The 55,667-nt window shown below is 39.2% G+C and overlaps 1 protein-coding gene across 5 annotated transcripts; it reads right to left on the minus strand.

Annotated features, from left to right (window-relative positions):
• Positions 1-1,369: 1,369 nt before the first annotated feature.
• Positions 1,370-30,548, minus strand: SUMO2 (small ubiquitin like modifier 2). 5 transcript variants are annotated; one of them, XM_072645646.1, is made up of 5 exons: positions 30,231-30,521; positions 11,183-11,314; positions 5,188-5,259; positions 4,647-4,738; positions 1,370-2,043 (listed from the first exon to the last, which is right to left on the minus strand). In XM_072645646.1, exons 1-5 carry the CDS (start codon positions 30,318-30,320, stop codon positions 1,917-1,919), a joined length of 513 nt encoding a protein of 170 aa, XP_072501747.1. In that variant the 5' UTR covers positions 30,321-30,521; the 3' UTR covers positions 1,370-1,916. The 5 variants fall into 5 exon arrangements, with proteins under 5 accessions (XP_072501747.1, XP_072501749.1, XP_072501748.1 ...); XM_072645648.1 differs by lacking the exon at positions 30,231-30,521 and adding an exon at positions 13,112-13,444; XM_072645647.1 differs by lacking the exon at positions 30,231-30,521 and adding an exon at positions 12,561-12,658.
• Positions 30,549-55,667: the final 25,119 nt, after the last annotated feature.

Below are 55,667 nucleotides of genomic sequence, written 5' to 3' on the forward strand. Positions count from 1 at the left end.
CATTGTGGAATAAATTAACTCAGCTGTAGACATAACATATATAACCTATAAGAGGGGGAAGGAGAAAGTGACAGCCTCAGAACTAAAACTGTACTCTCTTAGAAATCATTAATTTCTCACCAGTAATAATCATCACAATGATTTAACATTTTTCCAACTATTATTTTCAACAATCCCATTTGAAAGAAGCTCTTCTACCAAAACCCTCCTATGATCATGACATAAGGTGACAATGGGGTTCTCAAAGGTCATTCCAGAAGAACACAACATCTGGCAAATCCTACAAAATTGGAAAGGTTTTAAGTTCAGACCTAGTGATGGACTGTATATTTGCACACCCAAGGACCAGCTTAGCTAAATTCAGAGAGACTCAAAACCAGATTGGCCAAAGAACTCTCCAAGACCACTCACTAGGTCAGAGATGGGAACACTGCACCGTGGGGAGAGCAGACCTATAAACAGTCACAGATCCTATAAGTATTAGTATATTAGCAGTTCTTTTCTTACCCTTTTAGAAATGAAAATTTCAACTATCCTTTCCTTATTCATATTCATTCTTAAGGAAATTAGCTTTCAGGATGATGTCACTCAAATAAAACCTATCTAACAATGAAAATCAACTAGGATTTTCCAAGTGACTGATAGAATATCTCTTAAATCCCATTTAAGATTCTCATATAAATAAGGTTAAAAAAAGGAAAAAAACAAAACCAAGAGTGAACCTGAACCAATGGATAGTGTAGAAGACTCTTGACTTCTTTCCTCCTGCCAATACTGTAAGCAGGAAAATGCCACCTCCTCCGTTCCCCTGCCTCAGTTCATTTTAGGTCAAGTATCTCTAGACAAAGAATGACTTTCAGAGACAGAAAACCCCAAATTAAGAAGTTTATTGCCACCTTCATAATTTTTAAAAACAAATGAAATTTAAACTTACGATTCCTGACTAGAATTATATACTTACAAGTTCCCAAATCTTGTTTCGTTGTGGGCCAACTTCTTATGGGACTGGTGCCACTTTCTTCCCTCCTCAGTTCTTCTGAAGCTAAACCTTCCTTCCATAGAATAATGAGCACAAGAGAGCCATACATTGCATATCATATTTCCTTTTCTTCCTTTAATCTTCACATAATTCTTTGAATTTCTGAAATCAATGCAAAACTGAGCATACAAGAAAATATATTTATAAAGACTATTTACTAAATCTTAATCATTAATGCCAACAGAAATGTCCTATCACTCTAATGACTGCTAATTTTTTAAGTAAATAAGCTTTAATCATTTAATCTTTCTCCCTTATCATGTTAATTAAACTATGTTTCTCTACATCACCATTTCTTAACAGTTTCTTGAGAATAATTAAAGAAAACAGTTTATTTTAAACAAGAAGTTTATTTAAACAACAAGATGTTTGACTTAAAGGGAAAACTATCTAGGATCAATTTCTTTATAGTAATTTATCCCTACTGAGAGACAGAGATTGCCCTACATGTAACAGCTACGTACAAAAAAGTTATAAAATCGTCCTTGGTTTTACAATGATAAAAGAAAAACATTGAAATTATCCAATCAAACAAGGTATGCAAGGATTTTTTTTGTAGGTTTTTTTTTTTTGTTGTTAAACAGTGAGAGCAAAATAACTTACTGGAATATAAAGATAAAAGTTGAATGAGCATGCCACTAATGGAGAAAAGGGATATTTTCACAGAACCAGTTTGTTTTTTCCCTTCCCCATCTCCATTTGATGTTGATCAAAACATACCATCGGCCATTTAGTTAAAAAAAAAAAAAATACGCATTATGCCTGTGCACATACACCAGTTACTTTATGTACAATAAAGGAATGGGGGAAGGGAATCAAAGAAGAGAGAAAACTATACTGCAGTAGTCAGGATGTGGATGAACCAAATCTTGGTTTTCTAATTGTGAATGTATTGTCTTCCTTGGGAGCACAGTTCTGGAGTACAGTTGTAGATTTTCTTTTTAGTAAGCGCCTCCTGTCTGCTGTTGGAATACATCAATTGTATCTTCATCCTCCATTTCCAACTATATAGCACAAAAGAAAAAGAAAACTTTTTAGCTCTGCTTAGTATCCTTCATTTCAAATTTATAATATTGTGACCTGCTTGGTTGTTTTGAGAGGAGTTATAGGCTCCCATTTAACCTAGGTTTGCAAAATTATTCATCTTGGGAATCTTATAACCACTTAACACTTATTGGCAATTCATTGCAAATCTTAAGCTTTTTCTTCTCCCTGTAGTAGATATCTTTTAAAAATCCTATAGCTAAACTGACCATGATATTTGAGAAAAGGATTGCTAAAAAAGTGTACTATGTTATAAACACCTCTTCCAAATATGTGGTCCTTAGGCAAAATTCAAAGCCAAAGATCTTTCTCAAAACCTTGGGAAATATACACATTTTCTTCACTAAAAACACTACTTTGGTTGAACTTCTAAAAAAGCAACATTTTTCCATCATTTAAAAATATAATTACAACTTCTATTTATTGCAGGGATCATATATGGAGAAAAGTAGTCATTTTTTACCCTAAGTGTACAAACCAGTTACTACACATATTTAACCAAATACTGTTCTACCAACAAAAGTACTATATTATGTGATGTTATGATAATCATACTTGCAAAGCCTGTAAGAACTCAAGTTCACCAAACTTAAGGCTGAGGGCTAAACAACTAATGACTATAATGAACAACAACTACTGGTGATAGGGTTGGAGGCAGGGAGGGATCTCAAATACTTGGGGCAAAGTCATACCAATGACTAAATGAGTCATCCTGCCCTTTCTGGGTTTATCTTACCTCTAAATACTATTTAGATATGCATGAGAATTTGCTACTACGTATGTACAAAGGCTTATTAACATGCTTTAGAAATATATTTAGTCTCCAACATGCAATTACAAATCACAAAAATAGGAGGCAAAGTAAAAAAGTGACATGAATATAATTTGACTCATACTGTTCACCATCTGACAGCATTTAAAACTACTTACAGATAGTTATTCATTGCACTGCAAAAAACACTGCAAAAATTTGACAGTATACCTGAGATCCCATGTAGCATTCTCATACCTCTTTCAAGGTTAGAGTATATTACTAATGACTGCGATGTTACTATTAAAGTGGAAGAATAAATTATATATGTTTTTCTGCTATCAGAAGGATTTTGAGCAATTTCAAAAAACACTACTATTCTTGGAGGCATAAGATAACAAAACCCTAATTAGTTGGAATGCATTTTAGTTTTGATAAATGAATAGGTTTTATAGTAATCACAGGATTAAATATTCAGATTCCCAAGACATAATATAGCAGAAAGTTTAGGAAATCAAATATGGATAGACTTTCCACCATGCCAACACTAATAAAGCTGTCACAGGTTATCAAATTTTAGAACTGAAATATTTCTATACCTTTAAGTGTGTTTCCTGGTATAAGTAACCCAATTTTCATTATTCTTCCAGAGGAGAATTCAGCTTCTCATGGCTAACAAGATTTTCTTTTAAAACAAAATGTTTAGCAAAAACTAAAGATTCTAAAATATTCTTCCTTTAAACATCACTCAAAGGCATTCCAAAGTCTTTAAGTTTAATCAACTATACTGTTATTACTTTAGTTTTACTCAGGTAAAAAAATAGACATTTATAATAAGAGATTCCAACCCAACCTTTTGCTATTAAACATACTGTACACATTGACAGAGCTCTCAAAAACAGGTAATTTAGAGAGCAGGGAGAGGTACTAAAACAAGTAGTTTCCATAGGAAAATGTTAACATGACTCCATAAAAGGACAAACAGCAAACATTTTAAGTGCTTATGTGAAGAACACTGCCAATATAAGCTGGAGAAGATTTCTACAGGAAGTCGACACTGATACTTCCAACAGTGTCTTCACTCTCAAACCATCTCATATTTTCACTCCTTTCTATTTATTCTCCTTAGGTTTATTCTGTATATACTTGTATTATTTCCCCTACAAGAATACATACACCCTTTGCATTCTCTTTGTATCTTCAGTGTGGGGGACACAGAAGGCAGTTAATAAATACGTACTGATGGATTCCAAGGGGCTTATGGGCTAGTAAACTCTTACTTCAAAGATTTATGAATTAATTAGGATGGAAACTCCTTTCACCAATGAAACTCACAACCTCAAAATAGACTGTCTTCAAGAGTTTTTTGTGGCCAAAACACTCTTTGCACATGTAACGTCAGCAGTCAACCAGTTGGGGAACAAGATTCATCTGGCCTCAGATGGGAGCATTTAAACTTGGCCTTGAAGAAAATACCCATGTATTTTGATTAATGGATATGGGGGAAGAAAGTGAGATGACAGATATAGGTACAATCATGAAAAAAGGAGGCAGAGACGGTCAAGTATAAGGACAGTGAGTATATATGTCAGTCATCAGGCATCAGCCTAAGGATAAAAATGCAGGTAGGAAATCAGATTGTGAAAGTACCTGGATGTTAAGGAAGCTCGAACTTTATCTAGCAGACACTGGGAAGTGGCTCAAGGTTTTTCAGCAGTGGCCAGGCCCCACAAAGAGAAACAATATTATATACAAAGGAGAGAACATTAGACTTAGTAATTAAGAAATCTGGGTTCAAGTTCAGATACTCACTACTTGTGTGAAGTAAGGAAAATCTGAACTTCTGCAGCTGGAGCTTTTTCACCTATAAAATGTTGATACTTACAGAATTGGCCTTCACAAGACTGTTGAGAGGAAAGCATTTTGTAAATCTTAAAATGCTATATAATACAAGCTATTATTAACATAGTTAGAGGTGTGCATTAGGAAGATTACTCTGGCAGTGATGTGTAGGATGAATTGATACAATGGTAAACATGGGTACCTAGTTAGATAACTTACAATAAGCCTAATGTTAAGTAACTGCAGGCCTGAAATATAGCGGTGGCAGCAGAAATGGAGAGAAGACAAATGAGAGTTATTACAGAGATTTTGATAAAAACTTTGTGATCGACCAGATACAAGGAACAGGAAGCAGAAATGAATAAGATGACTCTACAATAAGAATATGGGTGACTGAGATTAAGTCAAAAAGAGAAGCTATTATAAACCAGCCATTGTTATAATTACTTCACTTTAATTCTTAAAAAACTATGAAATACAAATCCTAGAAATCATAATGGAAAAAACTTACCTGTGCAGGTGTGTCTGTTTCATTGATTGGTTGCCCATCAAATCGGAATCTGATCTGCCTCATTGACAAACCCTGAACAAAAGACAAAAAGTTACAATACAACTACTATTGTATGGCTATATGGAGGCCTGATCCTAAATTTAGATATATACAATATGATTCAATTTATAGACTTGGGCCTCTAGATTCAACAACATCTAAGTATTTTGAGAATCAGTGTACAATAGCAGGCAAAAAGCTGGACCAGGTTTAAGTTCCCCTGGTCACACTGGTTATGTGACCATGGGCAAGCTTCTCCTAGCCAAAAGCAACTGGCTCTAAGTTCCAGGGCCAGTGCTTGAATATACATCAACCCTTCATCTCAAATTGAGAATATACACTGCTAGGGTTCTAGATTCATCTGTGCCACTGGTGACCTTTGATAAGGCACTTAACCAATCTTGCTGTTCCGTCATCTGTAAAATGAAAGGGTCAATGTAGCTGACTTCTTAAAGCATTTTCTAGTATTATTCAAAATCTTTGAAGTTATCTAATGCTGATAATTTGCCTTTTAAATAAAGGTTATATGCCAAGGTAACTTACATAGGAACCAATATTAATGATTTGTTTAATCATTGTATAAAATAATTCTTTGCTGGCTTTTAATTGATGGGGAATTTAAAACGTATGACAATTTTCCATCTAAAAACTAGTAGCAATCAAAGAAAAGGAAATCAAGACAAGAATTTTAATTCAGTATATTCTATCATCCAGTAATGAAAGATGGCTATGAATCATATTAGACCTCAGAAGAATCAAAATTGAAAGTGACCCAAATAGAAAGATATATGATAGAGCCATATAGACTAAAGCATGCAGCTAATGCTGATTTGTGTATGAGAAGCAGGGTAGACATCACCCAGAACACATAATCAGAAAGTGAGGCCTTCTGTTCATATGCCAAGAATGAGGGATAATAGATGGACAGAATAAGAGCTACATTTATTCTATCCAAATTGAAGGTGGGTTGGGAATAAATCCTTACAGATTATATTCATCTCCCTCCACTGATACAAAAAAACTTCTCAGTAATATGTAGTCAAAAATTTTCTGGGGTACCAACACTTGCCATGATCACAGAACTAGCAATGTCTGATGTAATACTTGACTCCAGGTCTTCATGACTTGGGGGCCTGTATTCTATCCAATATATTGGACTCCTCTCTACAATGCAGGGGAATTTTCTAAATATAAAGACAGAAACAGACCTATGGAATATAAGGTAAATTGATCCTTTATGGAAGAGCTACATCAGCCAATCAAGAAGTATTTATTAAACACCCATGTACCAGACAATGGGGATAAAAAGAAAAAAATGAAAAGTTTAGGATATAATCCCTCAAATTTACTCTCTACACAGGGGAGAAAACACATGCATATATTAAAAATATATACAAAATTAACTTTTGAGGGGAGGAGAGCAACGAGGACAGGTCTCAGGTGGATGGAATTAGGGTTTAGCTTTGAAGGAAATAAGGGATTCTAGAAGGTGAGGAGGAATTGCATTTTCCAGGCACAGGGAAAACCTGTGCAAATAAGATAGATGGGAGATAGAAATCATGTAGAAAGAAACAGTTTGGTTAGACCAAGGAGTGTGTCAATTGGAGTAACACATAATATGGCTAGAAAGGTAGTAAAGTGTAGTCATGTTACTAAGTGCTTTAAATGTCATACAGAGGAGTCTGATATTTGACCATCATGGTAATAAAGAGCCATTAGAGTTTACTGAGCAAAGGAGTCACATGGTCGGACTTTTGTTTTAGGTGTATCACTACAACAGATGTGTGGAAACGTCTAGATGGGAGAGAATAGAGTGCTGGGAGGTAATTACAATAGTCCAAGTGAGAGGTAACAAAGGCTTGAAGTAGGATGGTAGCTGTGTAAGTATGAGAAAAGGGAAGTGATGTGAAAAATGTTTCAGAAACATACAGCTTAAGGATCAAAAATTACAAAAACTGTGACTCTGAGGGATGGAAAGTTTGGGAAGGGAAATGAGTTTTGGAAGAAAGGTGAATTTCTTTGGAGATGTTCAATTTGAGACCTGAATGAGGTAAATGTCCAATAGTCAACTGGTGATATAAGCCCAGAGCTAGGCAAAATCTAGGTGACAATCACACAAAAGAAAGGATGGAGGTTTTATCATCTTCAACAGTAGGATAATTCACTTTAGAAACTCCTATTTAGTTACTCAAGTCCTTCATGACTTGGCCCTAAACTAATCTTTCTAACACGACAGATCATTCTTTTCCCCATTCGCTATGGTCCAGCCATAATGACCTTCTCTGTGCCTTGAAACTTAGCTCTCTCCCATGCTGGTAATACACTCTCTCCTCACCTCCATTTCATAGAGTGCTCTTCCTTCAAGATGCAGCTCAAGCAGTACTTTTTATAGGAAATCTCCCTATGTGTTAGTGGCTCTCCTACTACGCATTTATTCTCTATACCTTCTGTCTACTTATATACACATACATCCCCCTTGATAGAATGAGCTCTTGGAGAACACTAACTCAAGCCTCTCCTGACTATGAAAGGTTCAACTACAACACTTAACCCACAAAGTAAAATGAGTGTCTACTAAGTGAACATCTTTGTTGTATCTGTCCCCTTCTCTTGAATCCCTTTTGATATTGTCAATTACACTCTGCTAAGCCTCAGCCTTGCATCACTCCCACCATTTGCTGTCTTTGCTCCTATATAAACACTGTTAAAAAGAAAGTCGAAAAAATGTAACTTCTGACTGGATCTACTACAAATTTATGTTACACAACATCAACTGGGTCCTTGATGTTGCTAAGCAATCCTACAGCTCCCTTATTAACTAACCATCCCACTTTGCACAGTGGCTCTTCCAAATTTTCTCATCTCTCCTCAAACTTCCCAAAGCTCCCTACCTCTCCCAGCTGAGATTCTTCTTATATTTTTCAGAAAAAACTGAAGCCCTTTGTTTTATTCTTTTTTCTCATCACTCACCTGCCATCTGCCATTTTCTCCTTCATCCCTGTCCCATATGTAAGTGGCCTTACTCCTTACCAAGGGCCAGCTAGGTGTCCCAGTGGACAGAATACTATGCTTGGAGTCAGGAAGACTCATTGTCCTGAGTTTAAACCTCACTTCAGACACTTACTGTGTGACTCTGTGCAAGTCACTTAACTGTTTGTCTTAGGTTCCTTATCTGTAAAATGAGCTGGAGAAGGAAATGGCAAACCACTCCAGTATATCTGTCAAGAAAACTCCAAATGGGGTCACAATTGAAACAACTAAACAACAAAAACTCTTTACCAAGGTTAAGACCTCCACTTGTTCAATTGATCTTTTTGTCCTCCATCAGCCTGCCCCCTGTATCATCCCCATTCTATCACTTTTCATCAATCTCTCCCTCTACTGACTCATTCCCTACTGCCTACAAACATGTCCATGTCTTCATCCTGGAAAAAAAAAACACCAAACTCTCACTTGATCCTCCCATCCCTGCTGACTATGGTCCTGTATCTCTTCCAGCCTAGAAAAGGCCAGCTACAACAGGTAGCTCCACTTATTGCTAAAGCCTGCCCTCCCCCCCCCCCCCCTTCCTTATTACTGTGGAAGGCAACACCATTCTTTCAGTCTTTTGGGCTCAAAACCTAGGAGCTGTCCTTGACCCCTCTATCACTTACCTCCCACATGCAATCTGTTGTCAAGGCTTGTCAATTTCATCTCTTCCACATAGCCTGATCAGCTACCAAGTATTTAAATTACCACAATGATTCTCAAATCTACCTATCCTACCCCAGCCTCTCTTCTGACTTTCAATCTCTCATCTCCAACTGCCTTTTAGACATGTTGAACTAAATGTCCAGTAGACACCATAAACTCAACATGTCCAAAACCAAAAACTAGCATTCCCCTTAAACCCTCTCTCCTTCCTACCTACCCTATTACTGTAGAGGAGTAACACTATCCTCCTAGTTTCTCAGGTCTACAACCTAGTCATCCCCAACTCCTCACAATCTCCCCCCCACCCCCTACCAATATTCAATCCTTTGCAAAGGCCCATTGATTTCAGCTCTGCACCATCTCTTGTAGATATCCTTCTCTTCCGACACTGCCACCACTTTAATACACCTCATACTTTAACTATTTTAATGGCCTGCTGGTGGGTATGCCTGCCCCAAATCTCTCCCCACTCCAATCCATCCTCTATTCAGCCACTAAAGTGATTCTTCTAGAATGAAGGTCTGACCATGTCACACTATTCCATAAACTCCAGGGGCTATTACCTCCAGGATCAAATCAAAATGCTATTTGACATTCATAACCTAGTCCCTTTTCATTTTTTTTTTTAACCTATTACTATTTGTTATGTTTGATTCAGTGATAGTGGAGTCTTGGCTTGTTCCATGAACATCTCTCAATATTTTCTCTGGCTGCCTCCTATGCCTGGAATGCTCTCCTTCCTCAAGACTACCTGATGCTTTCTCTAGCTTAAATCCCAACAGTCAATTTTTTGCAGAAAGCCTGTTACAATGCCTCAATTCTAGTGTCTTTTCTTTGTTAATTATTTATCCTGCGTATAGCCTGCTTTGTATTTTGCATGCTGTCTGTTAGATTTTTCAGCTTCCTAAGGGAAGGAACTGTCTTTTGCCTCTTTTTGCCTTGTACAGTAGCCTTTTTAATAAACGTTTATTGACTTCAGAGATCAGTTCTGAGAATTATATTCATACCAATGAAACAAATCAGAAATTGGGGCTCTAGGTTAATCCAACCTTTCAAGACAGAAGTTTCTAAAAATTCATTACAAGTGAATCCATTGTATTTGAAATAGCCAATAAATTTATACAAATTCTCAAAATATAACCTTTCACTAAAATTTCTTCAATTATGGATTATTTAAGTTTTTATCACTTTGAACAAATTCTATTCCTAACCAAACCATCACACTAGAGGGGGAAAACACCCTTTTAAAACAGCTTCTACTTCTTCATTCTTTTATTCAAATACCCTTATGTCATATGGAGGATTTTTAAGTTTAACTCTGACTCCACTCCTCAACTTGTCTAGGATTAAGCCAAACCTTTATACTTTAAGCCTCCTTTTGAGATATATTCATGAGTCCCTCTATTCCTTCAAAATGATTTTCTCAATTTTTGTTCTTACTTATGGTAGACATGGTAGAAATATTTACTTTTTAAAAATTTATTTTCAGCAGAAAGATCTACTTACCTGATTATCAACAATTTCTTCCAAAAGGAACCCTGCACATATTATTTTTGAGTTGTTGATGGACTCATTACATAAACGGGGCTCCTTGTTTTTGTCAACAGAAATCACTAATATGCTTCCAAATACTGTGCTCAAATAATTTCATTTATTACTCTTTGTATTTCCTCTTGTCTATAGTCTTTTGGGTAAAACATATCTTTAAATTATCAGAAGTTCATATTTGGCTTTGCAAAGTTAAGTTGTTTTGATGCCTCCAATGGGTGAAAAAAAATGAAATAGATCACACAATTTGCATGCTTTTAATGCCAAATGCAAATATGTCCTAAAGTTCACTTCTAAAACTTGTTTAAAAGAAAGGTAAATTTAAGAAAAGCTTCTTCAAAAAATAAAGACAAGTATAAAATGGGTAGGATGCCTGAAAATATTTAAAGGTTATCTTCCCTTTCACTAATACAAAAAAGTAATTTAAGTGTTAGTAAGTTATTTAATTTACTCCTTACTTACTATCATTAAGAATCTGAATAAAAGATAAAAGGGATTTAACATATAGGGTTGCTAAAAAGGAATGCATTTGAAATCTTATGAAACAGTAAGTTTGTGGTACAAATGAATATTCATCCTTCCAAACCTACTAAATATTAAATACTACAGAACAACGTAGGATGATGCTAGTATAATTCTAAGGATGTCATCTTAGTCTCCATTCTCAAGTTTGTTATTTTTGCCAGATTTACTGTGAAAGCCAGCATATTCTCACCTGTCGTTCACAATAGGCTTTCATTAGTTTACTAAGTGGTGTGTGCCTCTTAATCTTAAATTGCACCACCGAACCATCTTGCCCTGCCACCTTCAAATTAATGTGGTCGTTGTTTTCAGTCTTGACTCCTTCCTGTTGAGAGAGAAAAATAAGGTGGTATAACTTAAGGATGTTAAAAAAAAACAACTCCTTTAGCAGCATCACCCAACAATCTAAAGTTGTTTCAAAAAGCAACAAGTTTCACATTTTGATTTCTAAAACAGTAGAGTTATATGTGATACTGAGTTTGAACTAACAGGGGAGATGAGAAACTTGGTATCAATTAAATGTCAGTAACAAAAAATGAACCTATATGCAATAGATTTTAGAAAGGAAGTCACACCCACTTCTGAAACATTTTATGTTTAAAAAACACAATTAGCAGTATGATCATAAGCTCTATTCAGAAAAATTACACTGAAAACTATAAAACTTCCTTTTAATTATCTACATTCAGTTCTACACCTAAATTTTTGCTGTGGAATTTTCATATAGTTACGTCTATTTGGCCCTCATTTTTTCAATCTAGACAAAAAAGTTACCAGATTCGGTTGAACAATTCATTCAACATAAATATAAATTTAAGACATTTCTCCCTGGATTCAAAGGAAAAACTTAGTACTTGACAATATCTTAAAGGGCCAAAAGACTTTTTTTTTTTTTTGGCGGGGAGTAAAGGTGGGGGATTGTGAAGATTTTTAATAGGTAGTTCATAAAAGTTCTACTCTAAGCTCCCCTGTATCTTTGTGACCCACCTAGGATCAATAAAAAAAAAAGGCTACTGGATCTGGTGGTGGAAAGAGAAAAGGAAACTGAGGTGCAGGAAGTTCATTGACTTACTCGCCCAAGGTCCCTGAGGTATCCGAATCAAAGTTGGGATTTGAACCCGGGTCAAGGCTTTATTGAGTGCTTACTACATGCCAGAGACTAAGTGCAGGAGATACAAAGAAAGGCCAAAAAGAAAAATCTATACATACATATGCATGGTCCCTGCACTAGAATGGCTCCCATTCTACCCCGGGAAGGACACCACGCCAAGCACCGAGCCCATACAAGACAGATACAATGTAAATGAAAGGCGGTCTCACTTTCCCCCGTACCCTGCGGACCCGACTCCAGCCGCATCCATGTGAGCATTATTGTACTTAAATGAGTCCAGGAAGGTTATGGGGATAGAGATCGAAGCTGTAGGAGGAAAACCCCCATCTTGAGGATGCGCTCTTGTTTTCGGGATATGGGGGGCGGGAGGGAGAAACCTCTTGGCGCCTTAAAAGCGGCTTTTGAAAAGTTTACATTAAAAACACAGCCGCGCCACCCATCGAGCCTGCCAGCCTCCCACCTCCTTCCCTGCGGGAGGCTCCGGCATCATCCACATGGTCGCCGAGGGCTACGGGTTCCTCGGCCGAGCAAGAGGAGGAGGGAGGGAGAGCGGGAGGCAGGAAGCCGCGATCCCCCGGCCCTCCTCACCCAGGGGAATCCAGCTCCGGCTCGCAGGCCCGGCCCGCGCCCCCCCGGGCCGGGAGGGAGGAGCGCGGGGACCCCGAGAGAGGAGGAGACGCTCCGAAACTCCCGGCCCGGAAAAGACCCGCCTCCAACCCGCGCCCGGGGAGGGCACAACTGCCCCCGGGGCCAGGAGGGAAAGCCCCGAGCTCCGCGGCTGCGGCGGCGAGGCCAGGCCGCGCGTTCCGCTCTCCCTCCGCAGCTCCGGCCCCGGGGGCGGCGGGGCCTCGTCCGGCGCGGGCCGAGAGAGGGAGGGAGGAGGGAAAATGGCGCGGAAAGCCCGGGCCGAGCCGGGGCCGCCGCAGCGCCGGGACCCCCGCCCGGCCCGCCTCCCTCCCCTCGCGCGCCGCCGGCCTCCTCCCCCTCCCCCGCCGCCGCGGGCTCCCTCACCTTCGGCTTCTCGTCGGCCATGGCGAGTCCGGGGGTCTCCTCAGCCGCCGCTTCACAAAAGAGGCACCAGGACGGTCCGCTCCAAGGGAACGGGGGGAGAAGCAGCAGCGGCAGGAGCAGGAGCAGGAGGAGGAGGAGGAGGAAGAGGATGGTGGTGATGGTGAGGAAGAGGAGGAGGAGAAGGAGGAGGAGGAGGTGGAAGAGGAGGAGAAGGAGGAGGAGGAGGACGAGGAGGAGGAGGAGGAGGAAGAGGAGGAGGAAGAAGAGGAGGAGGAGGCAGCGGCGGAGGTACTGAGGGCGCGCGCACGTCCTGCGCTCCCTCTCCCCCTTGCGTGCGCGGGCACGAGCCGCCCGAGGCTCCCATTGGCTTTCGGTTCACGGGAGCGCGCAGCGCTTACATAACCAGCCCCCTCCCCCCACTCTCAGCTCCCCAGGAAAGGCCTCTGCGCAGGGCTCGGAGCCGGGGAGGCGGGAAGAGAAGCGGGCACGCGCACAGGGCCCGTAGCGGGGGCGCGCCTGGCTCTGGGCGGGGTTGTATTGTCCTAGTGATGGTGGTGGAGGAGAATCAAAATGGACTCCAGCTGTCTGGGTCCCTAGGAGCGGGCCGCCTGGCCCACAAGCGCTAGGTGGAGAGCGGAGGGCGAAAGGAGCAGGCTGGGAGATGGGAGGCACCGAGCTCGATCCCCCCTGTGCCCGGGTCGGAAGCCACATGGCTCCATGCTCACAATGCAGGCTGCTGCCCCAGCTTGGTGCCAGCGAAGCAGGCACTCCTGGAGCAGGCACTCCTGGAGCGCACAGCTGTGCCTGCCCCAGGCTGCATCCTGGGAGGCATCATCTGTCAAACCACAGTATCCCTGAGGTCCCTCCAATCTCCTGCAACAACCCTGGCTCTTTTTCTTTTTAATGTAGGCTAATCTGTGTTGATTTCTTAGGCCCTGGGATTTTTCTTCACTTTTCCCCCCCACTTATATATTTCTCAAGTTCTTATAAAATGAAAAGGCCACCGGGTAGGGAAGGAAGAGTGTGAGGGCAGGAGTCCTAAGAAATGACATTTGTTAGATGGGTGATGCTGAGCTAGCCATGGCACAGGCATGGGATCAGGATACGTTGAGCTACCTACCTCATCGGTAGGATCAGAGACTTAGGAGTGAAAAGGAACATGGAAGGCTACTTCCTCCAGTCATGAGATAGTCCAAGGGATAGAGCACAAGGCCCAGGAGCAGGAAGACCTGAGTTCAAATGTGACCTCAGACACTTAGTAGGTGTATGACCTCGGGCAAGGTGCTTAATCTGTTAGCCTTGGTTTCCTGTCAGTAAAATGGAAATGATAATAGCAATAACAGTTGTGAGGATTGAATGAGAATATTTGTAAAGCATTTAGCACAGGGTCTGATAAATAGCTTGTGTTACATTAATGCTAGCTATTATAATCTAACTCCCTTTTACAGATGAGGGAACAGATGAGAGACCCAGGGAAGCTAAGTCACACAGCTAATAAGCAACAGAGGTGGGATCTGAACCCAGGTCTTCATGATCTTGTGTTTTTCAGTTTTTTTGTTTTCCATTTGCCAGTTTGCCTCCCCTCAGAAGCTTGTTGTGTGGGGGTAATTTGTAAAGTGCTGTAGAAATATGATTTATCATAATTTCCATATTCAGATTTGAGTCAGCCAGTAGCACCTCTGTGATGTGGCTCAAGGCAGTGGGACTACTTCAGACAAGTACAGGGGGGAAAACACAGCCATCCCTGGGGATACAGAACTCAGGCTGTATACAGACACCAAAAAAAGTCTCTATGGCCCCCAACATCCTTACCTGTGGTCCTAGCCGGGTAAGTTATAGGCATTTTGATTTATAAAGGGCTAACAGCTTCCCAAGCACAAGTTAACCTGAGGTTTGGGCTTAGTTGAGGTGATTTACAATTCAAACACATCTTAAAAAGCAGTTTACCGTCTGAGCCAGCAGTGACCCTGTGGGCATAAACTCAGTCCCTTGAAGATCTACCTCCTGTTTCATTCAGGGAGAGCTGTTCTCTGTTGGGAGCAAGAGGTAAAGGAAGGGTAAAGAGAGCCACATACCTCTTGGAGAAAGAAAGGCACAAGCCACTGGACCAGCTTCACCTCCCTTTTTATGACCCTCTTTCTCTGAGCAGAACTGATTTGTCCTCCTTTAGAAAGACTAGCAGAGCCTAAATTCCTTCATTTCTCCCTAAGCCTCCACTACTGACTCTCTGCAGAATCTGAAATCCATATCCAGTCCAATCCAACAAGCACTCAGTATGTGCAAGGTTCTCATCACCCAAGTTTAAGTCTTCATCACCTCTCACCAGGACTGTTTGCAACAGACTCCTCCCAACTGATCTTTCTGCCTCCTAGCCCTCTCCAATCCAATACTGCTGCCAAACTGATATTCCAAAGCACAGGCTTGACTCTGTCAACCACATTGGCACCCTCTTCCCTCTAGAATAACACGTTTGTCTGTTTGGCATTTAAAGCCCTTCACAGTTTGGCTCCAAACTACCATTCCAGGTTTATTACACATTACTCACCTTCACACACTCTACATTCCAGCCAAACTAAGTTTGCTGTTTCCTGTCTTCTGCCTTAGTGACTACACAAAGGTATTCTCCATACCTGGAAAACACCCCCTCCTTACCTCTACCTCTTAGAATCCTTAGGATATTTCAAAGCTCAGCTCAAGCAAGGCTTTTCTTGATCACCCTAAAATTACTTCCTATTTGTTATTTACTGATGGTGGAGCGGGTCAGGGAAATTCTTGATCAATTTGATGATTTCCCCCAGTCAAGCCAGTGAAATTTGGGGACATCTGAGGGACAGCACTCCGTAACAGTATGGACATGCTGACTGGCAACTTTATGAGAGGACCAAGAGAATGCAAGATTTTTGTTTGACGAGACTCAGGTGAACAGAGCCTTGCTAGAGGAGCCGTCAAGAGGAGCTCATAAACCAATTTTCTTGCTTTCTCATGTGAACTTTCCCTCTTGAGAACAGATCTCTGTTGGGAGTGGGGCAAAACTGGATAGGTTGTGACTCTTTCCCTCATCCCCCTAGCAGTTATGGACACTTGTAGCAAAAGATGTGGCAGAAGCATGTGCTTCCATAAAGCCAGAGAAAAAATATTCTGAAAATAGACTTTCTTAGCTCAGTAGATAGTAGCAACTAGGGCACTGACAGATTTCCTTCAAGGGGAAGGTGGTAGAAGCAGATACATACATGCTCGCTCAGCCTGAAAGAGTAGCTCATGGAATATCTTTATGAACTCCAACGCCTATGTACAAGAGAAGGGGTTTTAATTCCCTGTGCAGCATAATCCTAGAATCCAGGATTCTAGCCACCGAAAAGAAATTTACAGGGCATTACTAGCTGTGGGAGTTGTTTTGTGGGTAAAACCAAACTTGAGGATTGCTCAGTTTGAGACTTCAAGGATTGGAACTTCTAGAAGAGGGGTTGATAAACTATGGCACAAATGTCAAATCTAACCTGGCCATTACAGGGCCTACAAGCTTTAAAAATATTTTATGTTTATCTCAATTACATGTAAAAACAATTTTTAACATTCTTTTTTAAAATTCTGAGTTCCAAATTCTCTCCCTCCCCTTTATTGAGAAAGCAAGCAATTTGATACAGGCTATACACGTGCAGTCATGCAAAACACATTTGTATATTAGTCCTGTTGTGAAATAAACACAGACCACCCACCAAAAAAAAACAACAGAAAAATAAAGTAGAGAAACGATGCTTTGCTCTGCAAAGACAGAGTTTTTCAATAGAACATAAGCTTTTTGGGACAGGTGCTATTTTAATTTTGTCTCTGTGTTGTTAATGCAAGCCATATATTGGACATTTAGTAAATGCTTGTTAACTGAATGAATAAATGATTGTAAGGTGTTGGAGATATGAAGACTAAATAATAATACCAATAGCTAGCATTTATACAGCCTTTTTAAAGTTGACAAAGCACTTTATATAAGTTAAAAAAAGGTGCCTAATAATTGCTAGTTGACTGACAGGCTCAAGAAGGTTACATTCTATTTTCACAATCTTTCTTCAGTTTTCAGACTTATTATCTCTGACTTTCTATAAGAAGTTCCCATAGTAATATCTTACCTCAAGCTCAACATATATGAAACAACTTAACATTTTTCCCTCTAAAACCTACTTTTTTTCTAACTTCATTATTTCTCTCACCAGCATATTAACATCTAGTCTCCCATGTTGGAAAGTTTGATGTTACCTTTGGGATTTTCTTCCTTCTTCCTTACATCACCTATAATCAGTTAACCAAGTATATTTTCACAGTATCTCATATCCATCCTCTCTTTTTTGTTTCTACTACTGCCATAGTATAGGCCTTTATTATCTACCACCAGACTATAGCAATAGATTTATTAGAATGTGAATTTCTTGAGAGCAGGGATGATTTTTTACTTTTATATACTCAGTGTTTAACATAATGCCTGGCACATAGTATGTGTTTAATAAAGGCTTATTGATTGATCGATTCATAATAGGTCATCAGGCCCTTATGATTGAGTCACAGCAGGTCACTAGGCCTTTATTTTCCCTCCCACTACTCTTCCTACAGCTGCCAGACAAATTTTTTTTATGCACAGATCTGGTCATGTATCAATCATCTGTTTAATAATCTATGATAGCATCCCATAACCCACTAAATAAATTCAAATCCCCATCCCTGGCTTTCTATAAGACCTTCTATAAGCTGGTGCCACCAAACTAGGCTTGTTCGTCATTACCAGGGCACTGACAGATTTCCTTCAGGAGGAAGATGGTAGAGGCAGATATGTACATGCCCACTCAGCCTGAAAGAGTAACTTTCTAGTCATTACCCTTAACACAAGCTAAACTCTAGCTAAACTACTATCTATCCCCTAAACATGCCGTTTACTTTGCTACCCAGTTTTTGTATGTCCAGAATGTCCCCCTCTTTATCCATTAAATTCCAACCCATTCTTTAAAGTCTAACTTAAATACAGATTCCTCTGTGAAGCCTTCCCTCACTTCCTACCACTACTCCCATAACAACTTTCTTCATGGGACTTTATTTTACACTACTTCAATATACTTATTATTATTAGATGATCTTAACTTGTATAGAAAGATAGCTAACTCTCCTTTGATGCTCTCAGGGTTTAACTATCATCTCTATGCATATGAGCTATCTAGCTAGACAGCTGAGTAGTGCAGTGGACAGAGTGCTGCACCTGGGGTCAGGAAGATGAGTTTTCCTGAGTTCAAGTCTGGCCTCCAACACTTCCTAGCTATGTGACCCTGAGCAAGTCACTTAACACTGTTCGCTTCAGTTTCCTCATCTGTAAAATGAGCTGGAGAAGGAAATGGCAAACCATTTTGCCAAGAAAACCTAAATGGGGTCATAAAGAGTAGGGCATGACTGGAAAACGATTCAACAACAACGATGCACATGACTCTCAAATCTATATATCCATTCCTCATCTTTCTCCTGAGCTCCAGTGTGGCATCCCCAACTCCCTGCTGAACATTTCAACATAGTGTCCCATCAATATCTCAAAACTCAGTGTATCCAACTTTGAACTTCACATCTTTCCCTCTAAACCCACCCTTCCTCCTAACTTCTCTTTATTTGTCTAGGGTGCACCATGCTTCTGATCATGCAGGTTTGTAACCTGAGTGACACTCTCTCTTTACCCATCTCCCCCATTCCCATATGCCAATCAGTTGAGTAGTCTTCCATTGAATTATACCACAAGCTCTGTAGCATAAGATTTTATCACCTCTAACTTTAACTACCTATTGCAATAGTCTCCCAACTGGTTTCCCTGTACTTTCTCTCTCCTCTCTCTAATCCATCTTCCACACAATTGCAAAATTGATATTACTAAAGCACAGGTCTGACTATATCATTCTCAAAAAATTCCAGTACCTCCCCATTGCCTTTAGGATAATGTATAAATTCCTGTTTGGCATATAAAACCCTTCACACTATGGTTCCATTATACCTTTCTGGGTTGATTATACATTATAACCTCTCACATACTCCAGTTAAACTGGCCTATTTGCTGTTCCATTTACACAATATTCTAACTCCTACCACTTGTTGTTTGTCTTTCTTTTTTGGAGAAGACCAATGACATCACGGGGCGATGTCTTGACTCATGTGTGAACTGTATTTAAGTGAGGCAGAGTTGCACAAAATCTTCTACCTCCACCCCTTTGCACATCAGTCCTTTATATCTGTTACAGACTTTTTATTCATTCATTTTGTGTGTGGGGTATGTGTGAATGTTTTGTACCAATTGTTCTTACTACTCATTTTAGGAAAATACTTAAAAGTTAATTAAGGCAGTTGGCTAGTGATGTGGAGAGAGAGAGTACCTGGACTTCCTGTAATTGAGAACACTCATTTTCCTGAATTTAAATCTAACCTCAAACACTTGCTATCTGTGCAACCCTGAACAAGTCATCTAACCCTATTTGCCTCAGTTTTCTCATCTGTAAAATGAGCCAGCAAAGACATGGCAAATTACTTCTATATCTTTGCTAAGAAAACCCCAGAAGGGGTCACTAAAAGTAGGACACTATTGAAAACAAAATAAAAAGCTAATTAAATCTGACTGGCTGATTGGGGGAGGCTTATGAGCAATAGCATTAGAAAGACGTTCTTCATCTCCTCAAGGTCCTCTAGAATCCAGAAGGAGAAGCTGAAGCTGAGCTTTGAGGTTTAGTTGGCCAGTGTGAATAGGCATTTGGGAGAGCTGCTTATGCTTCATATGGGACACTCATCTGGGTTAAATTTCTGGCCCTTGGCATCTGTGGGGATGCACTGGAGAAATTCTTCACCCAGGACTCTTTATTGGATGCCCTAGTTTCCAGGATCCAGTAGAGAAAAAATTAATACTTTTTCCTCTCTCTTTTTTTAATTTTAGATATTATGGATCAATGTTTTTTTATAAGTCAGACCAAAAAAACTTTTTTTTAATAGCTTTTGCTTGTTTGAATGCTAATTTACTCATGCCCATTGCATTATTCCATCAATATGAATATTGCAGTTAATATGAGAAGTATGGGTTTTACATCTCTAAAATGCTAGTGCCTAGAAGTTCTCCTAGAGCCAGTGCTGGTAAATGTGTAACAATTGGTTGGTTGGTAGGAAGCGGCATGGAATAATGGCCTGACACATTTTTTAAGTTAAATCTGCAACATTAACAATTTCTCCATCACCTTCTTGAATATAGACAATCAACAACAATGACGATGAAGCCCTGGTTTGTAGCATCTGCATCAGGATGACTGATTTTGGGTTTTTTTTTTTCCTTTCAAAAAAAAAAAAGACTGCCTGACTGGTGGGACAGGGGTCCAGATAGCTTGTCTGAGATGTGTGTGGACTACAGCCCAAAGGATATGGTTTGCATGTGGCCAGTTTAATCCTATTTTGAGAGCAATGCTCTTTTCTGAAGGTTTTTCTTCATGTTTTCTTTAAATTAATATGCTTGTCTTAGTAAGGGTGAATTAAAACTCCATGTGAATTGCTTTTGCTGTGGTAGGGATCTATTAGGGGAAATTTCAGGGTTCCTTTGATATAGGGACCAGGAGGAAATTTGCCTGGACCTTTGAGGGGATTTTCTATGGTACAAGGACCCACAGAAAAATTTTGGTGTTCTCTGTGGAGCAAGGGACACTTAGATATTTTGTCCAGAGTCCAGCTGAATGACTTTATATGCTAAAGGAATTGTGGAAGAAGTTTCATCAAAGACAGTTGAGCTTCTCTGAAGGGTAAGGGAGTTGACCTCCAGCTGACATCAGGTCTCTAATACTGTGCAAAGTCAAGCTACTAGGCAAAGTATAGTCTGAGTGACTTCCATATTTTAACTGTGCTCAACGTTTGGGTACTGCCAAAATGCAAGAGAGGCCAAGGTCCCTTTTAGGCTAATATCATTGTCTGAAGATTAATCGCATCACTTGGGGACTACTCCCATCTCCTGAAAACTAATCTCATCTCCCAATGATGTTGTAATGTGGGAGCTGAGATAACACTTATCCTGCCTCCTCATTAAAACAGCTTGAATTTGGCATCTGGCCCCACTCCAACTGCTTGATGCATTGGGGTGCCAATAAACTCCTTTTTGTCTTATTTCCCGAGTTTGCTTTTAATTGACCGGGATGAACCAGGATTTTTCTTTGAAAAATTTGGTGACCATGAAGAGATCTTTTTCTTACATGGCTATCAGTGGGTGAGCTTATCACCCAACACCACAGCCTACATTTAAACTTATGTTTAATCATGGATTGGAGTGAATTCCCTCAGTGGTTAGTCAGCCATGAAATGGTCTGAGAATTAAAACTCCTCAAACTCAGGAAAGATAAGGAGAAATGGGTCCCAAGCCCGAATTCTTACTCTCTTTCTTGTGCACAAAGATAAAGAAGTAGTACCACACAAGGACAAGAGTAGTGAGTCTTGCCTAATAGTAGGTCATCAAGAGACAGAAAGGCAAGAAATACCAATATTATTATGGGATCCGGGCAGAGTAAGCCTCCTGCTGACTCACCATTAACAAGCTATTAAAAACTTGGGACAAGAGAAAGCTACCAGTTCAATCAGGAATGTCCAAAATCTGAGCAGTAAAGCTCACTTTGGAGTGAACTCAATACTCAAATAATTGTGGAAAAACAGATTTGACCAGATAAATACAGGACTTTTGAACCTGAAGTGGTAAGTGTTTCATTTATTTGTGTGATGTTAAGTATGTTGTAAATCATATTTGTGTTTTGTGTGTTGGTAAATACAAACTGATTTTTCCTGTTGCCTGATCAGCCAAAGGAAAAAGAGCAGAAGGAAAGGAAACTTTCTGTGGAACTTTCAAAACCTTCAGAAAGACAGGCTCTCTGTTGTCTGTCTGTCTGTCTGTCTCTCTCTTTCTCTCCTCTCCATTTCTAACTCTAAAGTTGGGGAGGCAGACAAACGATTCGGTAGAAATTTATAGCATTATAAACTAGAGACTAAAATTTATAACTGAAATTTAATATCTTTACTGTAAAATTCCAAATTATAGTGGCTGCTAAAAACATTGCAGTGGATTTTGGAGGTTTAGAGATGAAGGTTAAATGCAAACAACTTCTCTCCCCTTGCTGGAGGGCCATAGGGAAATTTAGTAGAAGTGATTTCAAACTACTGGAGAACAAGCAGAATTGGAGTTAGTTTGAAATGACTTAGCTGAATTTAATTGTTTAGCTAAAATAGTAGTTAAGCCATATAAATTGAAATAGACTATGCAGTTCCAGAAGTATAAAGTGATATTGTGTAAGGAAATCCGTGCAGGAGAGATTCAGTGAAATGTCAGACTAGAATATGACTGAGAACTAAGATGCGATGACTTAAGAAGGCAGTAAAAGTAAAGAAAAGTGAGGAATCAAAAGTGTACAATGGAAGATTAGTTAAAATAATAGTTTTGGAGTTTAGTAAGAGGTTTGAAAAAGATTGGATTCCATTGAGATAGGCCAGATTTGAGAAACTTTTAAATGCCTGTTAGCAATACAATGCTCTGTCCTTGAAAAAACATTCCAGGGGCATACTCTCAATCTTTAGAACTGTGAATTCCAAAAGGAAAAGAATGGGAATGCAAGCCTGCCACATGAAATCCTTCCCTATTCTTTTTGGGTTTCCCCTGAAAACAGGGTGCCTTTGGGAAAATTGTATTTTTAAATGTTATCAATAGTGATAATAAATCCAAATTTGACTTGGTCAAAATTTTTCCTGAAACTAAAATCACAATGTGATCTCATTTATAGTAAGATACATTCACCTATTAGGATAATCATGATAAATCAGAGCTTAAGGCAAATTACATTTGCTATTTAGCATTAAGGACACAATCTGGAAAATGCATGGATATGGAAAACCTGAGTTAAAATCCAGTCTCAGAAATGTATTAACTGTGTGACCTTAAGCAAATGACTACATCTCTGTTTATCTCAGTTTTCCTGATCTGTAAAGGGGTTAAATAATAGCTCCTACTTCCCAGTGTTGTCAGGATCAAATGACATAACTGTAAAATACTTTTAGTACGGTGCCTGGCACATGGTAAGCACCATATAAATATTAGCAAATGTAAGTCCTCTACAAGTCTTGAATACATCTTGAATACAATTAATACAGAATGCCAAAAGTAATCAAATGAATGATTTTCTATGGAAGATAATTTGGAAATGCATTTGACTGAACTGATGTCACTGAGTGGTAACAGGGTTGTTTCATGTTTTAAACACATCAAGTTGGGTATATTGTTATTGTGTTTCTAAAATTTTTCTTATGTGGTATCTGAAATGCTGTTAGGAAAGGAACTTCTTTTTGAATCTGAATGCTGTTAGATTATGAAGTGGCTTGTTAAAAGAATGTGGTCAAAATGTTTGAAAACTGTTAAATATTTAATAGGGTATGTTTGCTTTGAAGTGGATAATCTTAATAGCTCACTGCCGGGGAAAAAAGTAGCAAAGGTCTCTAAATTATCTTTATCTTTACCTTGGGACACTCTCTTTGGGCAAAGTCAAAAGATCTTCCTTGTCAGCTTTGCTGACAAACGTGTTGTAAAATTCGTAAGTACTGAAGTTTGAAAACCTAGGACAAGACACAGCCAAAGGGGAAATTTGCTTATGGTAAAGAGTGAGTTTCGTCTGAGATTATCTGGCTGTCAGTTGTGAAAATCATGAAATTCTATCTGTTATTAAGTAGTATTTGTTGAAGTTACATCTCTGAACCAACTCAGTAACAATAAACTAAAGATTTTATTTTGCCTTACAGGTTAATAGGCAATATGGATATCTGTTAATCTGGAATCTTACAGTGACCAGAATTTTTCTGGGGTCTTAAGTCAGCTATCATATTCACTAAATATGTGAAACTCCAGAATGTAGTTATTCTTAATTTATAAATGGAGAATAAATGAAATGTCCTATGTGTGCTCATTATTAACCGTTATTGAAATATGAGAAAAATAATAATAACCTATCCTTGAGTCAGAATTAGTAAAATTTTGCTATTTGAGGTGCTGGGATTGTAATTTGAAATTGTTTTAAATTTTGATCTCATGTAGGTTTGTCTGACTTGTCATGAAGCCAATAATAAACTATTCAAGGAGAATGCCATGTGCTGCCCAAAAGGATTATAATCTGAGAACTGCTACAAGTGGATGTCTGTGTAATGGATGTCAGGTGGAAAGTTGAGGGGATGTCCTTGGGTTTGGGGGGAAGTAGGAGCCTCTTGATTCAGTTTCCCCATTGTGCGATTTCCTTTCTGCACAAACCCTTTCTGGAACAAAAGATTTTCCCCCAGGCTCAGGCCTGGCTTTTGGTATTCTATGAATAATGTGAAACTTTGTTGTGCGATTGGCTGTTAACTATGATTCTTTCCTGGAATTAAACAAAGCTGAGGGAGTTTTCCCCCGTTTCAGGGTTTGTATAAGGTCAATCTGTGACCTTACAGAAATAGTCTTGATATTGTCATAACCAAGTCCCTCCTTTTTCCTTTCATAGCAAATTTTTATAATCAAGGTAGATGAACAATGGAAGTTTTATCATTATAATACTAAATCTATTAACTAATAGATTAACATTAAAATATCTTTGAGTTACTGTAATAGATTGTAAGTATGAAAACTCTTACTGTTTTCAATCTGAATTTGTAGTCAATTCCATATCCTAAGTAACTAAATAAATGAGTTCTTGAACTTGCCATCGACTTGCTAATGGCTATGTATTCATGTATAAGGTTAGGTCCTTGAATTATCTCATTCTTTTAGGGGCATATGGGGATAATATTCTCAAAAGTGGGGAATAGGACAGAGATGTAAAAGTTTTCTAATTAATTGGAGTAGCAGATTTTGAAAAGGCATCAGGATCAGACTTTTCTCTAAGAATTAGAACACACATACTTACATACATACATATGTACATACATACATACACAATTGGTTTCCAAATGTTTCTGGATCATTTGGAATAATATAGGACATACAGGCCTTAAATATGTCCAGTAACAAGTTCTCAAAATTGGATTAAGGATTTTACATTAAAAATTTTCACTGATAATTGCAAAGAAAGTGAAATTATTTTACTATTTTGAAATCTCCGATAAATACGAGACAAAAGGGCTCATTTTTCAAGTCAGGCCCTTATGGATTTTTTTAAAATTTATTTTTAAGATAGTTTGTCAATGGCAGGGTCCATATCAGGTACTAGATTTAGGTAAAGATAGAGACCACGATTGGTATTTTTACATACTGGAATTCTCTGAAGTTTCAGGTGAATTATGACTTCCTAATTTGATATTCTTCTTATAGTTCTATTGTTAGTAGGATTAGCTCCATTAGGTTTGAGTTAGTTTTTACCATATGAGCTAATTACTAGAAAAGCAAATTTGTAAGTTTGTATTAAATTGTACCAAATCTTTTTACTGGCAGATTTTAGCAGAATTATGTAGGAATCTCTGCAAGTGACTTAGAATCAGAGAAAAGAGGTCTACTAGGAGAATCTTCCTTCAGGGCTGCTCTGAGGATGAGGCCTATTCCAGAATGTCCAAGAAGAGACGTTTTCAGGGACTAGACTACCAAGTGAGACATATGGGACTGAAGGCAAAATGTTGTTACCGTTTTCCATCCTTCCTTCTCATAGAGGGCCAATGACTTCACAAGGGGGATGTTGTACAAAATTTTCAGCCTCACTCTCTCTCCTACAGAGTCAGAGTCCAGTGACAAGACAAAGGTCAAGACTACTGGCCATGGTCCGGGGTGCAATTGGTGACCTTAGCCTTTCTAAATTAAGGTCATTCCCAGGGCTGTTTGTCTGAGGTCATGCCCTTTCAATGAATAAGGGCTGGGTAAGAATTGAGACAAAAAATGGCCCAGTTTATCCTCAGAAAAGATATCAATTTGAGAAGAGAAGACCCTCAGAGTTTCTGGCTAGAACAGAAAACATTTACTATCTACCAGCCATTCTAAACATCAGAACTTAAACAGTGAACCACTGAGGCTTGGGCTGGAGCTATAACTGGCCATTTCATGAAAGCCAGAATGATATACTTTTAAAAGTCAAAAAGCCTGGGGTTTTTTTCAGAGCTATATTTCAAGAAATCAAAAGATGAAACATTGGGTGTGGGTTACCAGATTATAAGGAGGCTTGATGTTATTTAATACTGGTATTCATTATTGTATTACTTTGGGATTTTTTGTTTGTTTTATGATGTTTATATTTACCGAGTTTTCTAGGTGACCGAGGTGATATGCAAATCCCTCTTCTCAAATTAGGACACGGTGAGACGTCTTAGTGGTTTACTCTATAACCTTAGTTTGTATATAGAGTCTGTTTAATAAGATTCATCTCCTTAAGGGATGTATGAGAATATGACTCTGCTTACATAAATTTAACTTTTATGATATTAAAGGAAGCATGGGATTATAATTTTTATAACACTGATGGCCACAGCACACTTGTTTCATGTTGTAAGTTTAAGGCCCCTAGTTTATAACTACTAGTGCTTACTCAAATTGATTTGGCACCAAGTTAGGATAATGCAGTTGGGGATAAAGGAGCAACATAGGACCAACTGTGATACTGCACCATAAACATGGTTAGCACCAAAGAGAGGATTGGGCAAAGTCAGGCTATTGAGAAGATTTAGTCTGAGTGAACCCCATATTTTAATTTTGCTCAACTACTGGGTACTGTGCTCAGCCAGACTGTAGCAGAGGGCGTTTCCCTTTGGACAATCTCCATCACCTGAGAATTATTTTCATCTCCCAATGATGCCGTAATAGAAAAATCTGAGATAATGCTTTATTCCACCTCATTAAAATCAGAAGCCCCCTGTGTGGAATTGTCCTCACCCTTATATGTATATTTTTCTACCTTTTTTTTCTATTACTGTAATTATTTTACTTCTGCTTATAAAAGCAGGTTAGAGCTTGGATTTGGTGGCTGGGCTGGCCCCATTCCAACTGCTTGATATCTTGGGGTGCCAATAAACTTTTTTGGGTCTTATTTCTTGAGTTTGCCTTTAATTGACCAAGGTAAGGCCTGAAACTAGAATTTTTCCTTTAACATTCCCTATGGAGAGAGGCCTGCATACTCTGGTATCTCCATAAAGAACTGGGTTTCCTTCTGAAAAGAAAAATTTGCTTTTCTGTACCTTTTGAAGTTGGTTCGTTATTAAACCTGACCTGTGTGTTGTGCTGGGGGCTAGAGGAACAGAGGTTGGATTGGGGGTGCTTAGGTGGGGGTCCAGAGCAATACCCTACTAGAACTTGGTAAAATGGTATCTTTTTCATTGGTAGCACCAGTATTTGGAAATAAGGAAGAATGTGAATTACAAGATTTGCCTCTGACACAGACTTTTCCGGAGGACCAGGACAGAGGGAAGATTTAGGACTAGGGCCTTTGCCAAACATGCTTGAGTAGATTTTCCGAGGGCAGGAGGTGTTAAAATGGAGAATGGGTGTAGATGTAATGCCTGAAACGGGATGGTATGTTCCAGTGCCCCCACCCTGCCCCCCCAGTGGGGCAGTGGGGTCCCATCCGCTTTCATGATCACCCCGCCAGTAAAGCAGCTCCTCACCCAAGCCCAGGAAACGCCGACTTCCTCTCTGGGCTCCTCCTCTCTCGCGGCCAGGCCAGTGATAGGCCGCATCACAGTCAGGCTCAGACGCCCTTCTGAGCTACAATATGCTTCCCCTGCTCATCCCGAGCGCTCATCCTAGGTTTCCTGTCCACGCCACAAGCCCCTCAGAAATGTGTCCTGTCCACACAACAAGCCCCTCAGAAATGCGTCCTGTCCACACAACAAGCCCCTCAGAAATGCTTCCTGTGCACACAAGCCCCTCAGAAATGCATCCTGTCCACACAAGCCCCTCAGAAATGCGTCCTGTCCACACAAGCCACTCAGAAATGCGTCCTGTCCACACAAGCCCCTCAGAAATGCGTCCTGTCCACACAAGCCCCTCAGAAATGCGTCCTATCCACACAAGCCCCTCAGAAATGTGTCCTGTCCACACAAGCCCCTCAGAAATGTGTCCTGTCCACACAAGCCCCTCAGAAATGTGTCCTGTCCACACAAGCCCCTCAGAAATGTGTCCTGTCCACACAACAAGCCCCTCAGAAATGTGTCCTGTCCACACAAGCCCCTCAGAAATGTGTCCTGTCCACACAAGCCCCTCAGAAATGTGTCCTGTCCACACAAGCCCCTCAGAAATGTGTCCTATCCACACAAGCCCCTCAGAAATGTGTCCTGTCCACACAACAAGCCCCTCAGAAATGTGTCCTGTCCACACAAGCCCCTCAGAAATGTGTCCTGTCCACACAACAAGCCACTCAGAAATGTGTCCTGTCCACACAAGCCCCTCAGAAATGTGTCCTGTCCACACAAGCCCCTCAGAAATGTGTCCTGTCCATGCCACGGGCCCCTCAGAAATGTGTCCTATCCACACAAGCCCCTCAGAAATGTGTCCTGTCCACGCCACGGGCCCCTCAGAAATGTGTCCTGTCCACACAAGCCCCTCAGAAATGTGTCCTGTCCACGCCATGGGCCCCTCAGAAACGTGTCCTGTCCACACAACAAGCCACTCAGAAATGCGTCCTGTCCACGCAACAAGCCACTCAGAAATGCGTCCTGTCCACACAAGCCCCTCAGAAATGCGTCCTGTCCACACAACAAGCCACTCAGAAATGCGTCCTGTCCACACAAGCCCCTCAGAAATGCGTCCTGTCCACACAACAAGCCACTCAGAAATGTGTCCTGTCCACACAAGCCCCTCAGAAATGTGTCCCGTCCACACAAGCCCCTCAGAAACGTGTCCTGTCCACACAACAAGCCACTCAGAAATGCGTCCTGTCCACGCAACAAGCCACTCAGAAATGCGTCCTGTCCACACAAGCCCCTCAGAAATGCGTCCTGTCCACACAACAAGCCACTCAGAAATGCGTCCTGTCCACACAAGCCCCTCAGAAATGCGTCCTGTCCACACAACAAGCCACTCAGAAATGTGTCCTGTCCACACAAGCCCCTCAGAAATGTGTCCCGTCCACACAAGCCCCTCAGAAATGTGTCGTGTCCACGCCATGGGCCCCTCAGAAATGTGTCCTGTCCACACAAGCCCCTCAGAAATGCGTCCTGTCCACACAACAAGCCCCTCAGAAATGCGTCCTGTCCACACAAGCCCCTCAGAAATGCGTCCTGTCCACACAACAAGCCACTCAGAAATGCGTCCTGTCCACACAAGCCCCTCAGAAATGCGTCCTGTCCACACAACAAGCCACTCAGAAATGTGTCCTGTCCACACAAGCCCCTCAGAAATGTGTCCCGTCCACACAAGCCCCTCAGAAATGTGTCCTGTCCACACAAGCCACTCAGAAATGCGTCCTGTCCACACAAGCCCCTCAGAAATGTGTCCCGTCCACACAAGCCCCTCAGAAATGTGTCCCGTCCACACAAGCCACTCAGAAATGCGTCCTGTCCACACAAGCCCCTCAGAAATGCGTCCTGTCCACACAAGCCCCTCAGAAATGCGTCCTGTCCACACAACAAGCCCCTCAGAAATCCGTCCTGTCCACACAACAGGCCCCTCAGAAATGCGTCCTGTCCACACAAGCCCCTCAGAAATGCGTCCTGTCCACACAACAAGCCACTCAGAAATGCGTCCTGTCCACACAAGCCCCTCAGAAATGCGTCCTGTCCACACAACAAGCCCCTCAGAAATCCGTCCTGTCCACACAACAAGCCCCTCAGAAATGTGTCCTGTCCACACAAGCCACTCAGAAATGCGTCCTGTCCACACAAGCCCCTCAGAAATGTGTCCCATCCACACAAGCCCCTCAGAAATGTGTCCTGTCCACACAAGCCACTCAGAAATGCGTCCTGTCCACGCCACGGGCCCCTCAGAACAACGCCACTCTAATTCTGAACATAACCACTGACTTTCTAAGGCTACACAACACCCCACAGACTCCTGTTTCCCGGAAGCGCACACGTAATCCGACAGCGCACGACACACCAGAAGGCCGGCCCACGCTCTCCCACGGGAGGAACCACAGGAGGCAGGAGGCTGGCGCCGCGCACTACTCACCACGGCAGGCTCCTGCTTCAGGGTCCCGGCACCCTTCACAAAAAACTGCACCAGGACAAAGGACATGGCTGCCTGGCCGTCGGTCCTCATCGTTCTGCCGCGGGGGGAACACAACCTTTACAAGCTGACCCCTCCGCTGCACGTCACCCTGAAAGGGCTCACTCCAACAGCAGCCCCCTCAAAGCCCGGAAACCGCCAAGTGCCGCTCACCCTCACTGGGCAGGCTACGGGAAGCGAGCCACTTGGTCACTCACCGGGATCCCCTGTGGACCAATCAGAATGGAATTCCCAACCATCCAGCTCAGGTTCTCCAACTCCAGGGGGCGCTAAAGGGCCTAGCGCGCTCAGCCAATCAGATGAGATCGCACCAACCAATCAAGAATCAGCTAAGGCTTTCGGCGGCCATAGGTCCAAAGGAGCAGCCTTTTTTTTTTTTTAGGCTCCCTGCTGTGTCTTTCCATCTTTTGGGGTTCTTTCCAAGCCTGCTGTTGCAGCTGCTGCCTTCTCTTGCCCTCCTCGACTTGGTTACTGTAGAAATTGTAGTTCGACGGCTTCAGTGAAAATCTTTTGACTCCCAGTGACTCACTTTTTACATTGAAAAAGTCACAAGTCCCCATATTTCTCCTAACAAACTCACTGTCCTTTGTCTCTTTAAATTTTTAAAAATTTGATATTTTATTTATGTTATATGCAATATATTGTATATGATATATTCATTTATTTTATATTTTTATATATTATATATAATATTTTAAATATTTAATACTTTTAATTTAATATTTTCAGCAATTGAATATAAAAACAATTTTTAACACTTTTTTAAAAATTTTTGAGTTGTAAATTCTCTCTCTCATCTCCGCCCCCCAGAAGGCAAGCCAGTTGATTACACATGTGCAGCAATGCACAACTTATTTCCATGTTAGTCATGTTGTGAAAGAAAACACAAACAAAAAAAAAAACCAAGAAAAATAAAGAAAAAGTATGTTTCTCCCTGCATTGAGACTCCATCAGTTCTTTCCCTGGAGATGAAGAGCATTTTTTTGTTTTTAGTAAGTCCTTTAGAATTGTCTTAGATGACTGTATTGCTGAGAACAGCTAAGTCATTCATAGATTTTCATTGTACAATATTGCTTTTACTATATACAATGTTCTTCTGGTTCTGCCATTTTACTTTAGATCAGTTCACATAAATCTTCCCAGGTTTTTCGGAGAGCATCCTGTTCATCATTTTTTTTTTTATCATTGACTTTTAAAAAATTATTTTATTTGTTTTCAGTTTTCTACAGTCACTTCCATATATCTTAGATTTTTTTCCCCTCCCTCCCTCCCTCTGCGCCCTCCCTCCCCACTCCCTCCCAGAGACAGTGTGCAATCTTATATGGGTTCCTATTAATACATTCCTATTAAATACATTTTCACCTTAGTCATGTTGCATAGAAGAATTAAAATGAATGGGAGAAACCATGAGAAAAGCCAAAACAAAACAATACACAAGAGAAAATGGTCTGCTTCATCCTGCGATCCAATTCCATAGTTCTTTCACTAGATGTGGAAGGCATTTTGCCTCAAGAGTTAATTGTGAATTTTTTAGGTCCTTCCATTGCTGTGAAGGACTAAGACTACCAAAAAAATCCCTCAAACACTGTGATTGTTGCTGTGTACAAAGTTCTCCTGGTTCTGCTCCTTTCACTCAGCATCGGTTCATATGAATCCTTCCAGGCCTCTCTGAATTCTTCCTGTTGATCATTTCTTATGTAACACAATTGTATTCTATCACAATGGTATATAGCAACTTGTTCAACCATTCCCCAATTGATGGACATTCCTTCAATTTCCCATTCTTTGCTACCACTAAAAGAGATGCTATAAATGTTTTTGTACATATAGGCCCTTTTCTTTTTGGTTTGTTATCTCTTTGGTATACAGACCTAGTAATGCTATTGCTAGGTCAAAAGGTATGCACAGTTTTGTAGCCCTTTAGGCATAGTTTCAAGTCCACAGTCTTTTTTCAATCATGCCTCAGTCTAAATGTTTATATGGTTTCTCATTTTCTTAGTTTTACCTTCTTTAGTCATAAAGCATGTATATTCAAATGAGATGCAGTACCATCATGCTGTTTTTTAAGTCTCCTCCCCCTCCCTATCCCAATCACTTAGCTCAGTACCTGACACATAATAAGTGTGCAATGATGTTTATGGACTGACAATCATATATGATCAATTTCTGAGCCAATTTTCCTCGGAATTTGTAGGTACTAGTGGGAGAAGGGGGTCACAGACTTTGGGAGTGAGGTGAGATGTTTTATACTGACTACTTTTATATCATTTTAGTAAAATATTCTTTTCTAAAATCTAATTAAGTCTAGCTAACTGATAATCCTGTGAAGAAATACATTGGTGGATACTTATGAGCACTAGAAACACTTGTCTTCCCCAAGATCTCCTAAAACCTTGGGGGGGAAAGTGTAGTTGTCTCCTTTGGGGACCCAGGCTGTCAGTGCATATAAGGGTTGGAAGGATAGCCCCAGAGCTTTTACTCTACCTGGAATATTTTCCTTCTAAAATGGCCCTCTTAGAATTTCTGTCTCCCTTCAAGGCCCCACTCAACGTGCCATCTCCTTCAAAAAGATTTCTTGATTCCTCCCAGTTGTCATTGCTCCCTTCTCCCATGTCTGTATTTATTTGTATCTGGACTGCCAAGATAAAGGATTACAGAGATTCGGGCTTGCCCTTCCTGATCCCAGTCAATACTATGGGAGCTTTGAGGCCAGCTTCTAGCCATGTATGATTGAGAACTAAAGGACTCACATTCTGAGAATCCTGTAATTGGATATAAGCTGGAGGTGATTACTTAAGAGACCTTTTAAAAGAAGAGATAGTTTCAGGCTGGAAGTAGAGTAGGGGATGGTTTTAAATGGTATCATGTGACTCTTGTAAAGGGTGAGGAAAAATGGGTCTTTCTGTACTTTGGTATCATAGTACCCTCCCAATACCACTCCATGTATAGAGCATGGACTTAGCAAAGCTTTCTCTTGGGACCCCTGGCTCTCTTTGCCCCTTCTGTGGTTTTTCTTTCTTAATATTAAGAGAACTCGTATTTCAGGGTGGGTTTGTACAGAATTGGAGGTAACTTTGTGAATTCAAAAGGTCTGGAAAGCTTTTGTTGTTCATTAATGTACAACATGAATGACCCCATTTGGGGTTTTCTTGCCAAAGACACTGGAGTGGTATCTCCTCCACTTCATTTTACAGATGAGGAAACTGAAGCAAACAGGATTAAATGACTTACCAGGGTCACATAGTAAGTGTCTGAAGCCAGTTTTGAACTCAGGAAGACTCATCTTCCTGGCTTCAGGCCTGGTACTCTATCCACTTTGCCACCTAGCTGCCCAAGGTACTGTGCTATAACTAATTAGGAGAAACCTCATCAGATAGGATCACCACCACCAAGAAAAGTGACCCCAGTAGGTATGTACTGGGGATTGTTTAGACAAGGCACCCAGCAAGGTGAAATGTAAAATTCATGATTAACAGTTGCTGGAAACTGGTTCACATTCTGATTTAAGCTTAATCCTCACAGCATTTGTACCAATAGTTAAAAGTTTTATTTCTGAATTCTGTTCTGTTTATATATACTTCTGTCTTTTAAAATATTTATCCTTTTTTTGTGTATAGGAATAAATTACTTGTCCCATACTTGATTCATATTGTATGCAGAGAACTGCTGTTTTTTTTTTCCTTTTGGGTAACCTCTTAGACTTGTGTGCTATAATCTAATTTACTATAATTAAAAACTGTTCCCTAAGTTGCTGGGATAGGAGACTAAATAAGTTAATGAGTATGAGAAATTAGAGTCCCTTCTCACCAGGAGAGTTTCCAGGACTAAAACACCACCCAAACCACATGGCTAGGCATAGAACAGGGAGGAATGATTGCCCCAGGACCTTGTGCCCAACTGAACAGTTTATCAATTCTAGGCCAGGATTTAAAAAAAAAAAACTCAGGAGAACCTTCTGGTATGATAGGGAACCCTGGGGCTAGACTGCTTTTAGGTATTTAGGGCTGCTCAGTTTGACTTCAGAGCCTTGAAGAAGGGATTTCTGTTCAAACTTTAGGGTGCTATAAAGGAAAGACAAGAACAAGATGTGAGCATATGAGAGAGGTGTAGAGATTGAAAGGACATAACAGAGTATTATAGGTTGTTGAGGACTAGACCTGAAGGTAGACCAAGCCAATATTTTTACCCATGAGAGTAAAGTTGTCAAACACTCCTCTGTTCCCTCTTCTTTTTTTCTAGATTTAAATCTCCTTCCCTTTTTTCAGCCCCCCACCCCAACCCCTCAGACCAGATGGGAGGAGGGTGGAAGAGGGAAGAAAGGGATGATTGTTGTTGTAAGCCCCAAATATAGGCCTCTGTATCTTGTTTAAATACTTGTCTATGTCTCTTTTAGTTACCAAACTATCAATGAATGGTTGGAGATCAAGAGGGGGGAAATGATTCAATGAGAGAAGAGATTTCCTTAGTTTTACTTCAGTGTGAAAACCAAGTTGGGAGACTGTTCTAAGAACATATTAAGTAGCCTCAAAAGAAGCAAAACACAACAAAACCTCGTTGATTCTTCTATCCCTGTTGTTTGAGCAGGCAATCTATCTCTAATAGGTACCTCAGCTTTCTTTTCCCCCACTCCCTTCTTACAATTGGACTTCCATCCTCATCATTCCACCAAAATTGCTGTCTCCAAAGTGATCATGTGCTCTTAATTGCCAAATCCAATGGCCCTTTCTCTATCCTTATTCTGCTTGATCTCTCTGTAGCCTTTGAAATGGTTGATTACCCTCTCCTCTTTGGTGTTCTCTTATCTCTAGGCTTTCAGATCGTGTAATCTCTTGGTTCTCCTCCTATCTATGTGACTGCTCCATTCTGGCTCTCTTTGACTGTATCCTTGATCCAGATCATATCCTCTAGCCATAGATGTTCTTCAGGGTTGCATCCTAGATCCTCTACCTACCTACCTATCTATCTATCTATCTATCTATCTATCTATCTATCTATCTATCTATCTACCTATCATCTATCTATCTACCTATCATCTATCTATCTATCTATCTATCTATCTATCTATCTATCTATCTATCTACCTATCTATCTATCATCATCTATCTATCCCTTTTTCCTCTATACCATATCATTTGTTGATCTCATCAGCTCCCATGGATTTAATTACCATCTCTATGCTTTACTCTTCTTAAATTTTATTCTCTGCCACGTATTCCTTCCTCATCTCCATCTGCTGACTTCCCTGGTTTCCTTAAAGTTCCAACTAAAATACCACCTTCTACAGGACGCCAGTCCCAGCCTCTCTTAATGCTAATGCCTTCCCTCTCTTACTTATTTTCTATTTATCCTATATGTAGCTTGTTTGGACATATTTGTTTATTGCATCCTCCATTATTAGATTGTGAGTTTCTTGAGGGTAGGAACTATATTTTGCCTCTTTTTGTGTCCCGAGCACTTACCTAGCACAGTGTCTCAAACATAGTAGGTACTTATTTATTAATTTATATAGAGAGAGATAAATAGATAAAGATATAGTGTATGTGCGTGCGTGTGTGCGTGCGTGCGTGCGTGTGTGTGTGTGTGTGTGTGTAAACTGATAGCCTTTGAATTGAGAAAGAGAATTAAAAAGCAGAAGAGCCAGTAGCATAGAAGGGTTAGGGTTTCTGTTATTGTCTCTGAATATACTTGAAAGATACCTTGCATTACACCCATACCTCCACAGGATCTGGAAAGAAAATTTTAGGCTTCACTTTGGCAGCCTTAATACAAATATTTACTGTTTCATGCAGTTGGAAGTTACCCACATCCACCTCAGTATCTACTATGCAAATCCAACTAAAATGCATCAGTTGGTAAAAATACCTTCATATTTCGAGATTTCTCCTCGTACCTTCCATCTTGAGCTTGTGCTGATGATAAAATCTGTTCTTGCTACTAATCAGCAATTTGATATTTAATTGTATTGTATCTTCAACGTGCTAGGCGATTTGTAGAACATAGTAATGATATAATCCATCACTCTGACTTTTAACAGTTTCTTTTCTAAGGTGATTTGACATATATTTCACAATATTGCTTGTAGAAAGGTTTTGGAATTGACCTTCATGTATAACTTAGGTGGAAGGAATCATCTTTCTTTTTTCCTGGTATTTATTTTCTTTACTCATTTTCATCCTGGTTTCTAAGATAATCAAAGGGTATATTCTTATATTTCCATGTTAATTACTAAAATTGCACCATCCCTCTCATTGCAATTACCTCTGAGTTTCCACTCCCATAGAAACATCTTTTTCATGAGTGTTGTAAGTTTCCATCTCTATTAAGCTCTCTAATCTCCTAGGTTTCGATAAACATCAAAGTAAATGTAGTAAATGGTTATACTCTTTATTAATAGTGTAACAAGCAATAAAACAAAGGCATAAATAAATAATTATTTGTAGTGTATCCTATGTAAGAAAGATCATAGCCAGTGTTCTTTAATCATCACATGTTGACTTCTCCTCAGTTCCAGAAACTGTTCCACCATTCAGTTCTCTCAAGACTCCAATTAAAGTCTCTTTTGAAGAATCTCTTCATGTTTCTTTAAACATGAACTGACTAGTTCTCTCAGGAAATAAAACCTTTTAGTCTTTTTTCTATCTTTTTAACCATTACAGTTAATATTCTTTCCAGAGTCACAGTTAAAACAGTCCAATTTCTCACAGATCCTTCATGGAATGACAGGTGTTCAACTGTCATGTGCACAGCAGAACATAAGAGAGTATTCAAAATATGCAGCAATAAATTTCCATTTCTAGAAAACCTTTATAATAAACATTACACATTGTGTTCAGACCTATTCATCTTTGCTTCCTTGTAAATTTGCTTTTGCTGTCTGCTGTGCACTTTTTGCTTTGTTCTTTTTCCCCCTTCCTTCTTCCTCCCAGAAGGTACATTTAAGTATGCACACACACGTGTATGTATATATATGTGTGTATATGTACATATATGTATATACACACGTATATATAACTAAATATATACACACGTGTATACATACACATATATATGTATATATACTGTCTAATTATTTTTAAATGGTTTGAGTTTTTCTTTTTTTGTTATTAACCTCATTGTGACAATAGAATCTCTGGGTCAAAGGGTATAGATATTTTAATCACTTTTTTCCCATAATTCCAAAGTATTTTCCAAAATGATCGTACCAAATCACAATTCTACCAATAATGTATTAATGTGTTCACTCTTTCCTCAATATGACCGTCTTTTGTCATCTTTGCAAATGTTCTGGGTATGAGGTAAAACCTCAGCATTGTTTTGATTTGCATTCTTTTATTATTAGTGTTTTGAAACAAGTTTTTTCTTATTTTTGTTAATAGTTTGCAATTTTTCTTTTGAAAACTGTTCATATTCTTTAACCTTCTGTAATTATCCATTACAGACTGAGTTTTGATCTTACACAGTTCTGATTGTAGTCTAAACACCTTGAATATCAAACCATTATCTGAGCAATATGATACAAAGATTTTTTTCCGTCAATTGTTTCCCTTCTTATTTTAGTTGTATTCATTTTGTTCATGCAAAAGTTTTTCAATTTCTTGTAATCAAAATTATTCTATTTTTTGTAATCACCTCTATGCCTTTGGCTAACATTTAACACACATACCCGAGCCATTTCAGTGAAAGGTATATATAATCTGCTTCTCTTAAAATTTCTTAATGTTATGAATTTTAATATTTATATCATATATTCATTTTAGATTTGTTGAGGTATGTGATATAAGATGTTGGTTTAAACTTAATTTCTACCAGATTGTTTTCCTGTGTTCCTGCTTGTTCTTGTAAAAGAGAGAGTTCTTTCCTCCCTCCTTGTATGGTTTGGGACTTGTGGAATACTGGGTTATTGATTTCAATTATTTCTGATTTTTCCTACACTGATCATTTTTCTATCTTTTTAAAAACCAGAACCAAATAACTCTTCTTGTGAAAAAGGGGTCCACCCTTCTCACCAACATAAACTGCTGAACAACTGCCACTAATTGGCAGGCAACCCTAAAAGAAAGCCCCAATAGTGGTAATGCTGCCCTGCTAGACCACTAATTCTGCTACTCACCTAACTTGGAAAACAAGATTCTTATTGCTCTAGTTCTTGATACTATTAAATAGCCCAAATCCAAAACAGATGTGGTTTTATCAATGGAAATGACATTAAAAGAAGATGAATTGCTATTTGTATGACTTGCAGCTGAAACTTATGTGTTTTCAGATTTTTAGCTTGGCTTTTTTTAAAACTGCTTTTGGGTTTTCATACCTCCACCCTAAGAACCTGGTTACAACTTTTGTATCCACTTTTTATTATCTCTTAATAAACTGATGATGACTCAGTTAAGTTCCCTTCCTTTGTCTCCACGTCTATAGGGTCACAGCTACATAACTATACTTACCTTCATTCCAGCCTTGTACAATTTCTCCATTTTCCTCCAACCATCCATTCTAACAATTTTCTTAACTCTCTAATTGTTCTATTTAACTTTTCCCAACTTATTTTGCCTTGCTAACCACCTTTTGCTTGCCTCCTTGACTCTAACTTTTAAAGTTACCTGATCTTCCATGATCCTTGAAATCCTTTTTTTCCTGCCAAATTCTCTCACCCTCCAAACCCTCCACATTTTCTTTCTTATTTATCACAACAACTCCTTTTTTCTCCCACCTATTCTCCCATAGAAGTTCAACATAGAAGTGAGGTGGCACATGGGAGGAATTGAATCAAGAGAACTGAAATGAAGAAGGAGCTCCAATCTAACAAAGGGACTGAATTTTACTGAAGAGCAATCCAATAGGGGAAATGGTTTATGCCTAATGAGAAGAGGAGACTTCATTATGGGGGGAATTGATACATTGAGAGAAAACGTTCTCTAAGAGAGTGTTGAGCCTCTAATATGACAAAAAAGGAAAATGATAAATGTTGGAGGAGATATGGGAAAACTGGGACACTAATGCACTCTTAGTAGAGTTGTGAACTGATGTAATTATTTTGGAAAGTCATTTGGAACTATGCCCGAAGGGCTATAAAACTATGCTTACCCTTTGATCCAGCAATACCATTTCCTGGTCTATATCCCAAAAAGATTTTTTTTAAAGGGGCAGGGGGAGGACCTATTTGTATAAATATTTATAGTAGCTCTTTTTTTGTTGACTAAGAATTGGAAATTGAGGGGATGCCCATCAATTGGGAAACGGCTGAACAAGCCGTGGTATATGATTGTGAAGGAATATTATTGTGCTATAAGAAATGACAAGCAGGAGAGGGGGCGGAGCCAAGATGGCGGAGTAGAAAGACGCACATACACATAGCTCTGAACCCACAACCCATAGAATGGCTACAGGGAAGTAACTCACGGCGAATTCCGCACCCAGAGGCCACGGAACATTGGAGCGAGGGAGATTTCTATTCCAGAGAGACCTGCAAACCTCTCGCGGGGGGGGGTCCTTCGCGCTACGGTCTGGGCGCCGGGACTGGGAGCTGAGTGCAGCCCTGCCGCGGCCGCGGCACCGAGAGGAAAAGATCCGAGCAGGCTTCACAGACAGGATCTCCAGCGGCCACGCGGGTCCCTCCACCCACAGAGGGATCTGCAAACCTCTCGCAAAAGGTCCGTCGCGCTGCAGACACAAAGCCCAGCCCAGACCTGCTGCGGCCACGGCTGCGGCACCGAGAGAAACAGATCCGAGCAGGCTTCAGGGACGGGATCTCCAGCGGCCGCACAAGTCCCTCCACCCACAGGTGACAGGGGTGGGTGAGAGAGTCTCTTTGGCGGGTCGAGAGGGGAGTGGGGTGCCCCCATAATTCAGGCCCCCCCCGGGAGGTAGAAGCTGAGAGGCGGCTGCAGACAGGGGCTCCCCAAGCGGGCGGGAGCCTGAATCCATTGCGGAAGGTCTGTGCATAAACCCCCTGAGGGAACTGAGCCTGAGAGGTGGCCCTGCCCCGACCTCAGCACCAGAACATAATCTCATACTGAATAGCAGCCCTGCCCCCGCCAAAAGCCCTGAGGCTGGAAGCAGCATTTGAATCTCAGACCACAAACACGGGCTGGGAGGATCAGGAGGTGAGGTGGGTGTGAGGAAAATATTCAGAGGTCAAGTCACTGGCTGGGAAAATGCCCAGAAAAGGGAAAAGAAATAAGACTATAGAAGGTTACTTTCTTGGCGAACAGGCATTTCCTCCCTTCCTTTCTGATGAGGAAGAACAATGCTTACCATCAGGCAAAGACACAGAAATCAAGGCTTCTGTGTCCCAGCCCACCCAATGGGCTCAGGCCATGGAAGAGCTCAAAAAGAATTTTGAAAATCAAGTTAGAGAGGTAGAGGAAAAGCTGGGAAGAGAAATGAGAGACATGAAGTCAAAGCATGAACAGCAGATCAGCTCCCTGCTAAGGGAGACCCAAAAAAATGTTGAAGAAATTAACACCTTGAAAACTAGCCTAACTCAATTGGCAAAAGAGGTTCAAAAAGCCAATGAGGAGAAGAATGCTTTCAAAAGCAGAATTAGCCAAATGGAAAAGGAGATTCAAAAGCTCACTGAAGAAAATAGTTCTTTCAAAATTAGAATGGCACAGATGGAGGCTAATGACTTTTTTCAAAACCAAGAAATCACAGAACAAAGAGAGAAGAATGGAAAAATGGAAGATAATGTGAAATATCTCATTGGAAAAACAACTGACCTGGAAAATAGATTCAGGAGAGACAATTTAAAAATTTTGGGACTACCTGAAAGCCATGATCAAAAGAAGAGCCTAGACATCATCTTTCATGAAATTATCAAGGAAAACTGCCCTGAGATTCTAGAACCAGAGGGCAAAATAAATATTCAAGGAATCCACAGAACACCGCCTGAAAGAGATCCAAAAAGAGAAACTCCTAGGAACATTGTGGCCAAATTCCAGAGTTCCCAGGTCAAGGAGAAAATACTGCAGGCAGCTAGAAAGAAACAATTCAAGTATTGTGGAAATACAATCAGGATAACACAAGATCTAGCAGCCTCTACATTAAGGGATCGAAGGGCATGGAACAGTATATTCCAGAAGTCAAAGGAACTAGGACTAAAACCAAGAATCACCTACCCAGCAAAACTGACTACAATACTTCAGGGGAAAAAATGGTCTTTCAATGAAATAGAGGATTTTCAAGTATTCTTGATGAAAAGACCAGAGCTGAAAAGAAAATTTGACTTTCAAACACAAGAATGAAGAGAACCATGAATGTTTACATTCCTACATGGAAAGACAATATTTGTAACTCTTGAAACATTTCAGTATCTGGGTACTGGGTGGGATTACACATGCACACACGCTCACATACATAGAGACAGAGTGCACAGAGTGAATTGAATAGGATGGGATCATATCTTTAAAACAAAATGAAATCAAGCAGTGAAAGAGAAATATATTGGGAAGAGAAAGGGAGAAATTGAATGGGGCAAATTATCTCTCATAAAAGAGGCAATCGAAAGACTCATTAGTGGAGGGATAAAGAGGGGAGGTGAGAGAAAAACATGAAGTCTACTCTCATCACATTCCACTAAAGAAAAGAATAAAGTGCACACTCATTTTGGTAGGAAAACCTATCTCACAATACAGGAAAGTGGGGGATAAGGGGACAAGCAGGGTGGGGGGGATGATAGAAGGGAGGGCATGAGGAGGAGAGTGCAATTCGAGGTCGACACTCATGGGGAGGGATAGGATCAAAAGAGAATAGAAGTAATGGGGGACAGGATAGGATGGAGGGAAATATAGTTAGTCCTATACAACACAACTATTATGGAAGTCATTTGCAAAACTACACAGATATGGCCTATATTGAATTGCTTGCCTTCCAAAGGGAAGGGGTGGGGAGGGAGGGAGGAAGAGAAGTTGGAACTCAAAGTGTTAGGATCAACTGTCGAGTAATGTTCTTGCCACTAGGAAATAAGAAAAACAGGTAAAGGGGTATAGAAAGCTATCTGCCCCTACAGGACAAAAGACAAGGGCAGAGAGGGATGATAGAAGAGAGAGCAGATTGGTCATAGGGGCAATTAGAATGCTTGGTGTTTGGGGGGGGAGGGGATAAAAGGGGAGAAAATTTGTAACCCAAAATTTTGTGAAAATGAATGTTAAAAGTTAAATAAATAAATTTAATAATAAAAAAAAAAAGAAGAAAAAAAAAAAAAAGAAATGACAAGCAGGATGATTTCAGAAAAACATGGAAAGACTTACATAAACTGATACAAAGTGAAGTGGGCAGAACCAGAAGAACATTGTACATAGTAAGAGCAATGAAGAATTGTGAATGACATAAGCTGTTCTTAGCAATACAATAATTCAATACAGTCCCAATGGACTTGTGATAAAACATGCTATCTGCCTCCAGAGAAAGAACTGATATATGATCTGAAAACAGACTGAAGTATACTATTTTTCCCTTCCTTCTTCCTTTTTTTTTGTTTCAGTCTTCTCATATAAAATGACTAATATGGAAATGTTTTACATGATTGCACATGTTAACCTATATTCAGATTGCTTACCATCTCAAGGAGGGGGAAGTGAAGGAGGAAGGGATGGCATTTGGAACTCAGAAACCAAATGTTAAAAATTATTTTAACATAATTGTGGAAAAAATTAAATATTAATAAAAATAGGAAAGTATTGTGCTTCTACAGACAACCATGGACTGGAAGAAGGGATATGAAAGTTACGACTGATAGCTGGTACCCAGATGAGTGGTGGGAATATGGACCCAGATATGAACCCCATTGTAGAGGAGAAAAATCATGGAGAAGACAAGGAGTAGAATTGGATGACATAAATCGGGACACAGGATAATTTCCACCATGTGGTATTGTTTTTATCAAACATTATTCCCCTCACAAAATGATCTTTAATAAAATTAAGAACAGATGGAAAAGGTGATATCTATAGATTTATAAAGGCGATAACAGAGAATGTGTTATAAGATGGAGCTCAGACCTAATACCTCAGAAGACAACCCACAATGATAAATCATGAGTCCAAAAGAATGAAGAAGAAACATGAAACTCATCTCCTGTCAGACAGATGCTGAACTTAAGTTGTAGAAAGAAAAAAAATGGATATGGCTAATATAGGAAATGTGTTTTGCCTGACTGGGTCAATTGAAGGACTCATTTATTATTTTTTTATTTACTCAGTGGGGAGGAAAGTAGTGGGAGAATGGATTAAATAAAAAAAAACTTGTTACTTGAAAGAAAGATTTTTTTTAAAAGTTCAAGGAGCTAAAATTAAATGATTTAACCCAATACAGGATAAAAAGAAATTAAAGAAGATATGATCATATACACTATGATTCAGTGAATAAAATTTCAGGATGGACCGGAAGGGAAGAAAATAAATGAAAAGAATAAAGCAAAATAAATCGTTAAAAAAAAGAAAATTCACATATAAGAACTTGATGGAAAGGAGGGGAGATTTTAAACTACCCTTTAACTAAGGAGAAAGAGAAAGGAGGAAAAGGGGGAAGAAAGAGATAACTAACTAAAAACAAAAAAGAAAGAAAACTACTTTAGGTAAAAGTCCATTACATCTTAAAGATACAGATGTCCTTGACCAAGTAGTTGAAGTCTTTAAGTTTGTTAAACACTAATCTACTAGGTTTCATTGACTATGAATATCACATACTCAATGTTTTGCTGATCTATTCCTGTATTTTTCAGCCAGTATCAAACTATTTTGATGATTATTACTTTATAGTGTAGTTTGAGAACTGATATTATAAGGTCACCTTTCTTCTCACTTTTTAAATTATTTCCCTTTAGATTTTTGATCTTTTGTTCCTCCAGATAAATTTTGTTTTCATTTTTCCCCCTAGTTCTATAAAATAATCCTTTGGTAGTTTGATTGGGATGGTACTAAATACTTTAATTAATTTAGGTAGCATTGTCATTTTTATTATATTCATTTGGCCTGTCCATGAGCAATTACTATTTCTCCAATTACTGAGTTCTGTCTTCATTTCTGTAAACTAGTAATTCTCAAAGTTTGGTTCAGGGACTATCAGGGGTCCCAACAACCCTTTCAGGGTACCTGTAAGGTCAAAGTTTATTTTCATAATGTGTGGGATGGCTCAGGTCCCTACATAAATCAATTACTCAGAGGTCTCTCAAAGTGATGACAGAAAAGTGATTTATTCGATTCTCGAGAAGCGGGGCTCCCCTGTAGGAGTAGGAAAGCCGAAGACAAAGAACAGGACAGTGATTTATATAGAGCCTAACGCAAGTCCCTCCTCCCCCCGCTGACCATTATCCTCATTAGCTGAGAATATGGTCTTACATTCTAGACACGAAATCTAACCAATCCCTTTTGAAATGAAGACATCGAGGAATTATGTAAGTTTTGTCCAATCATTGAGACCCTAACGCACTACACAGTTTTATATCCTTATATGGAACTATTCTATTCTAAAAATATTGTAACCTTGAGCCTTTAGGCCTTACCTCACCCCTGGGAGAAAAATTACAATCTGAGGAGTCTTCACTAAGTCTATCCCACTCAATAATAATACTAGGACATTTAAATTTCTAATATGGAAAGTATTCATAGATGTAATCCTCATTAACAAAAGTTCTTTGGGCATCATCAATAATCTTTAAAAATGTAGAGGAGTCCTGAGACCAAAAAGTTTGCTACTGTACATAGTAGTTTGTAGCTGTATTCATATATTGTTTGTATGTATCTTAGGTAGTCTCCAAAATATTTTAATACATTCTGTAGTTATTTTAAATGGAATTTCTCTTTTGTAAAAGCATATTAAAAACCACTTATTTGTTTTTCTAGAAATATCAAGTACTATTTCTGCAACCTAAAACCCTTTCCAGACTTATTACTTTGGGAAAGTGAGAAGAAGAAAGGTTAGGACCTTTCTTTGAAAATGAAAAAGGGAGATCACCCAATTTAACTCTTGTCTGGAGTGGGAATGACTGGCTTCTTGATCTACTCCTGAACAGTGTCTTCTCTTTTGAAATTCAAGGTTAACAAAATGATTACTGTAAGGAATATTTTTTTACCCCTTAAAAGGAAGTGGTCTAGGAGGGAACTCAATGATGACTCTTCTGAAATATTGACTCCAAATAGTTTTTTTAATATATTATTATGTTCATCCTTCATTGCCAAAGACCATGCCATCAGAGAAATGATGACATGACTTGCACTTGACTTTGTTTGGAGTGAGGGAGGGCTGTGCAGGTCACCAGCCTCAGTTCTCCTCCAGAGCCATCTGAATCCAGTGACCTGATATTCCTCAGGATGACTGGAGATGGCTCAGAATGCACTGGGAGACCGTGGGCACTTTAGGCCAAGGACTTTGCAGGTACTCACTTAGGGTGAGGCAACGACCTTTCATTGAATAGGCCTGTTTAAGAAGGAGCCAGGGCATGGCCCCTTTAATGAGGACAAGAAAAGGAAAGACATCAGGCTGGGAGGGAAACAGCAACAGTTACTATTGATAATTACTGTGAAGCTAGGAGGGTCCAGAAGGGCCCCTAGGCAGGGACCCATTGGAGCCCCAGCTTCAGAGTGCAGTAGGTTTAAGATTTTGTTCAAACTCCCTATAAATGGGGTAGAAAATCACATCAGAAAGCATGGTAGATTATGCTCATTTAAACATAAGTCTCTCTAAATTAAAAATGACTGGGATATAGATTAAAGTAAAATTCAATAAAATTAACTTCTTCCTGCCTTTGAGAGTGAACAGAAGAGCATACATCTAATTTTTATTTATTTATTTTTAATTTTCAACATTCATTTCCTCACGATTTTGAGTTCCAAATTTTTTCCCCGTTTCTCCCTTCCCACCACCCCAAAACACCATGGATTCTGATTACCCCTTCCCCAAATCTGCCCTCCCTTCTATAATACCCCTCCCTTCCTTAATCCCCATCTTCTCTCTTTTCTTGTAGGGCAAGATAGATTTCTATGCCCCATTACCTGTATTTCTTATTTCCCAGGTGCATGCAAAAACAGTTCTTAACATTTGTTCCTAAAACTTTGAGTTCCAACTTCTCTCCCTTCCTCCCTCCCCACCCATCTCCACTGAGAAGGCAAGCAATTCAATATAGGCTATATATGTATAGTTTTGCAAAAGACTTACATAATAGTCATGTTGTGAAAGACTAACTATATTTCCCTCCATCCTATCCTGCCCCCCATTATTCTGTTCTCTCTTTTGACCTTGTCCCTCCTCAAAAGTGTTTACTTCTAATTACTCCCTCCTCCTATTTGCCCTCCCTTCTATCATCCCCCCCACAGCCCACTTCTCCCTTACTTTCCTGTAGCGTAAGATAGATTTTCATACCAAATTGAGTGTGCATGTTATTCCTTCCATAAGCCAAATGTGATAAGAGTAAGCTTCACTTTTTCCCTCTCATCTCCCCCCTTTTCCCTCCATTGAAAAAGCTTTTTCTTGCCTCTTTCATGAAAAATAATTTGCCCCATTCCATTTCTTCCTTTCTTCTCCCAATATATTCCTCTCTCGTCCCTTAATTTTATTTTTTTAGATATCATCCCTTCCTATTCAACTCACCCTGTGCCCTCTGTCTATATATATACGTGTATATAATCCCTTCAACTATCCAATTACTGAGAAAAATTTCAAGAGTTACAAGTATTATCTTTTTATGTACAAATTTAACAGTTCAACTTTAATAGATCCCTTAAGATTTCTCTTTCCTGTTTACCTTTTTATGCTTCTCTTGATTCTTGTGTTTGAAAGTCAAATTTTCTATTCAGCTCTGGTCTTTTCATCAAGAATGCTTGAAACTCCTCTATTTCATTTAATGACCATTTTTTCCCTTGAAGTATTATACTCAATTTTGCTGGGTAGGTGATTCTTGGTTTTAGTCCTAGTTCCTTTGACTTCTAGAATATCATATTCTAAGCCCTTTGCTCCCTTAATGTAGAAACTGCTAGATCTTATGTTATCCTGATTGTATTTCCACAATACTCAAATTGTTTCTTTCTGGCTGCTTGCAATATTTTCTCCTTAACCTGGGAACTCTGGAACAATATTCCTAGGAGTTTTTCTTTTTGGATCTCTTTCAGGAGGTGATTGCTGGATTCTTTCAATATTTATTTTACCCTCCAGTTCTAGAATATCAGGGCAGTTTTCCTTGATAATTTCATGAAAGATGATGTCTAGGCTCTTTTTTTGATCATAGCTTTCAAGTAGTCCCATAATTTTTAAATTGTCTCTCCTGGATCTATTTTCCAGGTCAGTTGTTTTTCCAATGAGATATTTCACATTGTCTTCTATTTTTTCATTCTTTTGGTTTTGTTTTGTAATTTCTTGGTTTCTCATAAAGTCATTAGTTTCCATCTGCTCCATTCTAATTTTTAAAGAACTATTTTCTTCAGTGGACTTTTGAATCTCCTTTTCCATTTGGCTAATTCTGCTTTTTAAAGCATTCTTCTCCTCATTGGCTTTTTGGACTTTTTTTGCCATTTGGGTTAGTATATTTTTAAAGGTGTTATTTTCTTCAGCATTTTTTTGGGGTCTCCATAACAAGCTATTGACTTACATTTCATGGTTTTCTTGCATCATTCTCATTTCTCTTACCAATTTTTCCTCCCCCTCTCTTACTTGATTTTCAAAATCCTTTTTGAGCTCTTCCATAGGGAGACCATTGCACTTTTTTGTTTTTGAGGTTTTCAGTGCAGAAGGCTTGACTTGTATGTCTTCTTCTAATGGTATGCTTTGTTCTTCCTCATCCAAAAAGATGGAAGAAAGTACGTGTTCACCAAGAAAGTAACCTTCTATAACCTTATTTTTTTTCCCTTTTTTGGGCATTTTTCCTACCAGTTACTTGACTTTTGAGTCCTTTGTCAAGTGGAGGGTATACTTTAGGGACCTATAAGTTCTCAGTTCCTCCAAAGTGGCACAATCAAGGGAGAGGAGTTTCCTCCACTCCTGTCCTGTGCTCTAGTCTAGGAGCAACCACAAGCTTTACTGCCCAGTACCTGTAAATAGAATTCCCTCTCCAGAGCACACCATACCAGCAAGCTTCCTCACCCCAGGGCCACCACTCAGGGCTGAGATCCAGATTAGCTGCGTGATTCCCCCAAGGTCTTTAGGCTGAGGGCTCCAAAAATGGACCCTATGCTGCTGTGCTGCTGTGCTGCAATGGCTGCCACAGCCCTGGCCCGAGGCTAGGGCTGGATTCTGCTCCCTTCTTACCCAGGTGAAAAAGCTTTCTTATTGACCTATGAAGCTGGTCATTTGTGCATTTGTGGGTTGAGAAATCTGGGAACTGAAGCTGCTACCCATGATTCTGCACCCCAAATCCTGCTCAAATCCAATCTGTGCCACAGCGAGGCCAAGTCTGGGCTGTGCTCTGCTCTGAGCCTGGTGCAACAGACCTTTCTGGTCAGTCTTCCAAGCTGTCTTGGGCTGGAAATCTGTTTCACTCTGTTGTTTTGTGGCTTCTGCTGCTCTAGAATTTGTTTAGAGTCATTTTTTACAGGTATTTTATGGGCTATGGGAGTAGAGCTAGAGCAGGTCTGTCCTTCTATTCCACAGTCTTGGCTCCACTCCCCACACACCTAATTTTTAAAAAATAAAATAAGAGGCAACATTTTTGGTTGAGAGGGTGTAGGGAGGGGAACCTATGGGAGTTTTGAGGAAGGATGAAAAAGTTTAAAAAAGTTATTGTGGTGAGTGGGATAGTCAATTAAGAAGGCCTAAAAGGATTCTCTTACTGCAATGAGTGTCCATCTAAGATGATGTCACACAAATGTGTAGTGGACCCAGTCAGCATATATATATATATTTTTTTACTTTCTCCAGCTTCATGTAGAAGGAATTGAGTAGAGTTAAAGTATTGAATGAGAAGAGTATTTCCAAGGCTGGGATGTGGCAGGACAAAATTTTTGATAAGATAAAGGATCAGGAGACTCCAGAGAAGAGGACAGTGTAGAGTTGAACTCCTATTCTCAAAAAACCTTCATTTGATTCATCCATCTCCAATACCTATCACTCCATATCTCTCCTGCCTTTTGTGTCTAAACTCAATAAGACTGTCTACAATCTATCCTTCCACTTCCTTTCCTCCCACCCTCTTTACCTGAGTAAAAGTTAAGATAATTTAGTTTCTGACTTTGTTATTGAACAAAGTTGTCAGTGATTTTTACATTGTCAAATGTAATGGCCTTTTCTTAAACCTCATCCTTCTTGGACTCTCTATAGCTTTTGACACAATTTTCTACTTGATAGTGTCTTCTTTCTAGGTTTCTATGATACTATTTAGTCCTGGTTCTTCTCTTACTTATCTAGCCACTCCTCAGCTTCCTTTCCTGGATCTTTATCCAGATGATACCCAATGACAGTAGATGTCCCACAAGGTTCTGTCCTCCTTCTCTTCTCTTCTCCCTCTATCCTACTTTGCTTAATGATTTTATAAACTCCCATGAATTCACATTTCAAGAGATTATAGAGGAAAATTGCCTAGATACCTTAGAACCAGAGGACAAAGTAGAAATTGAAAGAATCCATCAATCATCTCCCAAAAGAAATCCCAAATGGAAACTACCAAGAATATTATATCCAAAATCCAGAATTACCAGGTTAAGGAGAAGATACTGAAGTCAGCCAGAAAGAAATAATTCAAATACCATTGAACCTCAGTCAGAACACAGCATTTAGTAACTACCATTATAAAGGAATGGAGGGCTTGGAATATGACATTTTTGAAAACAAAGGATCTAGTATTACAACCCAAAATAACCTACTCCACAAAAATGAATGTATGCTTACAGAGGGAGAAATGGATATTTAATGAAATAGAGGACTTGTGAGCATTTCTGATGATAAAGAAGACCAGAACTGAATAGAAAATATGACTCATCACAGGACTCAAGAATAAAATGGTAAATGTGAGTTAGAATCATAAAGCACTAAAAAAGATTATACTACTTACATTCTTATATGGTGAGATTATATATGAAACTCAGAACTTCATTATCCCCAGAGATCTCAGAGGGAATTTAATTAGACAGAGAGCTCAGGTGTGATTCTGTTCGATGATCTCAAAAAGAGAATGAAAGTGAAGAAGATAAATGCATTGGAGAAGTAGAAAGGGAGAGGAAGAATGGGGAAAATTATCTCATAAATGGGTCACATAAGGAAGAGTGTATATATACAGTGGAGGAATGAAGGGCAGGGCAGGACAAGAAGCACTTGAACCTTACTCTCTTCTCAACTGGATCAAGGAGAAAAGAATACACATACATACATAGTTGGGTACAGGAATTTATCTTATTCAATAAGGAAGTAGAAAGAAAAGGGAGGGGTTAAGAAAAAGAAGGGGAGACTAAGAGGAAAGTTTGGATAAGGGAGGCAGTGGTCAGAACCAAAACAGACTCCTAAAAAGGGGACAAGGTTAAAAAGAGAAGGATAAATATAAGATAATAGGATGGAGGGAAATATACAGTTAGCAATCATAACTATGGATATGAATGGTATGAATTCAACCATAAAATAGAAGAGGGATAGATAGCTGACTGGATGAGGACCCAAAATCCAACAATATGATGTTTACAAGAAATGCTTGAAACAGAAAGATATATATAGAAATCTATACATAGAGTTAAAATAATGCTTAACTGAAGTAAAAAAAAAAAAAGACAGGTAGCAATTGCCATCTCACAAAAAGAAAAAGCAGGCAAAAATGAATTAAAAGAGATAAACAAAAAAAACTACACTATACCTAAAAGGTGCCATAGACAATGAATATCAGTACTGAACATAAATGAATCAAATGACATAGCATCTAAATTCTTTTTTTAAATTTAATTTAGTTTTATTTTTTAAAATTTTATTTGTTTTCAGTATTCTACAATCACTTCCATATAACTTAGATTTTTTCCCCTCCTTCCCCCTACCTCACCACTCCCTCCCTGAGACAGCATATAATTTTATATAGGTTCTATACATACATTCCTATTAAATACATTTTCACCTTAGTCATGTTGCATAGAAGAGTTGAAATGAATGGGAGAAACCATAAAACAAACCAGAAACATAATACAAAAGAAAATGATCTGCAATATTTTGCAATCAAATTCCATAGTTCTTTCTCTGAATGTGGAAGACATTTTTGCCTTGAGTCCTTTGGGAATTTTTTAAGTCCTTGCATTGCAATGAAGTTCTAAGTCTACCAGAAAAAATCCTCACACACACTGTGGTTATTGCTGTGTATAAAGTTCTCCTGGTTCCGCTCCTTTCACTCAACATTAGTTCATATAAGTCTTTCCAGGCCTCTCTGAAGTCTTCCTGTTCATCATTTCTTATAGCACAATAGTATTCCATTACATTCATATACCACAACTTATTCAGTCATTCCCCAATTAATGGGCATCCCTTTGATTTCCAGTTTTTGGTCACCACAAAGAGTGCTGCTATAAATATTTTTGTACTTAGCATCTAAACTCTTAAAGGAAAAGTAAATTCTTAAAAGAAAATTTAAATGAGTTATAGGAAGAAATATACAGTAAAACTACAATAGTGTAGAACTTCAGTTTATATCTCTCAAATACATGTAAATGTAATCCTAAAACAAATAAGAAATGAGCTAAAGAGATGAATAGAATTTTAGAAAACTTAGATATAACAAATCTCTGGAGAATATTAAATAGGAATAGAAAGGAATATAGCTATTTTCTGCTATGTATGGCACCTTCACCAAAACTGAGAATCTGCACAAAAATGTCACCAACAAATGTAGAAATACAGAAATATCAAATGTATATTTTCCTGACCATAATACAAGAAAATATATTCAAAGAAGGACCTTTGAAACATAGACTGAAAATTAATTGGATACTAATTAATACTAACTAATTAATCCTAAAGAATGAGTGGATCAAATAATAAATCATTGAAACAATGATTTCATTAAAGATGGCAATGGTGTTACAACATACTAAAATGTATGGACTGCAGGCAAAGCAATACTTAGACGAAAAATTATATCTCTAAAGAATTACATAAATAAAAGAGAGAAAAAGCAAATCAATGAATTGGGCATTCACATTAAAAAAAAAGAAAACAAATTAGTTCCTCCCCTCCCCAAATTAAACACCAAAATAGAAATCCTGGAAATCAAAGGAGAGATGAACAAAATTGAAACAACAAAACCATTAAATTAATAAATAATACTAGGATATGGTGTTTGAGAAAAAACAATAAAATAGATAAGACATGGCTAACTTGATCAAAAAAAGACAAAGAAAGAAGAAAACCAAATTACCAGTATGAAAAATTAAAAAGGTGACTTTACAATCAATGATTTAATAAAAGCAGTTACTAGCTCTATGCCAATAAAATGGACAATCTTAATAAAATGGATGAATATTTACAAAAATATAAACTGTCCAGATTAATAGAACAGGAAATAGAATACAGAAAATAGGACTTGATGGACTCATAAGCAAATTCTACCAAACATTTAAATAACAATTAATTTCAATACTACAGAAGCTGATTGGGGCAGGAAGCGTGGAGCACATGCAGCGCAGCCCAGGAAGCGCAGAGCACAGCCTAGCGTGGCAGGGACAGGACCCTGAACAGACTGCAGGGAGCCACTGGCAGCACCAGTTCCCAGATTGCTCAACCCACAAAGAGCTTCAAAGGTCAGTAGGAGGGCCCCTTCACCCAGGAGAAGGGAGCTTGGTCAGGACCCCCAGCAGTGGCAGCTTCCATTTTTGAAGCCCTATTCCTAGAGCCCCTGGGGGAATTGAGCAACTCATCTGAATCTCAGCCCTGAGTGGCAGCCCTGGGAGACCTCAACCTAAAGCCCCTGGGGGAATTCAGTAGCTGATCTGAATCTCAGCCCTGAGCTCAGCCCTGACAAAGAACTCAGAAGTCAAGTAACTGGCTGGGAAAATGCCCCAAAAAGGAAAAAAAGAATAAGACAATAGAAGTTTACTTTCTTAGTGAGTAGGTATTTCCTTCCATCCTCTCAGGCGAGGAGGAACAATTTAGGTCTTCAGGGGAACACCTAAAAGTCAAGGCTTCTGCAGGCAAAACCTCCAAAATAAATATGCAATGGTCTCCGTACATGGAAGAGCTCTAAAAGGATTTTGAAAATGAAGTAAGAGAGGTGGAGGAAAAATTGGGAAGAGAAATGGAAGTGATGAAAGAAAACCTTGAAAAGCAAGTCAACAGTTTGCCAAAGGAGACCCAAAAAAATTGCTGAAGAAATTGACACTTTAAAAAATAGACTAACTCAAATGGCAAAAGAAACCCAAAAAGCTGATGAGGAGAAGAATGCTTTAAAGAGCAGAATTAGCCAAATGAAAAGGAGTTTCAAAAGCTCACTGAAGAAAATAGTAGTTGGAGGTATTATAGACACACACACACACACACACACACACACACACACACACACACACATATATAGACAGAGAGAGAGAGAGAGCACAGGGTGAGTTGATTAAGAAGTGATGATATCTAAAAAAATAAAATTAAAGGGTGAGAGAGGAATATATTGGGAGGAGAAAGGGAGAAATGGAATGGGGCAAATTATCTCTCATAAAAGAGGCAAGAATAAGCTTATTCAATGGAGGAGAAAAGGGAGGAGGGGAGAAGGAAAAAATGAATCTTACTCTCTTCACATTTGACTTAAGCAGGGAATAACATGTTCACTCAATTTAGCATGAAAATCTATATTATACTACAGAAAAGTAGGGGAGAAGGGGAGAAGTGGGCTGTGGGGGGGATGATAGAAGGGAGGGCAAATGGGAGAAAGGAGTAATTAGAAGTAAACACTTATGAGGAGGGACAAGGTCAAAAGAAAGAACAGAATAAGTGGGGGGCAAGATAAGATGGAGGGAAATACAGTTAGTCTTATACAACATGACAACATACATGGAAGTCTTTTGCAAAACTGCACATATATAGCCTATATTGAATTTCTTGCCTTCTCAATGGAGATGGGTGGGAGGGAGAAAGAGAGAAAAGTTGGCGTTCAAAGTTTTAGAAACGAATGTTGAGAAATGTTTTTGCATACAACTGGGAAATAAGAAATACAGGTAATGGGGTATAGAAATCTATCTTGCCCTACAAGAAAAGAGAGAAGACGGATATAAGGGAAGGGAGGGGTGTTATAGAAGGGAGGGCATATTGAGAAAAGGGGTAATCAGAATGCAAGACATTATGGGGTGGGGGAGGGGAGAGATGGGGAGAAAATTTGGAACTCAAAATTTTGTGGACATGAATGCTGAAAACTAAAAATTAATAAATAAACATTTAACATAAAAAAAAGAAACTGACAGGGATAAAAAAAAAGGAATTCTATCAAATTCCTTCTATAATATAAATTTAGTCTTGTTACCTAAACTAGAGAGAATCAAGAGAGAAAAAGAAAATTATTGACCAAATTCCCTAATGCATATTGTTGCAAACTTTTTTGTCTCTTATTTTTTCTAAATTACAGGTAAAACATTTTTAAAATTCTTTTTTTTTATATTTTGAGTTCCAAATTCTATTCCTGCCTCCCTCCTCTTGCCTCCCCTTCAGAAAGCAAGCAACTATGTGAAGTTATGCAAGATATATTCCTATATTAGCCATGTTGCAAAAAAAAAAAAAATACAGACCAGGAAAAAAAAAAACAAGAAAAATAAAATTTTAAAAATGCTTCAATCTGCATTTAGTCTCTTAATTTTTAAATTTTCTGTCCTGGATCTATTTTCCTGGTCAGTTGTTTTTCAATGAGATAGTTCACATTATCTGCTATATTTTCATTCCTTTGGTTTTGTTTTATAATTTCTTGATTTTTCATAAAGTCATTAGCTTCCATCTGCTCCATTCTAATCTTTAAGGGATTATTTTCTTCACTGAGCTTTTAGATCTCCTTTTCTATCTGGCCAATTCTGTTTTTTAGGGCATTCTTCTCCTCATTGGCTTTTTGGATCTCTTTTACCATTTGGGTTAGTCTATTTTTTTCAAGTGTTATTTCCTTCAGCATTTTTTTGGGTTTCCTTTAGTAAGCAGTTGATTGATTTTTCATGATTTTCTTGCATCACTCGCATTTCTCTTCCCAATTTTTGCTCTCTCTTACTTGATTTTCAAAATCCTTTTTGAGCTCTTCCATGGACTGAGACCAATTCACATTTTTCATGAAGGCTTTGGATACAGGAGCTTTGACTTTGTTTTCTTCTGTTTGCATGCTTTGGTCTTCCTTGTCACCAAAGTAAAATTCTATAGTCTGATTCTTTTTCCAGTTTTTGCTCATTTCCCCAGCCATTTACTTGATTTTTAAGCTCTTTGTCAAGGTTGTTCTCTGCTCCCAGTGGGGCTAGGAAGTACACTGTCATCCACTCAATCCTC

The sequence above is a fragment of the Notamacropus eugenii genome, chromosome 2 (assembly GCF_028372415.1).
Source record: "Notamacropus eugenii isolate mMacEug1 chromosome 2, mMacEug1.pri_v2, whole genome shotgun sequence".
In the NCBI taxonomy this organism is placed as follows: Eukaryota; Metazoa; Chordata; class Mammalia; order Diprotodontia; family Macropodidae; genus Notamacropus; species Notamacropus eugenii.

Coding starts and splice junctions, on each gene's coding strand:
- SUMO2 (XM_072645646.1), bottom strand. CDS start 30,320: ATGAGGACCGACGGCCAGGCAGCCATGTCCTTTGTCCTGGTGCAGTTT. Junction 11,315..30,230: donor TGAAGCAGGAGCCTGCCGTG/GTGAGTAGTGCG, acceptor CTCTCTCAACAG/GAAGGAGTCAAGACTGAAAA. Junction 4,739..5,187: donor AAACAGACACACCTGCACAG/GTAAGTTTTTTC, acceptor TCCTCTCAACAG/TCTTGTGAAGGCCAATTCTG.